This window comes from Passer montanus, unplaced genomic scaffold, assembly GCF_014805655.1.
Source record: "Passer montanus isolate IOZ18808 unplaced genomic scaffold, ASM1480565v1 scaffold8, whole genome shotgun sequence".
NCBI lineage: Eukaryota > Metazoa > Chordata > Aves > Passeriformes > Passeridae > Passer > Passer montanus.
Window position 1 is genome coordinate 4,149,869 of NW_024373256.1, and position 70,352 is coordinate 4,220,220.

Here is a 70,352-nt window from a genome sequence, read left to right on the forward strand (position 1 = left end):
ACAGCTCCTGATTTGCAGGCAGCCGAACATCTGTGCATGCCAGCGGGAGCCCTGGAGCTCAGCTGTTGGGAAAATGGGAGAGCGGGGTCGGCTTGCGCTGTTTGTCTCCATCCCACCGGGGAGGGGAGGCCGCGCTCTGGCGGGGCAATCGTGACATCCAGTGGGAAACTCCTGAACTACAGCAGCTTTCTGTGGGGGGATGAGCCGCTCCCGAGGCTCAAACTGCAGCCGAAGGGTAACACCATGGAAGGGAAGCTGTCCAAGAAACATTCTGTGGGAAACGGCTCAGGAATGAGAGTTTCATGCTGGTCTCCTGAAATCTGCAATATCTAAATGTGCTTTGAAATGTTTCTTCTTGTCAGGGAGAAAAACACTCAAACTTTGGGGAAGAGTTGACATCTCAGTGGGATTAATCCTCACACAGGATTCTCACCTCCATGAAAGGTTTTATTGAATTATTTTTGTTTTAAATCTGTGACTCCCTGACCTCCTAAGATGTCTCAATGCCTACAGGGAGGCTGGAGAGGAACTTTTGACAGGGTGGTGACAGGACAAAGGGGAATGGCCTTAAGCTGAAGAGAGGTGGATTTAAATTGGATATTAGGAAGAAATTGTTCCCTGTGAGGGTGGGCAGGCCCTGGCACAGGGTGCCCAGAGAAGCTGTGGCTGCCCCTGGATCCCTGGAAGTGTCCAAGGTCAGATCAGACCAGGCTTGGAGCAACCTGGGATAGTGGAAGGTGTCCCTGCCATGGCTTTAAGGTCCTTTCCAACCCAAACCAGCCTGGGATTTTTAGCATCCTTAATATTCTATGAAATGCCAGTCATTCTAGTAGTTTCCCTCAGCTCTCCATACTTGTGCGCCATGTTTGGAGCAGGCCTGATGAGGATAAACAACCTGAAACTTAAACTGGAATAGATGTTTATGCTGTAAATACTTGGAAGCACAGCCAGAAGTAATGCAGAAAGGACAAATAATCTCACAGAGCTGAGGACATGTGCCTGTCTTTTATGATTTCATTCTGGTCTGGGATCCCCGCCACTGCTCGGTGATCACACACCAGCTGCTTCCCAAAAGGGTTTTTTCCCTCCAGCACCTAATCACGAGACCGAAGGGGATTTTCATTCTGAAGTGTACTTTGATACTTTAACCCCACGCTGGCACCAGCCCGGCACTGGGCTGTGCAGGGTTTGTGAGGGGTGACCCCGATGTCAGCAGGGGCTGACCCAGGCCGCGGGATTCGGGTCTCACAGAGGATCAGCTCCTGAGGGCAGCCGCGGCTGGGGAGACAAATCCCTGCGCGGCTTAACCTGGCCGAGCAAGGACGCTGTAGTGCCATGGAGGTGTGCTCGCTGATGACGTCAGCGATGGCACATTACGTCACCGCACGTTGTCCGGTGAGAACAGACCCCGCTGGGTTCTGACCCTCACGTTACGAACAGCGCCCGGTACCGGCGGCTCGGACTCAGGGCTCACACCGGCTCCCCTGACGTCATCCCAGCACACCATGACGTCACGCCGTGTCCCGCGTTGTTGACGTAACAACGCTGTGCCCGCCTTCTCGTTATGCCACACAAGCCCCGCCCACGACAGAAAGGCCACGCCCTCTCGCTGCTGATTGGTGCTCGCGCCCCTGTCCCCGCCCCCTCCCGGCACTGCCCGCCCTGCCTTGCCCTGAGCCGCGTCGCCCGCTTGGTCCCGCCCCGCATGCCGGTTCATCCAATTGGAGAACGGATAGGTTGAGCGACAGCGCTGCCGCCCAATGGGGGCGGGGCGGGCTCCTCCCCGCGCGGGCGGCGGCGCTCAGGGCAAGGGGCCGGGGCCGCGTGTCCCCCGCCCGCCGCGGCACCGCCGNTCGGAGCGGCCGCGCCCCCTCCCCGGGCAGGGCCTGCGGGCCGCGCCCCGCCGCCCGCACCCCCTCCCCCGGCCGGCCGCTCCCTCCCTCCGCCGAGCCGGAGCGAGGAATGGGCGGTCCCGGCCCGTAGCCCCCGGCGGCGGCTGCTCCTCCTCCCGGTCGCAGCGTCTCGGCGGCCTCCGCCCGATGCTGGCGGAGCTCGGGGTCTCGGCGGCGGCGTTGTGAGCGCTCCGGCCGGGCCGCCGCCGCCATGTCCGGCGTGGTGCGCACCCTGAGCCGCTGCCTGCTGCCGGCCGAGGCCGCGGGCCGCGCCGGGGAGCAGCCGCGGCGGGACGGCAAGGAGCGGAGCCGCGATGCCGAGCGGGAGGCGCGGCGGCGCAGCCGGGAGATCGACGCGATGCTGGCCCGGGAGCGGCGCGCCGTGCGCCGCCTCGTCAAGATCCTGCTGCTGGGCGCCGGCGAGAGCGGCAAGTCCACCTTCCTCAAGCAGATGCGGATCATCCACGGCCGCGAGTTCGACCAGAAGGCGCTGCTGGAGTTCCGGGCCACCATCTACGAGAACATCCTCAAGGTGAGGGGCGGCGGAGGGGGGGTGGGGGCCGGCGCCGGGAGCCCGGGCCGTGCCCGGAGTCGCTGTCGGAAAAGGCCGGGAGAGCCCGGCCGGGCGGCGGCTGCTCCCCCGCCTGTCCCGGTGCTCCGGGAAGGGGTCTCGGGGCAGGTGTTTGGGAGGGCGGCACCTTGGTGCTGTGGGGCCCGGGGAATGTGGGTTCCGGCGTTACCCCGCTGAAGGCTTCCGTGAAAAGTGCTCAAAGGAAATTTCCCTGCAAAGGGGATTGAGAAAAGCTTTGTGGAAACGCAGAGGAAAGAGGATATAGGTGTGGCCTGCCTTCTGGAAAAAACATTATGAGAGCATCCTCGAAGTCGGAATTGGAGAAACTTCAAGGCTTGAAGAAATGAGGAGGAATTTCTCTGCTTTTGCAGTGTCCCCGTCTGTGCACCTCGAGATGGGACAAGAAGGGATCCTCGTACAGATGTGATGGCTGCAAGTGGTTGTTACTTGGCGCATCTTTAGAAATGCGGGAGTGTAGGCCCGCAGAGTTGGGAATTGTGAAGTGTTATCCAACCTAGAGCTGAAATAGAAATAACTGGTTTAGTGCCTTTGTGGGAAAGTTTCCTTTCAGTGTGTGTGCAGGTTTTATAGTGCTGGCAGTGTGTTTCTCTGCTGACTGGAGACTGTAAAAGCTACTGGTAGAACCTTTGGTCTACAGACCAATATTTCCCTAACTAGGGAAAACCAGCCTTGACAAATACTGTTCCTTTCAGGGATACAAGCCTTGATGCCTGTGCAGGTAGAAGTGATCACATTTTTAAAAATACCTGAAGATACATAAAAAGCTCACTCAGGAGTGTTTCTCTCTTCGTCTTCATAATCTTTCCCCAAAAGAAATGCTGCTTTCCTGCCTATATTTTTCTGTAGGACCGTCACCATTCTTTTGTGGGCATGGATTTGTGAGATTTTGTGAGATTTCATAGAAAGTTAAAGGAAAGGGAACTGTGCAAGTTAAAGATAACGAGTTACTTTTGAGTTTCCAGATTTGTGTTTAAATAGATGCTTTATGTGCATTTAATAAGTGCACACATACAATGACTCTTGTTTTTAAGAATGCTGCTATTCCATAAAGGGCTTTCACTTCTGTTAATGAACAGGAAAATGGTTGTCTAATTTTCTTTTCCTTTTTTTTTTGTCCATTTTCAGGCTGGAGCCCATTAACTGCAAGAAAGTCAAAATTCAGAAGCTTCTCTCTGATTGTAGTTATGTGAGCAAAAGAGAGTGTTATGATTTTTTAAATCTATATGCCTAGAAATAAGGAGTCTTGTTTTAGATCTTAATTCTTATTGTGGTCCTGTCAGTGATTTTTTTTTTTTGGTGCTGCTAATTTCAAGTAGTAGGAGAAGCTTTTAGGGAAGCAGTTTGTGAAAATGGAAAAATCTGAGCCTCCTTCCTCTTTAAGTTGTCTAAGCAGTAGCAGTTATGGTGAAATGATGTAATATTTTATGTATGCAGAAGGTGTAGAGCTTTCAGCAGTAGAACTTGGTGTGCTTTGGAAAGAAAAGTGTCTCCTCCTTGTAGCAGAGGAGGCAGAGTCACACACTTGAAACACTTGTTTGCTGGATGGCTCTGGGTAGATTGCAGAATTCAGAGTAGAATCCTGGTCCTCAAGATAACTATCAGAACACTGACTGCTAACAGCATTTCTTGGACTATGTCAGTTGAACCTCTTAAACTCTTCTGATCCTGAAAATAAAATTTGGAAGTAGCTTTAAAGTGGGTTAATATGGTTCAGTAGATTGATTGCCCTTTTGGCCTTGGAGATGGTGATTTGGGAGTGTTAAGGTTAGGTTAGGGTTCTCTTTTGGGTGCGTGTCAGACTCTTCCTTCCCTTGCTTCTCCAGATAACACAGGTGGCTCGTGCATACAAGAATACAATTTAGACTCCCCCATAAGTTTTTAGGGAATGGCTTGGGAATAGTCACTCTGGAAAAAGTAGGCAGAAGGAGGAAGAGCAAACAAAGAAAACTAGAAGAGTTTTCTGGTGGGAAGGCAGTAGATGTTTTGTTTGCATTTTTGCTCATCAGAGAGAAACCTGATAACACCTTGATATTCTGCCATAATCCCCAGGAAGAAATCAAACACCAGGACAGAATAACAGCTTTCTAAACAGAGTGATTGTCTGTCAGTGCTTTTATTTTAGGGTAATTGCGTTATACTCTCTTGCATTAAACTTTGTTCTGTGGATAAATGTCCAGTGTTTAAAGTAAGCTTATGTAGCTTCTTTGACAGTGTAAGTTGTCAAGTGCACGTGATTGCTGCTCTTTCTGTAACAGAGTGTTCAGACTACAAGTTCTTCTCACTTTTTCAGGAAGTTCAGTGATCACTGGCTAAGACTTAATGAAGCCAGGATCACCATGTGTTTAACTGGCAATAAAATATCTCAGATGAACTTTTAGTACTATATGTGGTCAATGTGAAGTGAAAATGATCCTATCAAATGGCATTTAAATCTGTGTGACATTGTCAAGTACAGCTGCAGCAGCCTTAGCCCGTTTTTCCACACACTCCTCAGCATGGTCAGACAATGGTCCTCCTAAGCTTCTGCAACACTCAGATCTGAGTTAGAAATGCAGTGTAAATCTCTGAGATTAAATGGTCAATTTTCATTTTCCAGCCATGACTAAACTCCTCTCTGAAGGAGAAGCATTCCTACTCTTGTAACAGTGCTGGATATTTCTGAAATGCTTATTGCAGTAGTGTTTAGGCAACAGTACAGCTTATGGAGAATGAAGAAACTGCTTCAGAGAACACAATGTGAAACCTCTCTGAAAAATAACAGTGCTAAGTATGAATTGACATTAGTGTCAGCTTCCACTTTATTTGAGTTTTCACCTTCTTGCCTTTCTGATATCTTCTTAATGCTGAGTTCTTTGTTTACCCTGTTCTCTCTGGTTCTCATCTGCCATTTTGGGGAAACCCTAGTCAGAAACAAAATGCTGAAGCAAAATAAACCTATGATACAGAATTTACTTTTCCATTTAGTACAGGTGATGGTTCAGGGCCTTGCTAGCTTTTTCTGGCATTTGTGGGATGGTATTCAAATACAGGAGTTTTGCTTTGGTTTAAGGTAAATAGTCATCGGTTAACTCGGGTTTTGCTTGTTAATCGAGGCTAAGTTTCAAAGTAACTTTTTGGAACTTTTTGATGATTGAAGTGAAAAGCAGTAGTGTTAATGTTCTGGTATGAGTACACAGGCTTCAGGACTTCAGCACACCCACCTGGAAAAGGAAAGTGCACAGGACAGGGCTGTCTGGCTGCTGAGGCCTGAATTTTAAGGTGACTCTTGGCTATGGTGGAAAACTGTCATGTACCTTAAGTTTCAAATCTAAGCAATGTGTGGTGGCATTACAGAGTATTTTGATGCTTTTCAACTGGAGCTACAGGAATTTTCTGATACCTTCCATCCAAAACAGATGGGCTGGCCTTGCTACTCTATTTGCTTCCTTTGATAAAAGTTAAAGAGCTCAGACACTCAACGGGTCACAACTCTGATGTTCCTTGTCTAAATGTTTTTTTGTTTCAAGTATGTGAATATCATGCTGCTTAAAAAAACCCGGTTTAGTTGCATAAGAAAATAATTACAGCAATCTACAAGCACCAGAGTGGTACTTGCACCAGCTTGTTTAGGAGATTTTGATCTGAAGAGAGAAAAAGTTCAGCTTTTAGAAGCCTGAAGTATAATCTGTTGAGCTCTTTTGGTAATGTTAGTTTTCCTGTTGAGAATGGAAATACCAGCTCAAGGTTTCAGTACATCCATGAGTGTTTTCTTTTTGTTTGTGGCCTGAAGTGTAATGATTGACTAAGGAATTGAAAAGCCTGGAATTGCAGAGGGAAGGACTGCACAGGAAATTATGTGTGTTCATTTGTGAGCTCTGAGTGGGGGAAAAAACAAGGAAAGATTCTGAACATGTAAGATCTTTGAGGAGCCGTCCTTTGGGACTTCTGAGTGCAGCTGCAGTACACGAGGGGATGCCTGAGAGCATTTCTCCTTGGTAGCAGGAATATGAGTGGCAGTTAAACAAAATAAGTGTCTTGTGCTGAAGGCAGCTCTAAGAACTTTAGACTGCTGCAATTAGTAGTAAACCTGGACTGTTGCTGGGACTCTGTGTACCTTGAATGTACCTAAATTGTATTTAGGGTGGCTGAAGTTGGTTGTACCTCCCGTCATAAACAAACGAACCAATAAAACTCTTTTGCAACTTTCAAGTTGCAGCCAGGTACAGATACAAACTCTGGCGTGTGGAAACAGATTATTCCCCAGTTTGTTTGTCACTTGCAAGTGACCAAGTGACTACTTATTTATAATGTAAGCATGTTTCTTCCAGTGGCCTGCAGACTCAGGGGAAATACATCAGGTAAACCCCAGTTACTCTTTAAATAGTCTTGACTCCACGCTTCCCTGGGCTTACATGCAAATGAATTTGGAAACCCATTAGGAGGTGATGATGGTCACACTCCATCTGTTGCTTCAGAGCTGGGATCCAGCTGTTTGAGTAGTTGGTGTCAGGACAGTGTCAGTCTCCTTTCTGCTGGAACAGCTTCGTTTCAGAGGAATGACAGGGAGAGCATAGGAACTGGGGTTAATTAGAATCTTGAAATTTAATATAGAAGTGCTAAAGTTCTGTACTAGAACAGTCTTTTAATTCTGATTATCTTTACTCTGAGCTTATTTTATTAAGAAAAATAATATTCACTAGTTTACGTAGAAAAGACAAAAAACCCTGATGAGTCTTGCTGATCTTGTTGTTACAGGTTCATTTCATCAATGGATCTCTTACTGACTTCCAGTTGGTGTATTTTCTATGTATTAAATGTAATTTCTATCAACTCTGGTGGTCCCTTTGCATTTGGGGTGTCTCTTGGTTGGGCAGGGAGACAGCAATCTCTCTTCATCGTGGCAGATACTGGAAGAGGAGTAATGGTCAGTGGTAAATGATAAATATTCATAGTAGTTCCAAAATGGAGCTCACAGTGCTCTTGTGATGTAGTCATTAGTATTGCAGAACATGACTTAGTCCCTGGAGACTGCAGGCACATACTTTGATGTCTTCCAGACAAAAGTTTAGTCACTGAAGTGACTAAATTTGGGAGCTTAGTCCCAACTTATTCACTTGGTTAACTATACATGTAGTTTTATAATTAGCTTGGAAACAGTATTGGCAAAAAAAATTAGCAAATTGTCCTGTAAAAAATGTTTACAGGAAAACTTTGGAGCAAGCTCTAGTTTACATTGTCTGGAAAAGTAAGTTCAATGCAAATTCCAACAAGGAAAAAGCTGAAAGGAATTGGAGGCTGCAGAGCTTCCAAATGAGTTTCCACCCCTTGCCTGGGATTTTTCAGCCTAGGGAAGGTCAGGAGCTGGTCCAGCCTGGCATTGAAAGCCCTGTCTGAGCACATGTGCTGGGTCCTGAATCCATGAGGGCAGCCTGGCAGGGGTACCCTTGGAGCTGCAGATGCTGTGTCTCCTGTATTGAAAGCATGAACTAACTGTGAGCTGATACTGGTGGGATGGTCTCAGGGCAAGGAGAAAGCTGCTAATAAGTCTGAAAGCATTAACTGAGAACTTTTTGTGAGGTTCTGAACGTCATCTCTGAGGTCATCATCTCTTTACCCTGTGCTGAGTTACAAGTAAAGTTTGCAGTGAGTATTTTCCTTCTGCTGCATTTATCGTCATTTCGCTGGGTTCACTCAAAGACAAGGACTCTTTTCAGAGTTTCCAGACAAGCAGACATCACTGCTGCTCCCAATCCAGAGACTCGGTGGCTAATCCAAATGTTTTTTAATATTTGTGTTCCTGTGGACTAGGTAAATGACACTTCCCCTTTGTTGCTGATTTTTATTTGTATGCTGGCCTGGAAGGTAGGTCATCTTTGCTGTTTACCTTGCTCTCACCTGGGTGGTACTGGAATATGTGAGTGGTGAAAGGACATGCAGAACTGGGGAGCTTTTTTGTTGTCTAACTGGGCCAACTGGTGCTGCTCCCACCCCTACCCTTGTGTGTGTCTCGCCTCACAGTAAACTAATACAGCCAGTGGAAATCACTTTTTATATGAATAGCCAGGTTCTTGGTGATGTTTGCTCGCTGGATTGTGGGCTCAGGCAAATGACAAACCTGTCAAACAGAAGATGGTGGAACTCCTCTGCCAGGAAAGATGCCCCTTTTGATGGTACCTCATTTTTTGGCTGTTCTGTAATGTGGAACCTTATCCTGAATGACATTGGGTTCTCTACTGCTGCTTGGCCTAATGCTCCAAGGACATAGATCAAAGAAAAACTGTTAATGCTTTTATGATAGTGTGCTGTAAAAATCTGATTGTCTTGCTGTCACTCTGTTTGTAGTAGGTCACCTTCTCTGCAGTGCTCAGACAGCAATTTACAAACAGTGCATGAGATTATATTTGCTAACACTGACAACTTTATTTTTAAAAACTGTGCAGCTGGACCTGTGTTCCTCATCACCTTGTATTGTTCCTCTGGCTCCAGAGAATATCTGTGGGCTGAGGTGGGAGCAATCCTGTTGGCAGTAGCTGTGATATAGATTGGTCTCTGTGAGATGAGATCCCCAAACTTCTGCCAGTTCCATGTCAACAGCAGTGAGGAAAAACACGCAGTAGGAAACACGCTGGAATCTCCCTGTGCCTGCAGTGTTCCTGCTGGTTTGAAGCTCTGGGAGAAGACAGCAGTGCCTGTTAGCTGTGACCTGGAGTCCCCAGCACTTCTCTCAGGACAGGAAGGTCCATAATTGATATGTAGGTAACAGAGATTTGGGTCATTTCTGGAGGTTGAGCAGTGTGTTAATGGTAAAAGTGTAAAAAGTAGCTGCTGTAGTATTTCATGTGTAGCAGTTACTCTGTCTGTGCTCTCTTACTCAGTAGTAGTTCTCTAAAATTATTTGAGAAAATGTGCTGTAGGAGACTCTTCTATTTGTATACAAACTCTGAGCAGGTTTGCAAGTTCTCTCTAGACGCTGAATCAGGTTTTTTGATCTTGACTGGATCTTTGACTTGACTGCTGGTGTATGCATGGAAGAACCTGGCCTTGCCTATGAGCAAGTGCTCCCCAAACCTGTTGTGCCAATTTTCTGTTTGGTGCTTAATTGAGAAGTGTTCACTTGGCCTCTGAGTTGGTCCATCTGGTGAAAGGTGTGAGGTTTTAGGGATAATGAATCCTTCAAGTACTGGAGCATATGAATAATTTAAAAAGTGAGTGTTGTGTTTTATGTAGCAGTGTAACTACAGATGTAAGATGTGCTTAAATCACGCTGCTCTTTAAATACTGCAAACATCTCTGGCTTCAAGTGACATTAGCTCATGATAACCTTTTTAATAATTCCCACAAATTCATTTAATTATTATTTAAAAATACAAGATGACCTGGATTTTTTTCAGAGCTAGAATGCTTTCAAAAATAAAGGAGAAAAACTGCATTTGAGCCAGTCCTACTAATGAGCATTTGTGTAAATGCTTATAAAACCTTCCTGCTGGTGAGTAGCAAACGTGCTCCAAACAGCTGTGCTGTGTCAGGCCGAGGAGCTCAGCCTTTGTCTGTGACATGAAAAAACAACCCACAACCAAAATCGGGTACGAGCACGAGGCAACGTGATCCTTTGGTGTGCTCCTCCAGTTATTGGCAGCCTTTGGTCTCGGAAACTCCTTGAGCCAGGATTTGCATCTGGAATGTAATCGAATAGTCCTCTCTGGACTTTGCTTCCATCTATTCTTCTCCATGGCTTTTGGCGTCCATTTATGCTTTTGGCCAACATCCTGTGTAAATGCGTTTGGCTGGCTGGGGGTGTGTGGGTTTTGAGTTTGAGCTGTTTGATAACTCATATTTGTCTAGCAAGGGGAAGGAGAAAAATAGTCTTTGTCTATTCCCTTTCTGCAAGTGGTTTGTAATTTCTTTAGATTTCTTGTGTGTTATGCCTTAGCTGTCTTTTCACATCTATGGATTTCTATATTTAGCATTTTCTTCTGTATAAGATATGGTGCTTCATGAGGTAGATCTCATCACAGTCTTGTTAGACCTTTTTCTCCTTCTACCCTGATTCCATTCTGATTTTGTGCATGCCAGGGATTTATGCAGTGACTTGAATATATTAAAAATTATTAAGAAAGGAATGGAACAGAGAATTTCCTATTTTTTTCCTCCCTAACTGGTGCTTCCATTATGCTGCTGGTTTTCTAATTCTTTTTCTAATGCCTCACACTATCCTTATCTGTGAATTTTAATTCTTTCCATCTATGCTTATTCTGGATCTTGCTTTAACTGCAGCACAAAAGCTTTAAATCAGTTGAAGTGTTCAGAAGTTTATTTCCCATCTAAACTTGTTGCTTCATTTTTTTCTGTAGTCCAGATTTGAAAACAGAATCATAATTGATGGTGTTCAGCCTCATAAATGAAAGAGTGAATTGACATTTTCTACAGTCGCAGAAAATCAGAAAAACTGTCGGGAAAGGGGTAGGGAAAGTGTCTTGCTTGTATTTCCAGTAAGTGGAAAACTTTCCTATGGTGCCTTGCTCTGCAGATTAATGAGGCAGGGATTATCAAATGCTCAGTGAGGTTGCAAAATACAGTGTTACCAGTAAGTCTGAGATGTGAGAAGTACACAGGATCTAAATTTAGTGTTTTCTCTGTTTCTCCTCATCTTTCTGACATCTGTTTGTAGCATTTATGGAACTGTTTTGTGGAGATGGAGAAATGTTAAGTTTAGATTCACTTTACTGGGGATTTTGCTGAGTCACACTTCTAACTGCTAAGAGTTGGGTGGAAGAAACATTGAGTGTTTTGCTCATTATTTGAAGCTTTCATTCCTGATGTGTTTTAGAGACATATGTTGAAGCAGATGTGTTCTAAAAATTTTGAGAGGTGCTGTGGGTGTGCATAGGACAGAATTCCTGCCAGTCTTTATCCTGTGTTTGTATTTTCTTCATGCAGTGTGTCTGTTTGTCAGTGCTGATGCTGGTGTCCCACTGCTGAGCCACTTTGTCCCAGATCAGGCTCTACATGTGACTTGGTGGCAGCATCTGTCTCTGGAACAGTCAGAGCAATGCTGATGCCACGTGCTGCCCATGGGTGACCTTACAGTGGTTAATCCACTCCCACAGGGTCTGTGGGACCTAACTTTAGTTCCTTTTTTTTTCTCAGGGAGGGTCAAACCTGCATTTCCAACAAGCAGCAGCCAGCAGATAAGTGACTCTTCCAGGACTGGAGCAGTCTGTATGCCCTTGATTGAAACTGTTCTGTGGTTTTCTCCACACAAATAATGAAACTTGCCCTAACAACAAACAGCCTCTTGAGAACCTCTGTGTCTCCAGTGTGAGCAGGGAAAGTCAGAACAGCAGTGTGGGGAAATGCACTGGGACTGAGGTCCCACTGCTCTTTTATCCAAGCAGGAGCAGTGCAGACCTGCAGCCATTCCTTTGAGATGCTGTGCAGTGGCTGTGAGGTGGAGAAGGGTTAAACCAGCCCAGAGCTGGAGCCAGGGGAGATCCTGCAGGGCCCAGGCAGGAGAAAGGTCAGAGCTGCGTGGGCTGGGAGCTCTGTGCAGGACCAGGGCAGCGAGGGGACGTGGTGACCCAGGGGGATGGACGTGGCTGGGGAGATGGTGATCACTGTCCCACACACAGTGCTGGTTAACCATTTCATACACAGCAGTTCTCACAACAGAGACAAACCTGGCATGAGACACACAGAAATAACCGTGTCCTGCTGGCCTCAGTCACCACAACCCTCTGGAAAAATCTCCCAGTTTCTTAACTGGGCATAGTGGGGAGCTGACCCTGCCTTCCAGTTGCAGCCAAGGTGGGGGTGTGTGCAAGGGATGGTTTGCAGAAGTGTGTGAAGCTGTGAGATGTCATGGAGGCATCTGCAGTTCAGAGACCGAGCCTTATAAGTGGGTTTTTCATGCTTCTGTTTGCTAGTGCCATTCAAATAACCATGGAAAGATTTCTGTTAGTAAAAGGATAAACTCTGCAACTGGAAATGAGAGTTGACTTTTAGTCTGTATGACAGTTACTAAATAGTTATGTGTGGAATTTAAAGCATCAGTTGGCAAATATATTTTATTTTAGTATTTTCATGGTATTGTGGGGGTATATTCTCTACTCTATCAGAAGAAGTAACTATCAGTAGAGAATCATAAATATTTACAGTTTTGGGAAGCTGCTCTTCAGGAGCACTGCTGGATAGTGACAGCCACAACACTTCACTTTGAGTTGCTATTCTGTGACACTCCACTAAGTTGCTTCTCACTTCCTTCTCTAATCTTGGTTGCTGTTGGGAAGTTACTGTTGTTGTTGTGTGGTGCTGCTGAAGGACTGGAGGGTAGAAAAGTTCAAGTGTTAATAAAAATACATGGCAGTCTTGATAGCTTAAAAAATGCAAAAAAGATCAGTCCAGTAATGTGGAGGCTCTTGTGAGTAGCTGTGGAAACAGAACTTCACTTTTGGAGATTTTTTTATTTTGTATCTCTAGAACCAAAGATCAACATAATGAGAAAAGTGATCCAGTATAACCCAGAGATTTTACTTGTGAATTTGATGGTACTTGAGATGCTGAGTCACCATTAGCAGATCTGTCCATTACTAAAATGGGGCTCACTATTGAGAAATAAATATTGGCCATTGGAAGCTATTTACTGCAGGTGAAGTTAGAGTCAAGACTGAAGTTTCAAATTTCTTTAACCTCATGTATTTGGCTTATTGCCATGAATAAGAAATTAGGTTTCCATAAAAACTGCAAAATGTGAAAAGAACCAGCTCAGTAATCCTGAATTGAATTTGAGAATGAGATCTCTTTGCTTCTAGATTTCTTTTCCTGTCACACAGGAAACCTACGTGTCACACATTGCTTAGCAAATTCAAAAAGTTCAAAAAGTGAGCTGATTCTCAGGGAAAACTGGATCTGCTTTCCTGAGCCTGGTAGCTTGGAATCTGTGCAGTATCTTCAGTCCTGTGATGCTCTTCTGATCTCCCTAATGCTTGAGAAAGCTGGGATGTCCTTTTTGGTGTCAGAAACCCAAATGCAAAGAAAAAGATGGAAGAATATGGTTTCAGGCGTGGTGTTACTTTTAAAACTACAGCTGTGATGATCCCTCATTAGCTCCCAGACACTTTTCTTAATTCCCAGACACTTTTCATACTCTCATTGATGTTTACTTTCATTATCTGTTGGTAGCACTGCTTGTTGCCATTAGCTGTTGCCGCTAATACTTTTTCCACCTGGGGAAATATTTTGTGGCTAAATTGCTTACAGAAGCAGGCTCTATCTTACTTCTGTTGGAGATGTTGCAATAAACAACGTTTTTGCTTCTCTCCTGAGTTCAGTCTTACCAGAACAGTGTCAAAAAAATAATCTTCAAGTCCTTGTTCTTTTACACTTTATTCACTGACTTTCTTCTCTGAATCGTTCCTTAGGGCTGCAGGGTTCTGGTTGACGCACGGGACAAGCTGGGGATCCCCTGGCAGTACACAGAGAATGAGAAGCATGGAATGTTCCTGATGGCCTTTGAGAACAAAGCTGGGATGCCCATCGAGCCTGCCACCTTCCAGCTCTACGTGCCTGCCCTGGGTGCTCTCTGGAGGGATTCGGGAATCAAGGAAGCCTTCAGCCGCCGCAGCGAGTACCAGCTGGTGAGTACAGCCAGCTCCTCGGTGGGAGGAGGAAAGTGCTGCACTATAAATCTCTCTTCAGCTCAAACACAGCTTGCTACGTGCAAGATGGAGCCACCCTGTTAGCTGTTTGTAGGAGTGCTGTAAATCTGAGCACTGCTGCAGCAGAAACAAGTGGTAATTGGAGCCAAACTTGAAAAACTGCATGGCAGTAAGAGGGAGTGGAAAAGTGCACATGACTGGATAAACTGGAAGAGCAAGAGGAACCAAAAAAGGCAGGAATTGGTTGAACTAAAAATATTTTAGCAGCTCAGTAGGTCTGTTCATAGTAGGTCGCTGATGAAGGCACACTTAATTTGTAACTTTCCAGTCCTGCCAGCTTGCACTATATTGATACTGGCAAACTCTTCCTGCATGCAGCTCTTTTGAAGTGAATGCAACACCCATTCAGGCTGCTGCTCCCTGACTGTTTCTTTTCATCCTGCAAGTGAAACTTGGATAAGCAACTGAAAGATGACAGTGAGCATAAAAATGTGCTCTCTTCCCTGCTTTCTTGTTGTTAGGTCTTCATGCTCTTGTGCCAAAATAGCTGCACTGCTGGTATGGGATATCATTCTGACAGCTGTTCATAATCCACTCCTTTTTCTTCATATGTACAAGATGCAGATTTTTTTTTCTTCTCTTTTACTTCCCTGTTCTGTGGAGCAAGGTACTGATCCAGACAACCTGGTACCACAATGCTATGTTATCATTATTAGATATTAGAATTAGAGGGGTTCAAGGACAGAAACAGGGCTTTGTATAGTTTCCTTTAGATTCTTTTACAAAGGAGAACTAGAGAAATTAAATAGTGAAATTCTGATTGTTCCTTCATGCTCCTTCTCTGTGTGGGTTCTCTGGTGTCTGGTACTGTAGTTAAGCTCAAGCTGCAGCCCTTAGCTACTCATCTGTCTCCATTAATAAGATGCCTGTTTGAGTCTTCTTGTTGCATATCTTTGAAATCTGTCTCTGAAGTATCATGGGACTGCCAAATAGGTAAAGAATAAATGAAATGAAGTAAAGCTGTCACAGGATGATGGGATAAACCTCACTTCCTTAGGCTAAAAATAAAACTATTTCCATGTTACAGCACTGGGGGTGGGGGGAAGGATGTGCAGGGGGAGAGGATGGATTAATTGTTCTATTATTCCTAGCATCTGTAGACACAGGCTTTGCTGTTCTAAGCACTGTTCAAATGTGGACTAAAAAGATGGCTTGTGCCATAGAGAACTTGAATTTGCCATGAAGCAACTGCTAAGAGAATCCAGTATAGTAAGCAATAGTTGCATCAGCAGCTTGCGAAGATTGGTTTGTTTTGTTTTTTTTTTCCCCTGGGAAATGCTATGGACAAGCATGGATTTTGTTTGTAGAGAGAGATTCAGATGGGGATCATGTGGGAGGTTCATTCCTGTGCTGTTTAGCAATAAAGTATTATCAAACTGGGGGAAAAAAGTCCCATTTGTTGAATCAATTGTGTTCCAAAAGTAGCTGGCCTACCTCTGCATTCCCTGGCTTAGAGGATTAAACAGGAAATACCAAAAAAATTAAAAAGCCCCACAGAAACAAAGCAGAGAGGGATGCAAGTGATCATTTGATAGGCTGTCATCTTCAACATCATGCTGCAGTTCCATGGTGCATCCTTTTGGATGCCACTGGTGTCACCTGGATGATGTCACTGGGGCACCTGGAACTGCTGCAGGCACCAGGGCTGTCACCCTGTCAATACTGCAGCCACTGTGTCACCAAAACTCTGTAACTCCATCCCAGTCCTGCACCTGTGGCACTGACAACATGAAATTCTGGGTGCTGTTATTTTATTGTGCAGGCTGTATCACCAGGGGATTAGAAAGTGCCTCACTTGTAACTAAAAAAAGCACTTGTCTGCAGAAAAGGTTTTTAAATGTTCTGGATTAAACAAATTATTAACACCTTAATACTTGGAACAAGTTTCCCTATCTTGCTTCTAAGTTCAGCAGAAGTCTGATTCCCTCAATATATGGGAGTAAGCAACTGTACAATTCCTTTAAAAAAAATTTAAAACTACATAATGTTTTAAAGAAAGAGGTGGTTTAAGGAGATGCCTAATTTGTAATTGCATATGATATGTATAAACCCATACCTTCGTTTAGTTTAAAGCCTTGCTGGATATAGACTTGTGTAAATAAATAGAAGCCAGATATAGTGGACTCTGAGAAAATAAATCTTTTCTGAGCTGATTTTAACTCGGGCTAAAGAAAACCCCTGCATCAGCACTCTCTTTCTTCCCTAATATAAGCGAGCTATTAAATGGAATATGCTTGGTTTAAGCTGAATTTATTATCTTTAAAATAGTTCTTAAATCATCACCAAAATTTTGCAGCTTTACATTACTGTGATCTTTCTGAATGTGCCTTGACACTGTTTGAAAAAACAACCCCACTCAGCACTGGCATTTTCTTCACCCTCGTCCTGCAGTCAACTGAACACCAGCTTTTTTTAAATCATTGTTGTTATTTTGGCTTCAGAGCTGTAGGATTATTGCTCTGCTTGTGAATGCTCTGTTTCTCCAGGAAGCTGTGGGACTGTTAAAAAGTAAAACACAGTGGCTGGTTGACTAGAGCTGAAAATTGCAGTGTGCAGGTGCCTTCCTATGGCCTGCAATGCCCAGCTCAGTGACTGACTCAGCAGTACCAAACTTGTTGAAAGAAAACAGCTCTGACCATAACCCTGTGCAATCTAAAAGCTGCTTCTCTGGCACTGCAGAGGCAGCCTCTGGGCATTTGAGTGTTTTCTGCTTCATACTCGGTGCCTACAAGTGCTGGTTGTAAATCCCTGTCTGGGTCTTTGAGCGTTTCAGAAGTGAGTGGGTGGATTCTACAATAGCAGGCAGCTTTTCTTTTTTTTTTTTCTTTTGTCTTCCCAGCCTTTCTTAAAGCAGACGAACCAATTTTGCTTTCTTTTTACAAACATCAGCCTCTCTCTCTTCCCCTACCCCAGCCAGTCCCCACCAACCCAAGTTCCTCTGTTCCTTGTATGGGAGCCAAGTAGTTTGGGGACAAAAGCTCCATTGTATGTTTGCTTCCATTGTCACGTCTGTCCTCGTTTTTTAACTACTGGAATAGGAATTCCTTTGTAATCAGAATGGGATTCTCCTCCCTTCTCCCTGCCCTCGTTATCCCCCCACCCACTTTCTGTCTGTGTGTTAGACAGGAATACATTGGTCACCAGTCTCCAAATGTCCTGGGATGTTTGTTCCTTGGAGGGTGCCCGTGGTAGTTTGGGCAAGGGGCTGAGTACCAGCAGGAGGAGACAGATCCCACTGGGAATGTTCCTGGAGAGCAGAAAGTGGGGTTTCCTGCAGGATTTAGCTGCAGGGCTGGGAGCTCCTGCAGTTGGAGCCTCATGGCAGCTCTTGGGTGTATTTGGGAGTTTGGGTGCGTGTATCTGCAGGCTCTTTTTCACCCAGTAGTGACATTTCCTTTTATGCTATAAACCACGGTGGCCAAGGCCAAGATAGGAATTGCTTTGGTCATGTGGTTTCTGTTTTGTTTTGTGGTTTGGGGGTTTTTTGGTTTTTTCCATCCTCTCAGGTCTCTACTGTGAGAATGTGAGAAGCCATTCACTTCTCTTTAATGTGCCCAGAACAAAAAGTCTGCCACAAGGTTAGATACTCCTTCGACTTCTTGCAGCTTGGCATGCTTGATGTCATTGTGGGTAAAGATGGGACAAATAGGGCTTGTCAGGGAAAAAAAACTATATTTTTGTCACGGGCAGAACAGATGGATAGTGATGAGCAGATCTGCCAAGGCCATCATGTGGCTTTATCAGTTCTTAGAGCAAAATTGACATTGTTGTTATAGAAAATATGTTCATGATCCATCACAAGAATATCAATTGAGATTGTTGTTATTGATGTATTAATATTATTATTGATGTTCCCTGCAGTGTTAAAAGACTTTCTGGTGTTTTAGTACCTCTTTTTAAAAGAAAAAAATAAATGTCAGCATTAATGGGAAGTTGTAGTTCCTGAGAGGGAAGTAAGGTTCTTGCAAATATAGACAAAAACCTTAGTACTGTGTCCATAGCTATTTTTAGCTGTGTGCACAGGGAATTGTATGGAACGCTTCCATTAATACTTCAGATACTGAGAGCCTCTGAAGCCCTGGTTGTGGGAAGACTCTGGAAAATGTTTTAAAGACCCTTTCTTTTAGACTCATTCACCATTCTCTGGGTGAGAGTGAGGTGGAATTGGGGGATATTTGCAATAGGACATGGGTCACCCTTCTGAGAATTAACTATAGGGTTTGCTGTTTTTCTTTGAAGCAGCCCCTGGAATTGGTTGAATTCTGCCTGCCAGGACAGGCAGTGTGCTGGAACACTGCAGAGGAGCAGCCTGCTCCTTGGGGTAGGAGAGCTTTGTTGCTGCATTCTCCCCAGGCAAGGAGCTGATGGCTTCAGAGCCTCACAGGCTGTCAGCTGTGTGCTCTGGCCGGTGTGCAGGGGAGGCACCAGTTATTCACACTATTTCTCAATTCAGAGTAGACAAACTGTGGCTTAAATGTCTTTATTTTTGTACAGAAATGCTCAGTACAGCCGTGATGTAATCAGGAGTTGGGCTGTACATGAGGCACTGAGAGATTTTGTGGCAGCATTTGGCTGAAGCCAAGTGAATTGAGAGATGGGGCAGCAGAAAACTGACTTAATGTGAGAAGTAGGTGATTTTGAAGTGACATATTCAATGAAATCTCCAGCAACGGGCTGTATTTTGTGAGAATTCTTCAGTGCACTTTAACAGAGATTTCCTGAATCCTGAAGCACAAAGTTTCCAACTGATTTCTCTTCAAGATGCAATGGTAGAGGCAATCCTAAAAGCATGTTTCTAGGCTGTTTGCTCTCTCAGCACATATGGCAGAGCCCTGAAATGCAGGGATACTTGTGCCTGGCATCGCTGTAAATCACTTTGCACTTGAGGAAACACCGAGTGTCAAATCAAGCCCAGCTTATACAATTGGCTGTAACACAAAAATGAGCTCTTCTCTTTGCAAACTACTGTTTGAATATGAGCTTACACCAGAGACTCTGAATGTTGCCCATTCTGCAAGGATGATTTTTTTTTTCCCAGAGCTGTGAAATTCTCATATTTCATCAGTGAAATCCATTGAGGCTTGACCAATGCTGGTGAGATATACAAAGGCAATAACCACACTGTTCAAAGTGCCAGCCTGGGAAATCTTGTTACAATTTAATGCATGTAATTGGGACTAGGCAGCAACTCTGCCAAATTGCTTTTGAGCTCTGCATGGGTATTTCCTAGCTTGCAGAACTCCTGTGAAACTAAATTATTTCTGGGAAGTTACATGGTTTTTTGTTTTCTTTTCTAGATCTGGATGGGACATACCACTCTAACCCACAAAATTTTTTACAAAACAAGGGATTGACAGTAAAGCTACAAAGCAGAAACTCATGTTTGCTGTTGCTGAGCCTTAATTTTTTCTATTTGCACACTATTAGTGCTGAAAGTCAAGTGCATCTGTATCTAACAATATTATATTCTTTCTTTCTTTTTGAAGCTAATTGTGAAGCTGTGGATGGTAAATTGGCTTGTCTGAATCATAGCTAGTACATGCAAGGAATGATAATGCTGTAATTTATGTATAAAACACAATAATAGTCAATGATAATCTAGTTTTGTTATGTTAGAGTTCTGAAAGAGTGGCCTTACCTGACACAAGATGTCATATTAACCCAAAAGATCGCTGGCTTGCAGACTTTTCCAAAAGATCACTCACTTGCTCTGGACTCCTATGGAAGGGAGAGTTATGAAGACGTTTCTTAGTTAAATATCTGAGCAAGGTTTTGGGCCAGTGTCACAGCAATTAAGTGGCAGAGATCCAGATTTAAGTTCTAGTTCTGTTTCCAATCCCAAGACCTCCAAAGTTTATGGTCAGGTTATGGAGTCTGACTCATCTTTGTACAGCAGGGGAGGTTAATTGCTTGTTTAAGTGTAATACTGCAAAGCCTGGTGGCTGCTCTGCAGCAGGAAGGATTAGCAGCTGGAGTCCCTGGCTTCTAATCCTGTCTCTATGACCAAATAGGAAATTTTTTTTTCAGACCAAGGTCTCAAGTAAGAACCCTCAAACAGAAGTGGTATTTTGTTAAAGGAGGTGGAAGTTAGTGAGCTATAGTTTAGGTTTTATTAAGAATTGAGAGATAGCAAAGCAAAAGATGCAGCTGGAAACCTTCATGCAAAATTCTGTAGGTGCTGGCTACTGTAGAGTTTGCCAATTTGCATCTGCAGTTCAATCCTCAGTCTTAAATTTGCAATATTCTAAAAATGAATGTTTAAATGAGATATGTTAATGGGCCTGCTGCCACCAGAGTGCTCCTGGAGCAGTGCAGGATTTGGCTGTGCCAGTTTGTCTTGACAGTCAGGGAATCAGCCTGAGCAGGAGGCAGAGTTGGAGATGTTGGCTGTCACCCACAGCAAGGAATGCTCCACTTGGTACTCTCAGTTTTGCTTTAAGTGCTATGGAACAAGAGGTGAGAAGAACTTGCATTTAAAGTAGACTGGATTCACAGCCATTTGGGGAATCACTGCAAATCATTTTGAATTCTAGCAAAATCTGCTCTTGCAACATCTTTTCTTCGTGACAAGAGCTCTTCTCTGAGGCAGAACCAACCTAAGAAAGCTGTGATGGGTAAAATACTTATTAGCCATTGTTAAATACTTTCTGCTATTGGAGAGAAATAAGAACCAGAAAGGTCATGAATTATGACTTTCTAAAAACAGTGCAAGTGGAAAAGTCTTGGAGAACAGCAATTTGTGACTGTGCCTACCTGAAACCTCAACCAAGCATTGAGTGCTAAATGCTGTGTGGGAAAATAGAAGGATTCTTGCCATGAATTTTTCCTGACCTTAGGTTATGACAAAGTGCAACAGCTGGGTGAAATGTGGCCTGTATGGAATTGGGAGGATGAGTTGGAAAGTAATGAGCAGATCATACATAATAAATAAGTGGATAACAAGAAATTGATATGCCTACCATATGGGAGCTGAGATGGATCTGAATAAAAAGAGCTGTGCTACTGGCTGTACTGCTATTCTGTGGAGTGAATTCCCAGCACACAACAAGTTTTTAATTTTTACATTATTTAAAGATCCAAAACTTTTGGCAAAATCACCTCCAAAGTCTGTAAGATGTGCAATTAATGCACTTCATTAATGCTCTGCTCTCTGTGGGTACCAAAAGGCTGAAATTCAGACCTAGTGTGGACCTTCCTTTAATTTACAGATTCTTGAAGGCAGATTAAAAAGTCTGGTACTATGTAAGGCTTCCTGTAGGAGCTGTTTGCTGCTGGCCCTTGGAAGCCAATGCATTCTGACTGTGTTTTTGGTGTGGTTAAGATAAATAAGAAAAACTACTTCATATTTACAGCCCCCATGGTGAAAATTCATTGCAAGCATTTGCCTCTTGCCTAATGATTGCCATTTTTCTGGTTGAAAGTTTTCTTTTTCCTTTCCTTGAATTTTACTAAGTACAGACATTTTTTTTGTCTATACCTCTTAGCAGTTGAGCCCCTTAGAGAACTGTCTGGGTGTCCCAAAAGGTTTTCTACTCATCCTTACCTCTCTGTGTGCATATGGAAGTGGCTGTTGTTTGCTGTCTTACCTTCAACAGCAGCACTGAAACACTAAATCTGATGTTCTTAGGCTGGAAAAGTCCTTTTGGCTCCCAGCTCTGGAGAATAAATGCCACCTTGGTTCTGGAAAGAAGCTTTAATTTTATTATGCATAAAATAATTAGAAAAAATACTCTGTACGTTTGTCTTTGCAGAATTGTTGTTCTAAGCCCTAATTAGTGCTACTCTAAATCTTGCAGGACTGTATTGAATATGAGGATTTGTTCAGAGCAAGTACAGCTGTAATTAATCTTTGCATTCCCATCAAGAAATGCTGGCACATGCTGTGAGAAACAAGGAAGGAAACTTTCAGTTCAGGCTGTCTGAGCCAGTACCCAACTGCAGCTACAAACCACTGGAGTAATCTCTTTATCCCTTTCTGGTGTGCAGGAAAGGTCTGGGCAGAGACAAATCCAGCCCAGTGAGCAGCCTGTAGCTTTGATTATGCTGTTTAATTTCATACTCAGAAAGTTTCTAATGGATCTCAATCATTCAGGAGACTTTAAAATTGGCAGCTATTATCACCTTAGAGATTCCCAGTCATGAAAATGTGTTCCAGAAAACTGAGAAGTTAGGCACATTTAAAGGTGCACCCTTTGGATGACAGAGGGAGTCTAATGAAGAGTTCCTTCTGAAATTTGATGGAAGCAGGAGAGAACTCATATTCAGTAATGAGCATCTGCATAGGTTAAAGTCATGGTAGCACAAGGAAAACTTTTGAGTTGCTACAAAAATGCTTCATTATGCAGAGACATATATGTTAATGTTTATCTGCCTAAAAACAAAGAATACTGTTTCTAGTGGAAGGGCTCCACTTGTCAGACTGGTCTTATCTATTCAGTCTCAAAGATATAATTGAAAAGGAGACATTTATATTTTTGTTCCCATGATATGGGAGTTCAAAGTTCTTGGTGTATGAAAGCTACATGCACTACTTGAAGATCAGCAAGGACTGGCTTAACTGTGTGAAGGAAAAGAGAGCTCCTGCTACTTGCTGTTGCTGTATTAGCAGTTTTCTGACCCTGTGGTTGGCTTCAGGAAATTGAGGGGGAAAACAGGCACTGCCCAAGAAGAGGTGACTGGTTTTGTTAAGCCTGTCTCCCTGACATGGCTCTCTCTGCTCAGAGCAGCAGTGCTGACAGTGCACTTCAGAAAGTTCCAGTTTTACAAGTCAGCCTTTTGTGCCTCATTTATATGTTCTTTGTAGTGATTCAGCTTTCTTTTGGTACCCATTCAGCTTTTTATTGGTACCAAACCTTGCACTTTTCACCTAGAACTGGGACGGCGAGCAAGGGTGTTTTCAGTGCGTTTAAAAATGTTCTAAAAGGTTCCCTTGAGAAAAAACAGTAAGAGGTTAAGGCTTGGATTTTTCAAAGGGGCCACTGAATTTAATAGGATAATGGGTAATGAATGCTTTCAGGCTTTCCTGAATATCCTAGTTTATTGTAAGCTATGTAGGATCAAGAACAAGTAACATAACAGATGAACAAATAATCAAATCGTTAAAAACTAGGTCTGTTTTTATGAGAAAGTCTTATTGGCATATCTTCTGTATTTTTGTACTTAGCAGATATTTGAAGTTGTTCTTTACTTATCACAGTAAGAGAGAATTATGTTTAATGAGCCCGTGTTCTTGAAAAGATGTGACCTGCAGACAGCTGCAGAGGAAAATGCAGGTAGGATGGTTAGGCAGCAGTAACCTGCTCAGGTGGTGATGTTGTACCCTTGGTACCTATCCAAATCCTGACCTTTTTGCAATGACTTATCAAAAAGATTCTACTTTTCTTCTGTTTTTCCCTCTGCTCCTGCTGTCTCCCAAACAAGCCTGGTTTGCCTTAAAACACGGAGAATTTTCCTGAGTGCAAACCACTCTTGGCTTCAACTTCCCTTGGGCTGTAGCTCTGGACAGAGTAATGCAGTGAGCAATAGGAAATGGTGGCTTGTGCTTTGCTCTGAGCTCTTGGTTATGCTGGGTGGGTTTTTTGGAAGCTGCTCTTGGAGAAGGGGCAGATGCAGCCTGAGGGTGCCTGAACACAGCTGAGGGGGTGGCACACTGTGCTGCTGGGGAAGGAACAAGCCATGGGCATCACAAGTGGGAACAAATTGCCTTAACCTGGTGCTTGCCAAGGAGTGATGGCAGTGTCTTTTATCTCACTGATCCTTCTCCCAAGCAATGGTTCCTTTCCTGATGCCAAAATAAGATGCCTGTACATCAAAGAGTAGGTTTTTTTCAGTGTTTGTGTTCTGAGTTACTGGAGTATCTGCAGTGTTCACAGACTGTTCAAATCCAGGCTCAGTTTCACAGGCATTGAGTGTGGAGGAGGAAGAGGAGGTGAGCAGAGGAAGGGAAGAAACAGTGTTTGACTCTTGACTTCAGGGTTTATGTGCAGTGGTAGCTGTGCAACAGGGGAGAGTTTCGGATGACTTAAGATGCATCTGAATGTGATGCTGTTCCAGGAAATATCTCAGTGCTCCAAAGTGCTACAAACCAAGCACAGCTGATAAGCAAACACTAGTGGAGGGAGCAGAGCTGTTGAGTGCCCTTCCCAAAGGAGAAGGGTAAGGTTAGCTCAGTGTTTCACTTCTCCTTTCTCAGCTGCACTGCTGGAAAAGCTTCTGTCACAAAGGCAGAAGGCAGCGTGGTCCCCACCTTCTCTAGTCTGCAGCTACACCTAAAGCAGCTCTGAGGAGTAAACCTGTTTCTCTCTATTATTGACTCAGGATTTGGGGGAGGGCAGGAAAACTTCTTGGAAACATCATGCAAGATTTTCTGTTTGAGAAAGTGGAAAACATGTTGCTCTGAGAAGTAATTTATTGACACCTTTCGAATGTCTCCTCTGTATACAACACAGATTCCTGCAGTCAGACTGAGGCAGACTTGTGCTTCACTTGGCTTTGCTCCTGAACAAACTGTTGCTGTTTGTCCTTAGAAGGTCTGCTCTCCACCCCACCCCCAAAGCTCTTAATTTGACTTGCTTTCCCTTAATTCTACTTTGGAAAACTCAGTAGAATCTCAAACTGAAAAAGCACTGGTTTACTGATGGAACTCTTTCCCCTTTAATTCCACCTCTGGATTCAAGGCTTTGATCCACATGGTTTCAGTCTGGTCAGAGTCCAGTGAATCAGAAATGGTGTTAGATGTGGGCAGGAGACAAAAGAATACCTCCTGTATTCTCTTTTTCTGTCCTTTCTTCCAGCCCAGCACATGCATTCCTGGTTGCAGGGAGTTCAGCTGGCCATCCACGTGGCTGGACTGCTGCCCTCTCTCCAGTTCAGTAGGATGTGACCGAGGCTTTAATTAGGATTTTTTTTAATAGGCTAGTCTGCTCAACAGCTTGGAAAAGTTTGTTAAACTCACTTCATTTTCCACTGTGGCTTGATTAATTTCTATGTGTAGCTGAGGCCTTAAGGATAGAAGCTGTCACCTATTTCTAATCACAGATTTTATCTTTAAATTTGTTTTCAGACCTGAAAGAGAACAAGTTCTGAAGTTATGCTGAAACTAGTCCAGGTTGCATGAAATCTTCATACTGAAGTATCAATAGAGTGAAGGTTTAAGTGCAGATTTGAAGAATTTCTCCCCCTCCTGCCAAAATAGACGTCACAAAGGGAGAGAATATTTAGAATAGCTGATGTGTTTTAATGTGAATAGATAAAAAACCTTGCAAAATAATGCAGGATGAGAATTACCACTGATTGGAAAGGCTCTGGGGAGGCAGGCAGGGTAACAACAGACAGAAACTGCACCTTAGGGCTGGTCAATTTTAAGTCTCTTAGAACTAACAAATACCAAACTTTTATTGAAAAAGGAGATTTTTGTTTCTGGGGCAAATGATTTTTGAGAATCAGCTGTGAAGCTGCTTTGAGGAGTCCCTCAGACCTGCAAGCCTTGTGTTGTCTGTGGTTGAGCCTGCCAAGCACTGAGGTAATGGGCATGGGGCACAACTTCAGACTAATGTAAGCAAGGTGGAATTTCATTTCTTGCTGCACTCTATTCTCTACAGGCTTGATTTTATAGGAATCAAACTGTTAAATAGTACACCTGAGTGCAGCTAAAACTTAGGTTGCATTTTAGTTGAGTTTTACCTAAAACCTTGCTTTCAGATTCTGAGCAGCTTTCTGAGTTTTGCAAGGCCATTATTTTATTCTGCCCATCTAAAAACATCTCAGTTGTATACATACAGACAAAGTGAGAAAATATTATTTAGAACAAACTTTTAAAGAAATATGAGGGATGAATGGCATTTTACAGTCCTTATGGTCACCATTTCACAGCAGACAAATTTCAGTATGACTTGTCTGAGCTGATATTCCCCAGAAAGTGGAGCATTAGGACACTGCAGCAAATCTTTGGTGTGTAAGTGGAGCAGGAAGCATCGTTCTGCAAGACACTCAAGGTTATGCCTCTTGAAAGTGCATCCAAGTTGCTGAGCTTTCCAGCTGGCCACCTGCCATGGAAAAGTCCAAGCTCAACATTCTCTCATGGCTGGTGTTAGCTGCTTTTTCAGCCCACAAGATCTAAGATATTTATTTCCCATCCCTTGATCTGATAAGATTTGAAAGGGAAACTCACTGGTAAACTTGTGATTTAGTCTTGATCAGATAGTCAGTACTGCTGACTGGATTAATTCAGGAGGTGCTTTTTTTTGTCACTGTCTGTTCTAGTTCTGCAGATGTCTCCTGTAAACAAAGCAAGTTTCAGGTTTGCATTCTGACCTGCTGGGAACAAAGCATGGGCCTAGGGGTCAGGGAATAACGGGACTGTGCATCATTCCAGGGGATGCAAAAACATCCAGTTGCTTCTAAATTCTGCCCTGTTGGTTGAAAATGCCCATTTTTCCATGGCAGCTTCCCACTGAGGATAAATGTGATAATTTGCTGGTGATGGGCCAGAATCTTGGATCCATCCCTCCTTCTGCAGCTCAGGACTTTGTTGTAGCTGTGGCAGGGTGCTGGTTCAGTTGTTTCTGGGGTGTTGAGCTGGCTGTGCCTGGAAGGAGCAGCTGAGCCTGGCGTGCGCTCGCTCGGCTCCACCGAGAACCTCCGGAGTGGAGATGAAAGGCCTCTGGCAGCACTTGCAGACAATGAATTCCCTTGGACAGCTGGCAGGGAAACAGGAAGGAATCCTTCCATGGGATGCTTTGGAGTAGGTCTGGCAGCCACTCGTGCCAGGTCTGAGCCGGGCTCGCTGCTGATGTTGGATGCAGTAGTTGGACTATTTTAGTTGTTCAAACATAGCTGTGATTCCTCCACATGAATTTGGTCTATATCCCCTTGCATCCACTCCTCAGCTCTTGCTATCTGCTGGTCAGTCAAGGGTAGGACATGCTGAATCCCTGGTGTGCAGGTCTGTCTGGTTAAGGATTTTTCTAGATTTATTTTTTTTCAAAGCTAGCATTTAGCATGTTTGTGTTGCACTTTGTGTTTTGTTTGTGGCCAGTACTGTTTTCTCTGCTGTTTGCACCTGTTTTTCTTCCAGCCACTGCAAATCTGTGAAGCAGAAACAGCAGTGATTAAGACAGTAAGTATGAGTAAAATCAAAATTACAGGGATTTTTTGTTAATGTTTCTTGAAGCTTTTAGTGTAGGATGGAGCCTGCCTTAGTCTATTAACAGAAAATTCCTTTCTTCCTGGAGGCACTGAGGCTGGTGTGTGTATTTGAGACAAATGGACAGAATTGTTAACCTATTCCAAAAGTAATTTATCTCATCTACATCCTGTTGATGTAGAAATACCTAGAATTTCAGGCAAAAATGTAACTCTAGTTTTCCCTTGAAGCACTTGGGAGAAAGAATTGCTGTATTTGATTGCTGGAAAAAGCTAAGACATGTTAAGAGTTGCCCTTCAGCACAGAACCCTGCTCCTGAGTGTTTCTTAGCTGCAAGGCTGGAATTTCAGTCACAGGATTCCACAAATCTTAGTACTGATGTGGAAGCTCAGATTAACCTAAAGTTTTTCTGGAGAATTAAATAAATATTTATCACCTATTATTTTCCATATGCTGCAAAGGCCACATGTCATGGAGGATGAGTTAATATAAACCCACCCTGATGTGTACCAACAAATTTTTCCATTGCCTGTTTGGACTGAGCTGACAGATAATGAATTTTTTAAATATTTTCAGACCTTAACATCTGATACCTACTGAGTGTGAGCAGGCAAGAGAAAGGAGAGGTAATTTTTAGAAGTTTGGAACCATATGGTACTTTTTTTGTAGTTGGTATGTTTGTAGGGTCCAGATAGCAGCAACTTGGATAAGCACTGGAGTTGCTGGATGGGAGCCAGGAGCTCAGTCTGTTGTTAAGGAGGAAGTTAAATAACACTGGAGAGATTTGATAGCTGGAATTTTGTACAGCTTAAATAAGGAGAAGTGCTTGGTCTCTGCACTGGAGCTGGTGATTGAATGAAAAATTCATGTTTGTCTTGTGTCAATAAATTTTGATGCCCAGACAGGATGTAGAATATCTGTAGAACAGAATTGTAGTGTCCAGTGGGCATCAGCATTTCAGGGCAATTTAGGTTACTTCAGCATCCTCTGGGGGAATTCTTAACAAGCACAGACTTGCTCACCTCCTTGGAAAATAATGCTGAACTGATCAGCTGTCAGAGAGGAGAGAACACATTTCTGGCTGCAGTAAATCCATGCCCGGTTAGTGGGGCTGAATGGAAGTGCAGATTTAGCAGTAATCTCTTGAAGGAGCCTCTGGGATTGGAGAGGGGGAGTTGTTTGTTTGTAGTTGTCCCTCAGGAGAGTTTCAGCCCTTGGGCAGAAGCAGAGCCTGAGCCCCTTCACTTCCAAAGGATTTGTGTTGTGGTGGCAGGGTGTCATCCTGCTGCTTGTGTCCAGTACCTCTCACTGAGGAAAGCATTTTCTGTATCACCTTTTGATGGTGAGGGTTTTGGTCTATTTCAGTACCCAAAAACTGGGCTGATCTAACCCCTGAACATTTTCAAGCCCTGGGCTCCTGGTTATTTTGTAACCTTGCTTCTCCCTTGGGCCTCTTGCTTTTATAAAACATCTGAAGTGGTGACATTCAGTCAAGAGGTGATTGACATCCCAGGAAACCTGGAAAAGGGGAGATCTCAGGGTTTGCAAACAGAAATTTTGCTTGCAAGTTTGCTTTTTGTCTGTACAAATCTCAAGCAGCCCCCATGGAACAGTTCCTTAAATGCAGGCCAGCTTTGGATGAAACTGTGTCAATGCTTTCAGTCCATCCCATTTATGTATCCAAGATCTCAGAGCTGGGAGGTTCCCAAACATCTTCCTAGGGTCTCCTGGATTCTCTGTGTTTCTCAGGCCTGCTGCTGAATGTTTCCCAGCTGCTGAGCAGAGGGTGGGTGCCCAGCACTGGTGTTTCATCTGGATCAGTGTTCTCTCACCTTGCAGACTCTGCTGCAGGTCCTGGCACTTATTTGCAGTATCTGTTTCTCTGCAGTGTGGGAATGCTGTTAGATCTGTATTTTGTGTTTCTGTTTGATCTGTGCTAGATGCTTCCTTCAAGTACAACAGTTCCTTCCTCCGTGGTTTAATCCATCATCTGAAACAAGCTAAGACTGACAGGTCTACCTTAAATTGTGCACTCTAAATTTAGCAGCCAGAGACAGAATGATCAGGAAGGGCTAAATTAATATTATGTCAAAAAGGCCTTGGGACAAGGAAAGGAAAAAAGCCAATTTGGAACAGAGGGTCCCCTTTCAAGTCTTCTAGTTCAGAGCAGAATTTAGAGGAACTGCTTTTCAGCAGGAAAAGTTTGAAATGAGCCAGTATTTTAGGGAGCTGGACAATGGGATGTGTCACTGTCCTTTATGATCTGACCAAGACTCACTCTGAATAAGTGAGATCTACAGTGACAGGTTGATAAATTCTGGTTTTCCAGAACATGTCTGCTATGTTTCTGGGGGTATTTTAAAGTAATCTGGGTATGATTGCTGTGCATTATTTTCGTGCAGTAAATACTGCTTGGGAACTCTGCCCAAAATGAGGCTATCAATGGCAAAGGAAGTGATGCCAGATTAGTTATAATATTTCTGTGTGGAGATTTCCTATGTGCTCTGAACGTAGCCTGAAGGGACAGGGATGTTGAGTTCAATCTTTATTTTCATGGTGACTTATTTGGAGCTCATGTTAAGATGGCATTCACATTGCACAAAGTATGTAGATTAGAAAATTTTTTATTTCATGGCTTTTGCCCCTTGAGAATGCTGTGGTCAAAATAATCTAGCATATAAAAAAAGTTTTAGAGGACTATTTCAGGAAGCAGGAGTATATGTTTACATTTCAACTTTCCTCCCTTTCTCTTCCACCAGTCACTTTTTAAACAAATTGCACTATTTTCTCTGGCTTCACCAAACTTCATACTGCAGATAGGCCAGTCTAAAAGAATAACAATTTTTTTTAAATAATCCAATAGCGATACTGCATTGTGGGCTCATTTGAGGCCTTCTGTTTGTGTTTCTTGATTCCCCCAGTTCCCAGATGTGCAGTGACTCATCCTCCTGAACAATGGGAACAGCATCTCAAGCTCCTTCTCTCGGTCCCAGTCACAGAACTGTTACTCAGAGGGTCTGGACTGCAGAGGGAGGGCAGCTCAGCAGTGACAGAATGAGTCACCCCAGCTCTGTGGTCACTCTTGTGTGGGGAGCAAGGAGTGGAACACCAATGGTCACTGCTGTGCTCTGGGGCACTAAAAAAGGATCATCTGAACTGCATAAAATTCATAACTCAGAGGTCACTGTTCCCTCCCCCACAGCTGTCCCGTAAAACACGGGGTGTGGGTGCAGGAGACACCACTGAAACATCTTGATTTATTAGCCAGGAGGATGAAAATCCATAAAAATAGTGAACTGGTTTGTAACTTTGCAATGTGAAATGTGCTAATCAAGCACTAGTTCAAAATAAAATAAATAAGAAATGTCAGTGCCTAAATGCTCCACTGACAGACTCTGCTGGGACTGTGACAGAACAGGGCTTCCAATCTCAATATTGTGCTGGTTGAAATTAAAGTCTTTCATATCTTGAGAGCATTACTTATTAATATTGTTAGGATATTTTTAAAGGAAATTTTGTACTATTAGGATAATGCAAGACATGAGCCTTTAAATCTGAAAGGCAGAAGCTCAACAACCTTCTATGAACACCATTGATCTGAGGAAGTTTCTGGAGCTGCCACAGTTTTTCTTGCAATATCAGCCTGTAAAAGATCTGATCTGGATCTTTTTTGTTTATTTTCTAAATGAACACACCACGATGTGATTATATTTAGGTAGTTTCATGTAGTATAAATACACATAGAGAGTATAAATATACATATATTATAAATAACTTCAGCTTTCATTTCTACTTTGCAAGCATAGCTTGAAATAGATTGTGATGTTAAAATAAGCTTTTTTCCCCAATAGAACCATTAAAATACTGAAATTGAAGTCATCAACCTGCATAAAGATATTTTTAGTATCTGATGAATCAATTGCAAATATTTGCTGACACTTTTATAGGAAGTCATGGTCATGGACCTGAAATAACTGGCTAAGATCTGGAGGAGGAGAGCACTTGAACTGCTAAGCCTGCTTTGAATGGAGCTGAATGGCCAGATGAATACTGGAGAAACATTAAATATTTGCACTGAAAAAGCCAAACCAGCTTCTTTATGGCCTGTGTCATGAAGAGAAAAAAATAATTCAACACAAAAGGGGGGCAGCTGATATTTGTTTTGATAATTACTTGCTTTGAATGGAAAATCTACTTTGATTTAGAAACTGTGTGTGTATTTTTATATACATACATTTATATATATAAGGATTTGTTTGTATGAGTGTATAATACCCAAAGCATGAGACAGCTTTGCATAAATAATAATTCATTAGTGGAATTCAAAAATCCATTGAAGTGCAGCTTGATATAAAACTCCATGAATTTGACTTCAAGATATAATTAATATTGCCATCTGAATGACTGGGAAAAATGAATATAGAAAGGAATGTTCAGTCAGCATAATTGTTCTAATTAAAAACACTAATAGCAAACAGTTGTGAAACCTGGAGTTTCCATATTTTCCTCGTTTAATACGTTATGTGTTACTCATCAAGTCAGTTAATGCCCAGTGCATGCGTGTGCTGCTGCCTGGAGGAACTGAATGTGCTTCCCAGAACATCCCAGTTTGCTGTAAATCTGACTAAGATGCAGAACAAGGTTATTCCAGAAGGCTTTGGAGCAGGAACTGAGTTCACACTTCCCTAGGACTTAATGAAGAATCATTAATCGGGGAATCATTAAAGCAGGAGGTTTTGAGTGTGTGCACTGGGTTTTGGAATATTACTCTGGCACGTTTTTGGTGGGTGTTTTTCCTCCCTTCATGTTTGTGTGCTTTAATGTTTTGAGGGTTTTTAAACTTCAAACCCTCTGGAGCTTGTTGAGGATTTGTTGTTTTGGCTGGAAACAGATATTTTGACTTAAGTGCTGGATGCCTTTGGATTCTGTGCTAGAAGAGAATATTCAGATTCATGGATCTGTCAGACCATGCATATGGTGCTCACACCTGTGCCAGCCACCTGACTTGGTTACCCAGCTCTCCCAGTGCTTTGCCATTGCTGATTAAAATTTCCCTGAACAAATTACGTGGCTTAATTGCAACGTTAATAAGAGCTGGGTAAGAATCTAGAGAAGTCTGTTTTCCTTAAATCACCGCAGAAATGAACGTGGGGTTTTTTTCCATTATCAATTGATTTTCTTACCTCCCTATCAATGTGCAGAATGTCAGAGTGATGGATGTGTGGGGTGGGAATTGGGGGATGCAGAAGCTGTAAATCAGGTGATCCTGCCTGTGTGTCCCTGCATTTCACAGGCACATGGCTGTTCCCTGCTCCTGCCAGGGAGGGGAACAGACAGACAGGGACTCTTGAAGCAACTGGGTAGAAAATTGGAAGAATCTCCATCAGAAGTGGCCCCTTTGCAGTATTTTTGCACCTCTGAAGGAGCTGTGTGGGATGGAGCACAACAGATAGAGAAGGGGTTTTTTGTAGCTTCAGTGATCTTTTCTTTCTGGGCTCTCCCATCTCCTGAATATGACTAATGCTGTACAGGAAGCCCTTTTCTCTTATTCATGCAGTCTGTGATATCTCTTCTGATCCACAGAGTGCCAAAAAATACAGGAAATTACTTTCACCTTATGAAAATTCATGATTGTAAGGAAGCTCTTAGAGCAATTGTTCTTTGGAAACTTCCCCTCTCCCCCACCCCACCCCCAAAAAAAAGAAGTGTTTTTTTTCTGCCAGCAATCCATTGTAAATCTTTCATTGATACATGGTAGTCTTTTGCAAATCCCTGTGTTCTCTCTCCTTCATGAAAATACACTTCCAGTTTTAAATGTTAGGAAATAAGCTCCAGGTCCTTTTGTGTGTGCTTTATGCTGGGAGTCTGTACTTGTCCAGCACTGAATCCTCTGACCTCCAGTCTGATTCCTCACAATGAACTGTTGTGTTCATCTGTTTAGAGTTGTACTGGGGGCAGAATTCTGTTCTGCTGTCTCAGGCCTATGCTGTAGAGGAGGATGTGTGGTTTAAGAGTTTATATTGCAGCTGGAGTCCTTGGAGGAAGCTCCATTCTGAATTAGTGACTTGGTGAGGGCACCTACTGTCATGACTGACAGCCCTGCTCTGTGATAAGGAATGGGTTTTCTTGCCTAAAATCACTAAAAGGCAGCAGGATTTTCCATTTTATTGTTCTCATGATATGGCTACAACTCCAAGAAACATCCTGAACAATAAAGAAACACATACTTAGAAGAATTAGTTCTTCATGAAGGGAAGCTTTTGCTGGAGAGTTTCACTCCAGAGTAGTCTGTATCTGTATGGAAACAATATTGTTAATTCTTTAAAATCTGTGCAGGGCTTCTTGTCCCCACTTAATGCAGAGGAGGCCTTGATTTGGGTGGGACACATAGGCAAGCTTGTTTGATAAAAGACCAAATCCTCTTACACAAGAGTAAATTTTCACACAAAAATGAATTTTCCTTGTAAATATTCCTATTTTCTTCTCGATATAATTGCTAAAGGACTTTTAAAAAGATGAGCAAATCTGTTATTAAAAGTCTTGAGCCCAGAAGGGGAGCTGTCTGTAGAAGAGCAAGTCCTTGAAAATGCTCCTTTTTTCCTTTGTTTGTGACAGCAAGTCTAGCTTAAATCATCATAAATTGTGGGGGACTTAAATCTTCCACTTTTCTAGGATATGCTTTTGTTCACTGTTACGAATTTTTTTTTAAAATACACTGGTTTCTTATAAATGTGTTTCATTTTTTACTCCCACTCAGTGTCAGTTAACTGCACTTATCTTACAAGGGGAAAAAAGCCAAATTCTTTAAGTCAAAGAACTGACTTTAATGACACTACTCTTTTATTGTAGAGATTTCCTGGATAGATCTGAGCATTTGTGGAAATCTCTTCACAGCTTTGATTTTTCCAGACCTGGTGATATTGCTCTGTTAGACCTCAGTGCACATTGGGAAGAAGGCCTTGGTTCTGTTGGATTTGCTGTCCTAGAAACAAGCTCAGTTCCCATGTCTTTCCTTTTCCACAGGGTGAATCAGTGAAATACTTCCTGGATAACCTGGATCGGATCGGGCAGCTGGTAAGAAACCTTCTCCTTCTGAACCACAGAGCTCCAGGAAACAAGGACAGCCCGAGTGTGCTGTGATTAATGGGGTTTGCGTGGGGTTTTTGGTTTGTTTATGAAATAATAACGCATTAAATTCAGTGTTCTTTCTGTAGAAACAGTAAACTCCAGCTTTCTGAAACCAAAGCTTAGCATTTGTTTAATCTTTTTTGACATACAACAAATGGAAGTTTTATTTGTGCTCATATTTTATCAGCCCTTCTGTGCAGTCTCTGGATCACTTTTCCTGATGTTCTCATGGCTGCTGCTACTTAAGGTAGCAGAATGAAACCTTAGCAAAACAAAAACCATTCCTAGCACTTGTAGGATTCAAAATCTGTAATGAAAACATCTGTCAGGACACTTGGAGGGAAAGAAGGGAGATGATTTCCTAAACAGTAACAATGATAAGGTTCTGAAGGACAAGTTTCTCTACAGCAGTAGATTGGGCCACAGCCTGTGGTAGAATCTGCTGCTGTACTTGCTGGTCATAGAGTGTGAACCTGGAAGAAGAGTTTCCACTAAAGCTTTCAAGATGGTCCTTGTAAGAATAATGAACTATGGAAAAGCTAGATTTTTTTTAAAAAGCACCTTTTAGTGGTGATTTGATCTGCTTTATTGAATGCTACCTAAGTGGCAGTAACACTGTAGCTAAGAATTTCATGATGAAAAAATACACTTCAGCCTTAAACAAAGAGACTTGGTGGATGAAAGTGTGAAGAAGTGAATTATTAGTCCTTTATTTTTGTTCTCATATGTCTCAGGATCTTCTGTAGCTGTTTACCAAAGTGTTGAGCTAAATGGTCAACAGGCCAGTGTTTTAAAGTTGAGTATTCATTCTTCATCTGATAATTTTTAAATTTAAAGGCAGCTCTTGGTGATTTTACCCATTCCTTCAGTATTCAGGCATTAGCCAGAATTTTTGAAGGACTTTTTTGACACTTCTCTCCTTTCTTTTGCAGAACTATTTCCCCAGCAAACAAGATATTTTGCTGGCCAGAAAAGCCACGAAGGGGATAGTAGAGCATGATTTCATCATTAAAAAAATTCCTTTCAAGATGGTGGATGTAGGAGGACAGAGATCTCAGCGTCAAAAATGGTTCCAGTGCTTTGATGGAATAACTTCAATTTTGTTCATGGTCTCCTCCAGTGAATACGACCAGGTCCTCATGGAAGACAGGCGCACAAACAGACTCGTGGAGTCCATGAATATCTTTGAGACAATAGTCAATAACAAGCTTTTCTTTAACGTTTCCATTATCCTATTCCTCAACAAGATGGACCTTCTGGTGGAGAAGGTCAAGACTGTCAGCATTAAGAAGTATTTCTCGGACTTCAAGGGCGACCCTCACCGTCTGGAGGACGTGCAGCGTTACCTGGTGCAGTGCTTCGACAGGAAGAGGCGGAACCGCAGCAAGCCCCTCTTCCACCACTTCACCACGGCCATCGACACGGAGAACATCCGCTTCGTGTTCCACGCCGTCAAGGACACCATCCTGCAGGAGAACCTCAAGGACATCATGCTGCAGTGAAGGAGAGCAGCCCCTGCTCCGCTGAAGTTCCGCTGGAGGGTTCCATCGGCGTTTTTATCCTTTCTTTGTGGCCCTTGCATGCGGCGTGGGACCCGCGCGAATTCCTTGGCTCAGGAATGCTGTACACTAGCCAGTCCAAACAGAGGAGCTCTAGGCCGGAGGAGTCGTGTTGATGTTAGCTACTGAATCATTTGGACTAAAACACTACTGAAACCTGGCCATGGTAGGTTCTGTACCGAGTTTGGAACGCTGAATGACACAACCACCGTCTGCCTTCTTCAGAACAGAGATCTCTGACAAACCATGGATGGAAGACACGTTTCAAATGAGCGCGCTCGTTTTTCAGAGACACTAATTGTACAAACTGCCTTTTATTTTTTTGTAGTTTGGAGGTGCTGAATCGATCAAACTAATCTGAACATGATGAGATTGGCAGCTGTATTGGAGAATGTTAATGGGAGTTCCATTCTTAACCCTTAGGAGTGTAACCAGGTCTTGTGTGTGTGTTCAGCTTTGCCAGGGGTCAGGATCCACCTCCCGAGGTGGACGCACAGCTCTTGTCTGAAGGTTTTGCATGAGTCTCCTGAGGGAGAAGCCTAAAACTGTGAGGAAACTCATGTTGGAGTAAATGGGATGGGGACTTGAGGCCTCACTGATTCGGAGAAGGGTTTATTTTGCACTATGCTTGGAGGGTGTTACATCATGGGAAAAGTGATTTCCTTGGTGCAGCAGCCTGTGCTGGAGCACCCAGCCATGTATCTGCACAGTGGTTGCTCAAGGGAGATGTGCTCCATGGCCAGCTAGCACTGTCCTCACACCCACAGTGGGCAGCATTTGTCAAGGTTCAGTATCTCACGTGACAGGGCTTCATCTGAACTCTAAAGTTTGGAAGCTGATTAAACTCTTTAAGCAAAGGTTTTGGTAGCACAGCAGCTGCTTGATTAGTTCCCAACAGCTGACCTTGTAGGAAGACTGAACACCCTGGAGATCCCAGCTTTCCAGCTGCACTGATGGATTTGGACAGCAAGACCTTGCTGTAAAATTAGCCTTTAATCTGTGTCTTAATGGGATCTCCAGCCTATAGTGATGCACATGGAGCTCAGAGCACAGCTGGGTTTGGATTTGCCCCTTTTGGGTGTAAAATGGCAAGAGGCTGTGAATAATTGGGGTGTGAACTCCAAATTTCCTTGTGCTCTCAATCTCTGCCAGGTGCCTTTTCTGTGTACAGACATTGAATCTTTTCTACTGCAGTGGGGTACATGGACAAACCGAAGATATTGTAGTGCCATCCTTTAGGTAACTCAACCATAGTTTACTGTGCAATTTTTGTCATAGTTTTTATCCAAGGATAAAACCTGAAGGGCTGTTTGTACCCATAAAAAGTCAGCAAATTCCCTGGAGTTCTTATCCCCTTTGAGCCTGTAATGGCATGTCAAAACAAGCAAAGTTTTACTTCAGCTGGTAATCCCATGGGAAATGTGGTCAAAGAAAAGTCCTGTTCCGTTGTCCTTTCATGTTAATTTGGATAAAATCTGGAATCTTTTCTTCCCCTCTGAAGCTTGCAGATGTTCATATCAGTATTTTTGTGCAGTTTCCTGATGTAGCAGCCTTGTGCAGGCTCCAGAGTGGAAAAGCTGTGGCTGTTTCAGGCACAGAATCGACGTAAGAAGCAACTGAGAAGTTGCAGATGGGAAAACCTAACTTAAGTTTCAGCAAACTTAAACAGGAATTAGCTTCCTTGTAACAAGTCTTATTTTGCCAGGACCAACTCTGTCTTTTAAATATTTATTAATTTTTAGCCTTGAAGGAGAAGAATGTTACGTGACTAATATTCAGATGGGGGAAAAATCTTCAGATTATTACATTTGAAAAGGAAAATGTTTTACCACAGCGTGATGCAAACAAGTTTATTCATCACATAAGGTTGGTTTCTCTGAGCCCATTTGTTGGCTGAAGACTAAGGCTGCTTTCAAAGCTTTCAGATGTTTTCTGAGTTCTTGGTAGTGGTTTTCACTTCACACAAGACACTGGGAAAGAGGAGGCAGTTGTGGGCTCACCTGACTTCTAGGTTGATTTGACTTTAGTTCTTAGTTTGCTGTGAGCTTTATTCTTTCACTGAATTTTCCAGATGAGTTAATATCATGCTTGTTTTCTCAAATTAGTTAAACATTCCCTTTCAACTGTATTTTTTCTCAAGAATTACCTCAGTTTGGTGTCTGAATCTACTGTAGTTTTACCTGGGAGGCATAGCATGGAATTTCTGTTCTGTTTTTCTCTTGACACTCATCCATGGCTTTGTATCCTTAGTCACCTTATGGATTTACCCTCAACAGAGCTAATGATGCAACTTTTATTTTTAAGTAACTTAAAATCTGCACCTGGAGAAGAAACAGCATAAGGGATCTCACACTGAGCTCTCAAGCTGCTTTTTTTTTTTGTATGATATGGCAGTTTTGCACACTAAGTCAGTTTTAGGGAACCAGTTTGCCCACCTTGGGCCCATTTTGGCCTTTCTTGTTTTAACTGATGAAATGGGCCTGAGTGTGGGGCTGCAGCTGCAGGTGAAAATCCACATTTTGGCTCTGTGGGCTCAGAGTTCTGTCAGGTTGGGATAGTGATGGATCACACCAGGAACCCCTGTCAGGAAACTCTCCTTGCAAAAGTCAAGCACTTCCCAGGTTTGCAGAGGAGCTGGCCTGTGAGTAAAAAGGACATGGGGGTCTTTTTTAACTGTCAGCTTTCTCTGCAAAATACTTGTCTTGCCACAGCTGAGGGGGCTTGGGTTTTTTTTCAAGGAAAGTTGTAGTATAGTAAAGCCAGAAAATCATGTTGTGGTAAATCAGTGAATTACTAAAGCAGAGCTTAGGTAGATGAGGTTGTTCACACTTCTAGGGACAGACCTGGTCGGTTGCTTGGTCCTTTCACCAGAAACAAATAGAAAACTTTATTTTAAGTGACATCCTGGAGAACTTTGCAGGTAAACACAGCTGGAGAGAACATCTTTTTTTGTTAGTTTTATAGGCTTATTGTTCATTTGCCTGGTCAGGAAATGGGTCACAGGCAGGATGATGATCAGATGGAGACCTTGAACAAGTACTTTATTTTTAAAGAAAAAAGCAGCTTTTTGCTGTCCCTCCTCTGACACCCGGGGTCAGTGACAGAATGTTGCAGGGGGATTGTCTCTCCTGAGGACAAAGAGAGGAAACTCTGTGCTTGGGGCAGAGACTTACGTAAATCTGGAGTTTAAGTAGAAAAACTAAATGGGAGTCATTTTTCCAACACTATTTTGTGTTTGCTGTCCTCAAAACAAGCGTTAAGCTAATAGAGTGTGTCAGTAGCACTCCTGCAGATTGCAGTGCTGGCAGGCTCTGAGCAGCCCTTGGATGCATTGCAAGGTGACTTGGTGGAGTTAAAAAGGATGAGTGGCTTTCTGCAAGTGACATATTCAATAGGCACTTGTCACTTTGAAGGAATGAAATAGTTCTTAAGGTTGAAAAATAACTAATGGTGGTTATGGAATTGAAATTACTGGCCACTCAGTTTTACAGCTCAAAGATGCTTTCAGTTTCATGCAGAGAATGGATCTTATTTAATATGGCAGCCTAGATTATTTGACTTATTAACTTGATAATATATTTAATTTTTTTTAATTGCTGCTGTGTAAAATGTAGAACTAGGCATGTTACAATAATGAAGCTCCTGAAGGTGACCATTCCCAGGCCTTCTGAGGCAGGTAAAGCTGAGCTGCAGCCAAGCAGGCAGAGTAGAGAAAATAATGGCAAATAAACCATAAGGAAATGGAGTAGGAAGAGCTCATTTGTATATGGCACTGGAAACAAAAATAAATTCCCCTAGGACAGCTGAAGTGGCATTTGGTGTGAAAAGAGGTGCATTTGGAGTATGTCCCATCCTGTCCATGTGTTGCCCCCCATCCCCATGGCCTCCTTCCCTCTGGGAATTCACCCATCCCGGTTACTGTGATCTGCAGAGAAATGTAGAAGTAAAGCAGTTAAAAGAACAGTTGTGGTACCACTGAGGAAACCAGCAGCTTTCTTTAGTGACAGACAGCTGCCTTCCACAGAACAGCATTTTAGAAAACAGGTCCTCTGCTGCCTTTAGATGGCTGTCTTTGTATTAACTATGTTTTAACTTATATTAACTTATGTTTTGGAGTCTTTTCTATGTGTGTACTTCTTTATTTCTAGGGGGAAAAATCCTTTTGTGCATGGACCTAGGGGATTTCTCTGAAAGGCCCCTCTGATTTTCAGGCAGTGAGTTTTGACACCTGTCTTAGTTGGCTTCTGTCATCAAATTTTCAGGAGTACCTGCTGCATTGATGGATGATTTGATGTGTGGCAGCTTGAGAGACAAACACAATGTGCAACAACACCTCCACACAGTGCAGTTTGTCCTGTAAACCCAACCCTGAGCTCATGATGAGAACTGTAAGTTTAGCAGTACCCTCTTTTCTGTGTTCTCTTTCTAGTATAAAATCACGTGGTGTAGTCAGGGGTTTAATACAGCACTGCCAACTCTTTACCTCATACTCTGTAATTCTGTAACACAAAGTGGTGGGTGGGGTGTTTCAGTAGCAACTATAAAACATCTGTGCCTACTTTTGTAAATGAGCTTTTAACAGTTTTTTAGGGAGCATCCATTATGGATCAGGAAGACTGGCGTGGTCTGGGCCAGCCTTGGCCTGAGTTAGTGCTGACTCCACACAGTTCTAGGTGAGGACTGTCTAGCCTAGTGAGGAATAATTGGTAAGGCAAGACCTAGTGCTTTTTAATAATACCTGTTTTGTAATTAGCTGGGGTGATCTCTGCTTTGTGCTGTGACGTGAGCACTTCTTTGTTTTAACACTAATCTTTTTTTGCATAGATGGAAATGAGTAAAGCCAGGAGATTTGGAGCTGAAACTGCCTCTCTGCTCACCAGGTGATGCTGCCTCTTTGCTCATCTTGGTGGTTGGGCAGTTCAGCTCCATCCTTGACATTTTTATCTTGACAATGGTATTTGGAAAGCGGTGTTCAAGTTTGTCTGTGTGTTGATATGCTTGTGTTCTTACTGGGTGGGGAGTGTGGAGGTTCTAGATTGTCAGTGCTGGTGGTTCTGTGCCTGGCTTGAGGAGCTGTCCCAGCCCAGCTCGTGGCCTGTGACTGAAGGTCAGATCTTCTGTCTGGTGTGAAAAGAGTCAGAGGGGGAAAAAGAGCAGCACTAACTTCCAAGGTGGGCATTCTGGTAAAAAAAAAAAAGCCAAAGTATGTTGGAGGGGAGCAGGAGAGGGGAGCTAGTGTCTAAACAGATGCCAAAAGCTGATGGTGCTTGAAGGCTGTATTGAAGTGAAACGCCATCTGCACTGACCCAGAAGCTTTGAGTGACTCCAGAGAGCCATTGGCTGTGAATTAAGAGCAGCAGGCCACCAAGGCTGGCCCTGCCATTGTAAATCTCTCTCTTCATCTGTTCATCACTGGGTGCTAAAACTCAATTTTGATAAAATACAGTATGCAGACCTCTGGCCAGACAGTGCATCTTACTCCTTCCCGACAGCTGCTTAAACTTTCTTCAAGATACCAGAGCACGAGAAGGTAAGAGGCTGTTTCCATTCTTTGCATAACAACTACAACTGATGGAGAGCAACATTTTTTTTAATAAGTAGGACCTGAGAGAGCATCTTTTGAGGGAAGTGGCAGGTTTTGAGTAGCACAATTTCTCTGCTGTCACTTGCCACCGATCTCTTGTGCAGGTGGTTGGGCACAGAGGCTGAGAGGAGGTGGCAGGGAGCAGGGGCTGTGGGGGAGAAAGGATCTGCTGGGAGCTCACGAGACTTGGGAAGGTGTTGGTGGACTTATGTTGGTCGAGATATGTTCAGAGTCCTGTTTGCACTGGAGCCATTAACCCTCTGTAGGATAGGGAGAGTTCCTCCAGTTGTGTTGTCTGGAATGTGGAATGGGCTTGAATTGAAGATACAGATTGAAAGGTGTTTCTGGAGACTCCACTGAACAACAGTGCTGGTGTTTCTCGCTCTAGTGAGGAGTTGTCTTGTTTGTGGAATCAAAATGTACAAAACAAACTGACAGAACACCAGGTTATCTGTGGCACAACCACATAGCTTAGGAAGCCAAGTGATGTTATCTTTTATTCTGCAATGTACTTGCTCTCTGGTGCCTATGCATTAACACACATACTATGCAATATCAGTTTTTTTTAAACCAGTTCACTACATTGGGCAAGAAAGGCCTGAGTTTAGCCTTAATTTTCTTAACAATTCACAGGAAAGTACTTTAAAAACAGTGACAAACTAAAAGAAGGTGGAAAATGCATAAAATAAAAGCACAGTCCCAGACTGCTCACATAAGTGTCTTTCTAGCACCAAAACAGCATCCGTGATAGAAGCAGCTACTTGCTGTAATAGTTTCAACTTATGAAAACTGTGTACTAGATAAAATTATATTGTGATGTGTAAAAAGTGTATTTTATAGCTTTGGTGACTTAGTTTACTGTTTTGTATATATGAATTTTATAAATCTATTAAAACTTGACTTGTTATACTGTTCTTTATGGGTTTTCTCTTTCAACAGAGTTTGAAGTGACTTTTTTATTTATTACATTTTTTTTCTATGAGTTGTCTTTTGAACAAACAGCAGCATGGACTGGATGGAAGTACAGCTGTCATGCCATGAAATTTCAGTCTGTCACCTTTAGGTATCTCCAGGTATCTCCCATTACTCCAGTCCTGGTTGGAATCATTGTTCCTGAGTGTGTCCAGGAGCTCAGGGTGGACACATTAACCTGTGTGAAACTTGGAACTCGTTCATCTGGGGCTGGCTGGGGCATTGGCACTGCTGGGAAGTGGGAGGGGAGGCACAGCTGGAGTTTGCTCATGGATTTTGGGCTCAGCAAGGGAAGAGAATTGGGCCTGTGGAGATGGGAGCACCTGCTGGGGATTCCTCAGGGCTGTGTAGGATCTGATAATAAATAGCCATGGGGCTGTGCCTGGCCTCTCCAAGGGTCTGGGAGCACAGCAGAACCTTTGGAGCGTCACCAGTGTCCCTGTCACACAGCACTGCCCTCCTGTGCTGCCAGAACTCTGGCTCCAGTCCCTGGGAATGCCATTAACCTCACCTCACATTCCCTCACTTCCAAGGGTCACATCTGGCAGGTTTTTGTGGCAAGTCTTGATTGTTTCTTGTGTAACCTATTAGTGCCAAGTCAATTCCACTGCCAGTGCACAACTTGAAACACTTCATGGAGCATTTTTGGGCCTTTCTGCTAACAACTGGAAATGCAGCACTTCAGCTCATCAGGTTTTTGGGAATGTTTGGCTCTGTCCCTGGAGCTGCTGGGCACTTTCAGGTGAGATGTACTGCCAGTGTTCAGCATCTCTGCTGAACAGCAATTGCAGATTCACTGTGCTCCTGTAGAAGGTGCCCAGGTGTGATCCCTGAAATCCGAAAAGCTCTCGGCAACAGCAGCAGCTCCAGGGGATCTCTTTGGTGAGCTCTGTGGAGCAGAGTGGCCCTTTTGGGGCCAGGTGTTGCTGTGAGATGCCCTTTCCCAGCTCAGCTGTGCAGATGTTGCTCCATAAGAGCAGAGCTGCAGCAGTTGGTTCTGCAGGTGGCTTTGTCTGTTCAGTGCCAGTGAGTGCTTGTGCCCCAGGGAGAGCCTAAACTCCAAATATTAGCTTGGAATTACCTTCCCAGGAGCAGCACAACTCCCTGTTCAGAACCAGAATATCTCTTCTGCAATTTCAGTAATCCAACTGAAGATAAAAGGAAAGCATGTCTGTTTCCCCAGGGAGAAGCTGCTCTGAAATGCAAAGTATAGCTTGTATTTTTGCTCAAGTATACAAGGTGTAAGGTTTGGGGTGGTTATAGTAATATTAAAGTATTTGTTAGAACTCTTTGAGGAGAGAAACTAAATAAATCCTTGTGGTTTCTAGCTCCAGCCTGGTATCTCATTATCCTTACAGACCTGGGAGGAAGTTTACTCAGTTATTAATCCCAAATTTCTTGCCACTCTTCCCAGGACTGACTGGCATCTTGGGGAGCTGTGTGGTGTTAAGGCAGGAAGAGTTAATTAGGACAAGTGTTCAGGGATTTCTACCAAAAGTAGCTTTCCCTTAAAGCCTCAGTTTTGCACAGCAGAAGCAGATTTCAGTGAGAAGTTCCATTTTTTAGGGGAGAGGTGGTCACAGCCACTGTTAAATCACAAAGTGCTGGGTCATGCTAATGAAATGTCTGTCAAAGGTGCTGCTTTTTCCTCTCCCACCCTTGCAAGCTGTTCTAGGCAATTGCCCCCCTAACTAGTAAAGAGCATGGAATTTTTTGTTATGTTGGGGTTTTTTTCCCTTCTGGACAGTGGCTTTGTCTCCCCCTCTCCCTTCAGCTACAGCAAGTCCTTGTTTTCAGAGTAGCAGTGGAATGTTCTGCCTGTTTATTCTTGGGAGAAGATATTTGTCTTTACGAGCTTGTAAAGCTATTAAAAGACTGTTTTTTACAATGTTCAGGATTAGACTTTAAAAGTTGCTTCAAAACAAGTGTCCTTGAGCTTGGGGCAGAAAGGGTGTGGCTGAGCTGCCCTGGTGGGGCAGGGTGCTGCAGGTAGCCACGGGATGGTGTGGTTTGGGAGATGCTCTGAGCCAGAGGAGTCCAGCATGGATCTGTGCTGGGCTTTAGGGGTTGTTACATGAAAACCATCAGCAGCTGCAGGAGGGAGGTGCTGGTTCTGCTGGGGGATCTCCTGGAGTTGGGTCAAGTGCAGGATTCATGGTCTGTCTGTCACCATGAGCCAGAGGAGCACAAGCAGAGCCTTCCAGGGCTGCCAGCCAGAGCCCTGGGCCATGCCAGGCTGCTGGCACTGTGTCCCTCTGGGCCCTGCTGTCCCTGCCCACCTGAGTGCCCCGTTCCTTCCCCTCCCTCTCTCCTGCCCAAGGCTCTCCAGGCTGTGGCTGAGGTGCTGCACAGGGAGCACACAGGCTCCTGCCTGCTGCCTGCCATACACAGGAACTGTTCCTGGGCCTTCTGTAACCAGCCCCAGTCTTGGCTGCTGCATTACAAGTGACTTCTGCATGTTGGATTTATATATAGAACACCCTGCTCCTTGCTGATGGTTGATCCACAGCTTGACCTTCTAAAGTGACTCCTAATTATCTCATCTGGATTTCTGTTTCACAGCTTACTCAGCAGCTTATTAGCAGCAAGTTATGTTCCCACACCTTTCCAAGTAGAAGGATCTCCCCAGGACCCTGCAGATTAACATGCAGGAACTCTCATTTAGGGGCTTACCTTCAGTTTGGCCTACTACTTATTCCTGTGCCAGCTGTTTTCTGCCCCCCTGCAGCTCTGGTACATGCAGAGAGGAGTAGGAACTGTGCCTTTGTGCTTTATTTCTGGTTATAACCTTCATTTTCAGTGTAACCTGGGCCAATGTCTTCTTTTGTTCCTTTGTGACCCAGGTTGCCTCCAGGCCTTTCACTGGTGTGGGGCAAAGTGCTGCTCACAGACCCTGTGCTCAGCACTGGAAACCTTTGCTGCTGTGAAGAGGAGTAATGTCTTCACATGACCAAACCCTGCAATGGAATATTGCAGGAACCCTCTCCTCCAGCTGCTGAAGAACTTGCAAGTGTTTTCAGCCACTTTCTGGCTGTCATTATGAAGCTGCCTCTTACCTGTGGGCACTGCTGAGCTACCCAGGTATGAGTTGCCATCTCATTTATGTCTTACCTGCAGCACTTGTGGACCAGCTGAGCAGGTAAGTGGTGGTTCTGGCAGTGATGGTGTCAAAAATACCTGTTTGCAGTCACAAGACATAAATTCCTGCTCTCACAGCAGCACTCACGTGTGCCGGGTGTCACAAGGAGTCTCCATCTGTGACTTCTGCCAGCCCTTCTGTGCCACCCCGCTCCTCTGCTGTCTCTGGAGTTTTATGATGGGAAACTGCCTCTGTTCCCTTAGGCAGGATTGTCATCCTGAGCCTCTTTCTGGAAAGTTTCTAAAGTTCAGCCTAATAACTCAGTACAGCATCAAGGAAGAGCAAACAAGGCTGAACAGAGAGTAATCTCTTGCTTAAAATAGTAAATGTGTTCAGGCAACAACTTGAGCGAGTTCGGGGGCAGAACGGGGATTTGTAATTCAAGCCGGGTTTGTTTGGAAGGTTTCTGCTGCTGGGAAGAATGTGTTGGATGAGCAGCCGTCACCTTTGCGGCTGCCGGGAGAGGGCGGCAGCCGCGGCTCTGCTGCCCCGCGCCCGCCCCGCTCCGGGCGCGCAGCCTGGAAAATGTTTCCAGGAATTGCCGTCATCAGCCCCGAAGCCAAACTCCCTTTCTCTCCCGGCATGAATCATGCGGATGTGAAACGCTTGTGTTTCCGGAATCCAGCTGAATTTACTGCAAGACCATCTTTGCTGCTCACCTGCGTGTGTAAATCTCCGGCGTTCTTCCAGCGTCTGCCGGTTGTCCTCTCGCTTCCTGCTGCAGAACCGCGCTGATGGAGCGGGGGCCTCAAAGTGCACAGGGCAAGTGCTCCGGAAAGCCAAAGCTGCTCCCTCCTCGGAGGAAACACCCTCTCCTTTCTCCCAGCTGCTCTGAGTCTGGTGCTACCTGCTGGTATTTTTAGACAGGAGAAATTGGGAGTTCAGCCACTATGCCGTGAGCTGCGGGAGCGTTATCAGTGCTCAGGGCTGGAGATGGAGTCAGCCCTTCCCTGGCACGAGCCAAGAACCCATCGGCCTCTTGAGCTCTGGCTATAAATAGCCAGGAGCAGCAGAGAGGAGCAGCACGCCCTGGCCAAGGGAAGGGAGGCTCTGCTCTCCGGGTGCCAGCACAGCACCCAGCCCTGCTCAGTGGCAAGAGGGGAGGCCAGGGTGGTAACTTCCCAAGGCAGAAAGAGGAACACACGTGTGGTTCCCCATTTCACAATGATAATCAATGAGTCTGTGAATGTTTCCAAAGGTTTCCTCTCCTGTGCCAGTCTGCAGAGGATGTGGGTAGTTCCAGTCATGCTCCAGCCTGGCTTTGTTTGAACTGAGGCATCTCAGGAGATCCTCTTGAGAGTCTGCCAAGAGACAATCATCAGGCTAATGCTGCTCTTTGGGACAGAGCTGCCAGGGATCTTTCTGCTTTACTCCGTGCCCACCTCCTCCATCTCCCCCAGCTCATAATGAGTCCATCAGCCTGGATTGTGCTCCTGTGCTCAGCACAGCCTCCAGCTGGTGGGGCAGCGGGCAGAGCACTCTGAGTGGTTGTGAGGGGGAGAGGAGAGGGAGAAATCTCATCTATGCCTGGGACTGATGTGCTCAGCAGAGAAAAGCCCTCTGTGTGGGGGAGCTGCCCTGGTTTAATTTGCATCTGTTTGTTCAAATGGCCCAAGCTCCTGTGTGAGCACGTTCAGTCTTTAGTGGGGACCTGGCTGACATTCCTGGCCAACTTCAGACCAAGAAAATAAGAGTACCTACATGGAACTTGAGGTGGGTGTGTGGACTGGTAGTGTCATTTTAACCAACACAGGAAAAACCCTTAGAGAAGAACTAATCACATCAAAACTGTGTTAGCAATCTCAGAAAACAAAACACCTTTTATTCCTGGGGGAGTTGCTGTTTCTCTGAGACAGCAACAGCTTGGAGTGAGGAAGGCTGGAAGCCAGTGATGTGAGCAAAGCTGGCCCAAGGCAGCCCCAGCCTAATTGTCCTCCCACCGCCAGCGATGAGGGGACGATTCCCCTTTGGACAGTTTTCTGGAACTCAGCTTCCTCCTCAAAGAGGAAAATTTGTCTCCAAGAACTTTGCGTAGCCCAGTGCTGTCCCTAGCAAAGGGCAGGTCCTTCCTCATAGCAGGCAGCTGGCCTGTAAACATTTCCCACTTAGCCAGGGCGTCCACGGTCTTGTCCACTTGAGCCAGTTCCTCCTCAGAGACATTCCTCTCCAGGGCAGCAATGCACATCTCCAGCCACAGCTCGTAGTCCTTGATGGTGTCTGTGGCCTTGGTGTGCCCGGGGAGCCGGGGCTGGCCCTGCCCCTCGTGCAGGGAGCTCGGCTGCTCGTCCTGCTCCAGCTCGGGCCCCATGGACAGGCCCTGGCTGCAGGTGTCGGGGGTCAGCGGCTCGGACAGGGAGGTCACGGCCTCGGAGTCGTTCTCGCAGCACAGCCCGGAGTCGGAGCTGAACGGGAGGATGTCCTCTGAGGCAGACAGCTCTGCTGGCTCCTGCCTTGGCCACGTGGACAGCACGGTCTGTGTCCAAGCGTAGAGCTTCTGTGGTGAGAGGAGAAAGGTTTTGTTGTGGGGGGTGAGAGATGCCAGTTACACCTTCCCACCTGTTTGCCAGGTAAACCTGTTTATCTTGGGTGGCTCAGCTGCAGCTGCCACAGTCCTCCCTGCCAGACAATGGGATCAGAAAATTCCTGGTCACCCTACAAAGCAGGAGCTTTCTCTTGTCCAATTTTCTTGGACTGTGGCAGAGCTGCCTCCAGTCAGATGTGGACTTTATCTGCCCTGTTATTGAAGGTGGTAGGAGAAAGCTGCACCAGATCACTCCCTGCTGTGTGAATGTGATCTCTGGGAGAGGCAAACCAACGCCTCTCCAGAGGAAACTGTGTCATTATAAAACTCCTCAGATAGTGGTGAAGAATTGTGTTTCATCATGTTGTTAATGGCTGTGGTAATGTGTGTTTTATCCCCAAGAATAGCTCTTCCCCTCCTGAGCTGAAATGAACAAGTGAGAAGGCTGGATCTAGGAAAGAATTCATGAAAGAAAAATGTCTGAGCCAATTTCCTTTTTGAATATTAAATGCCACAATGAGGCATATAACAGGTTGCTCCTGGCACATTTGTTCCTTATACTTTAGGGAATGAACCACAATACTCCAGTCATCCCTGGGTAAAAGGTGATCTTATCTGCCTTTCCAGTGTTGAGGGGTTTTTGTGTGTTTTTCAGTTTTTCATATTCCTGGAGCCTATTTCTTCCCCTTTACTTTCTGTAGCTCCCAGTGATCCATTTGCAAAGCCCCCAGTTGCTCAGCAGTGACAGGATTAGCCTGGGCTGTCCCCACGTTGTGCCAGGCATGGAGCTGGATCTGTCCCTGCTCAGCTCAGGGGGAGCTGCAGTGTTTGAGGAGCAGGCAGGAGATTCCCAGCCCCGTGGAGCTCCCTTCTCTCACAGCCCCCCACTGCTCCCTCCTCCTTTCCTCCTCTATTGCTGTCTCTTCAGAATGACAGAAAGGATAAAGAGCTCAAATTGAGTGGGTGGGAGAAATCAGCTCTGCTTCTCATTTCAGTCTGAGCATGGAGCCTCGGGGAAGAATTCTGTACAGGAATAAAATGGACTCTTTCAGCTTAGCTAATCCACCCTGCCCCCTCCCTCTGGGGCAAGAAAAATTGTAAAGGGACAACTTTTCTCCTGCCTGGTCCCACCTCCAGTGGCCCTTCCCTCCCTCTGGGTTTAGCCAACAAAGGCAGTGCCAGGAGCTGCAATGGGAGCTGGGCTAGTGAAAGGGACAGCAAAGCTACTGGAAAGCTGCAAGCAGCTCATGATTCTGTAATGGCTCTAAATTCCCAAGAACAGTGAATCTGGGAAGGAATCCCAATTGCTACTTAGCCCAATTCCCAGGAATAAAAAAAGCTGTGGAGATGTGGATTTCCCAGCAGCACATTTTGGTTATTCAAGGCAAAAAAAAAAAAGAGGGGCTAATCAACTCAGGATCACTGCCTGAATTCCCAGAATCTCTTCAATGTCTCTCATCCTTTGGGGTGGCTTTTTCATTTGAACTTTGGGTGGGTTTGAAGGGCTGCAGCCTCTTATGTTCTCCTGTTTGACCAGGAAGGGATGAGCTTTGTGTGGGTTTTGTTTACCTGCAGGCAAGAGCAGCTGAAGTGGATGTCCACCCCAAGGATGTCACTAGGACCTGCTGTCTGTGTGTGTGTGGCCCCTGCAAACTCATCCAGCCACCGTGTGAGCACAGCCTGGGATGCTGCACAAGCAACAGGTGGAAATGTGGAAATGTTGATTGGGGTGGGGAAACACCAGGACAATTAACTCACTTTCAGTTTTCATGACTCATGCTGGAATAAGCAGCTGGAATAAGAAAAGGAGTGTGGTTCTGAGTACAACTCAGATAAATAAATTGAGGGGCTGTTTCTGCTGCATAAGGACTGGTTTCCTGCCCCGTGTGCTCCTCTGCCCCAAACTGTGTCTCAGTTGCAGATCTGAGCAGTGTTACCTGCTGCTGCTGGGGCACAGCTTGGTTCTGGCATTTCCCGTGGTGATTAGGAGTGTCTGAAGCTGTTTTGTGGCAGGTGGGGATCTCTGGTTGTTTCCAGGAGGAAATGTGATTTCAGACTTACACTTAACATGCTTGGCAAGTTAACTTTGCTCTCTGTTTATTGTCTCACAATGCTTTCTGCCCTCTCCTGTCCTCTTCCTTAACTATTTAATTCATCTCTGGCATTTATGTCTCCTCTCAACATTATAGCAAAGCCTCTAGCAGAGATTATCACAGCTCTCTTACACCAGCTTATACTGTATCTAGTTGAGCTTTGCCTTCTCAGGGAAGCAGATGTGACATTTGGCAAGTGCATCATTCCTTAAGGTTTGTGTTCCCTGTCACCAGAGGATGCTGAGCCAATTACAGTGTTTGCTGCAGGTGAAAAGGCAAAAATATTTCTAGAAAATATTAATGCAGGTGGCCATTCTCTTCAAGAAAACACTGGCTGGATGCTGACAGGCTGGGTATTTAAATAAAGCAGATAAATTCTGCTTTATTTAAGCAGAAACTTCTGGTGGTCTGGGCAATTTAGACACTTCTCAGACAGGAGTAGGGACCAAACAGCCACAAAGTCAGAGAAGGGTCTGGCACAGATAATTAAGAAAGCCACAAAAAAGTGTGTTTTCCCACAGTCTTTGCCATGCTTCTGTGTATCTGATTCCATGCTGAATGAAACCAGAGTCATCTCCTTTCTCATTCTGCTTGTATCTTGTTACAAATACAACCCACAGACTTTAAAATAGGCCGACGTGGAAAATCCTGCCTCTGAACATGATGTGTGTCAGACAGGAATCACAATCAGGGAGAAGATGGGTGCTGAGTGAGAATGGGGACATTATTTCTATTCCACCAACCATTTGGCTACTGAACCCTGCTCTTTAGACAGCAGAGGTAGAAAACCCTTTCAAGAGCTAAGGGTGTGTTAGCACTGTTCCTGATCGGTCTAAATGTGGTGTTAGCTGTGATATGAGTGAGAGAGAAGAGACAAAAGATGAGTCTGGGACCCTCCACATACTGGGGGTAATAATTTGGGATCCTTTCTCATAAATTTAAACAGAGGAATTGCAGCAAAGTACACACATAATGTTTCCTCCCTGTTCCCAGCAGCCCCAGAGAGGCAAAAATCCAGGGTGGCACAGGAAAGGGCATAGCTGGGAATCCCTGCACTCTGCTGCTCCTGTTTGCAATCTGCCTGCCCTTCCCACCTCGTTTTTGGGAGTAGGAAAGTGTGGTTGGACTGTGGCAGTGTCCCTTGGGAAGAGCCAAAATCCCTGGAACTGTGCAAAGTGCTCTGTTGGTCAGAGCCTGTGTAGAGCACCCCCATGTTCAGGAGTGAGCTGCTGCCTCAGCACCTCGCACTGAGAGCTCCTGAGATCTCCTGCCCTCCCCACACTGCTGCAGCACCTTCAGTGCTGGGGTTTGGGCTGAGCCAGCCTGTCCCTGTCCCTGCTGCAGGAGGCTCTGGGGGTCGGGCTCACCCTGTAGCGCTCGATGAGTTTGAAGCCCACGACGTGCTGCAGCTTGCGCAGGCAGATGGGGCACGGCTCCAGGGGCCGCAGCAGCGCCTCGTCCAGGCTCAGGGCGCCCTGCATGATGCACTGCAGCCAGCGGCACGTCCCCAGCCCCATCAGGTGGCAGATCTCGTGGCAGGTCACCTTTCAGGGAAGCAAAGATTACAGCAGTGCATGGTCGTTTCTGTTTCTGCTGCCCCCTCCTCTTTCTCCTCTGCTGTTCCACCTTCCCTGCTCCCGGGCAGTCTGACCAAGATCTTGCTCAGCAATGGCACTCCTCCAGCCTAGGCTTGTCCAAGGTGATAGGAGAACCTGGCTGCCTCTTCCCAGCTCCATGTTTGTGTTGTGGAGAAGGAGGGGTGGGTGTGGGTGAGGCAGATGTGGGGAGCCTTGTAGGCAGAGTGTTTGGAGCTGTGGGGCAGTGCTGCTGCTCTTCCCCAAGGACAGTGTGGTGGTTTTTGTTGTTTTAGGGTTTTTTTAAAGAAGAAAACCAGTCCCACTGGGGCCTGAAAAGAGCAACACAGCCTGTGTGAGAAATGTGCAAGAAGCCTGTTGGCAATAACAGATCTGAGTCCTTCCAGAACAGAACTCAATTAACATTTGTGACAAAGCAGAAAACTGAGCTGGAGTCAGCTGGCCAAGCATAACTGCCTTGGGAATTGGCAACTGTGGAAAGGCTGAAGATGGAGGACTCCTCTCCTCTTCCCATTGCCACTTAATATCATTTGAAATTATTACAGGAAGAGGCCTCCAACTAGAAAATCCTGAGCAAATACCAGGGGAGCAAAGGAAAGTGGCTTCAAAAGTGCTGGTGACTGCTCTGTGTGGGCCAGCTTTGGGAGGAACACTGGAAGCAGAGCTGGAATATGGCAGATGTTGGGATGAGGGAGGACAGCACTCATGAAGAAGATGTCTTGGAGGTGAGGGGGATTTAAGGGCATTGCATTTATATAGATGACTTGGCTGAAGTATTCTCCTCCTCCATCCATGTAACAGGGATGCCATAGGGACCCCTGCCCTTACCGATGCCGGTGTCTGAGGAGGACAGAGTCACCCTTTGCAGCCATCCATTAGTTACACACTAGGTATTCTGATTATCCTCCAAATACTGTATCATCCCTGCTGTGCCTGACAAGAAAAATACTCAGGATTACCCAAGCACGAGCCTGGGAGCTGGGCAGGGCTGTTTCAATCCTGCTCCATGACACAGCCTGGTTTAGTGGAAGGTGTCCCTGCCCGTGGTAGGGGTTTGGGACAAGATGGTCTTTAAGGTCCCTGCCAACCCAAACCATTCTGTGATTCTGAGACAAGTCCTGTAGCCTCCCCATAACTGATGTTGTCATCCCCTCCAGTGGTGAGGGGAGTAGGAGTCGTCCATGCAGTGCACTAAAGTGGAAGCTCTTTATGTCTGAATTCAGTGTGGGCTTAGCCGTGACTGCCTGTGCTTCTGGGGGCAGTCTCATGGCTGCTTCCCTGGGCTGAGGCCTGTTTTGTACCCTGGTCTGAAATATTTAACCCTACCCAGGAAGAAACACGGGGTGCAGGAGGTTGCTGGTCCTACCTTGCAGCACTGGACCATCTCCTGGGCACTGAACTGCAAGGTCCGGTCCCTGCCCTCCTTGCTGACTTCACAGGGCTCTTCCTTCCGCGTGGGTGGGTTCAGGCTGCTACATCCAGCCTGGGGGAAATCCCCAGAAAACCTGGCAAAGCTGCAGACTCCCACTTCTGTGAAGAGAAGGGAGTAAAGTCAGGCATCTGCTCTTTTACAACTGTCTCCCACCTTAGACAGCATGAAAATTCAGCTGTGGGAGCAAGTCCAGCTGGGCACACAGGGTGTGAGGAAACCCACTCCCCAAAAGGTTGGTATCACCTCAGTTACCTCTGTCTAGATCAGGAGCCCTGATCCCCCTAATTTCACATTGGGAGAAAGTTGCTCTTACCAGGGAATAGCATGTTCAGGATAAGATTTGGCTATTCCAGTCTCACAGGGAAGGGCTTTTTGGTGCAGTACTGCTTTATTCACACACTGTGCTAGATCACCATGGAACCCCAACCCACCTTGTCCTGGCAGGAATTTGCTGAACGTGAAGCTCCAGGTTTCACATGGGTAAAGGTCCAGCAGGGTAAGTCCAAGGACACACAGGGCATCCATGGGCTTGTTATTCTTCAGGAAATTCAGGATCCCATCTGGACAAATACAAGAGAGATGTTCATTTAAATGAAGAATCCCTGTAAGGCACAGAGCCAGAATTTCTGCTGCTGATGGGGAGGAGGATGTAATCCAAGCCCACAGGCAGGCAGTGCTGCTGGATTCATCATCTCAGGTGGAGAACCATGGCTGTGTAGCCCATCTCTCAATCAAAGACTTGACTTTGGAAGTGGTGCTGGGCACAGAGTCAAAGCAGAGATGCTGATGAATTCAGTACTAACCCAGGGAAATGAGCACCTGGGAGCAGAATTTCCCTACAGGCAGTTCAGGACTGAGCTGGAGCAGCCCCTAGGCTGCAGTGCTGGGTCTGTGCTGAGCATGTGCTGCCCATGGTACCTGCAAACATCTCATTCCAGGTAGATGTTTGTGCAGTGCAAGTTTGGCAGCTGGCAAACCCAGTCCCCTGGGGAACCGTGTGACACTTGAACCCAAATTTCCTATCATGAAAGGCCTGAGAGTTCCCCCCCTGCACCACCCAGGCCAATAATTTACTTTGGCTCAGGACAGGGGATGGGAGAACTCAGACTGCACCAAATCAACAGAGCCTCCTACAGAGCTGATCTGATCCAAAGCTGGACCTAAACATAATAGCAATGAAAAATACAAACAGCAGAGGAAAATATGATGAAAGTCACTTTGTTTTTTATTCCTGTTTCCAGTCTCAAAGCTCTGGGCTTTCCATGGGAACAGGATTTCTGCCTTTTCACTCCCTTCCTCATCCCCTCCCAGCTCAGGCAATGAAGGGCTGTGTCAGGCATTTCCTAAGGCAGAGCTCGTGCCCGTGTGCCAGGCTGGTGTCCTGGTGGGCTCCTGCTGCCAGGCCCTTCCTCACCTGCGTGGAGCTGCACCCTGTCCGAGTCCCGGCTGTGGCGGAAGCAGCAGTGGATGGAAGAGACTGGGATGGAGGGAAGGCACTTCACACGCAGGCCCAGGAAGAAAGACTCCACACAGCTCTGGAGGGAATCCAGCAGCGAGAGCCCAGCGGGGCCTTCGATTAAATCTGAGGAGAGAAGCTCTCTGTCAGTGCCTCACAGCCAGGGTGAACATTAGGGTCTGATGGGCTTTTGTGGCACTGGCCACAGCAACTGGGCAAGCTGGTTCATTCTGGAGTTCATTGGTTACTCTGGGATGTGGTGAGCACTTCTGGATGGTTATGGATATAGAGGAGGAGAGGGAGCTCTTTCTGAGAGGTTGCTCAAGGCATTAGCACGCTCTCATTAGCAGAGCAGATGTGCTGGAAGGTTGTCTCCTGTTTAAGTTGTGCAGAATGATTAACGTGGGAACGGGTGGCTGTGTTTAATGAACCATCAGAGATAGACCTCCAGAAATGCTGGTTTTTCCAGCATTGTTTCATACTTTGAGATACATATATGCATAAATGCATAGTGAGCCTCACCCAGGGGCACACATACCATTTATATGGCAGGTCTACCACCATGGTTTGTGACTCTGGACTGGGGGCATGTCAGAGCCGTGCCTGTTACACTTGTCTTTGCTCTGGCCATTGCACTTGCAGGTGAGTCCTTACAGGAGGGTGTTAGCAGCACTCAACACCACCCACCGCCCTCCTGTGTCTCTCCAGGCAGCCCAGTGAAGATCCCCCCATTACCTATAGGCTGCAGGTAAATGTGCTTCCGACAGAAGTTCTGCTTCCTCCTCAGCATGGCGTGGTAGAAGGTCTCGAAGTCCTCGGGGGCATCGGGGTGGCTGAGCAGCCAGTCGAAGGCCGTGCGGATGAGCAGCGTGCAGAACAGCGTGCGCTGGGGGTTGTAGGCCTCGGACAGGAACAGCTTCTCCGCCCTGGAGAAGGCCTTGGCGTAGAGCTCCTGCAGCGCGGGGTCGGTGGAGATTAGCGCGTCCTTCAGAGCGCGGGGCCCGAAGCTGAACTCCTGCGCGTGTTTGCACTGCAGCATGGCGGGGCGCGGCGGCGGCGCGGCCTGAGGGGGACACGGCCATCAGCACCCAGCCCCACCAGGGATAGGAAACCTCCTCATGCCTGGGGCACACGGCCATCAGTCCCTGGCCTTGCCAGGGATGGGAAACCTCCTCATGCCTGGGGGCACGGCCATCAGCGCTTGGCCTTGACAGGGACCAGAAATCTCCTCATGCTTGGGGGACACGGCCATCAGCACCCAACTTGACCAGGGACAGGAAAGCTCCTCATGCTTGGGGGGACACGGCCATCAGCACCCAGCCTCACCAGGGATAGGAAACCTCCACATGCCTGGGGGACACGGCCATCAGCACCCAACTTGACCAGGGACAGGAAAGCTCCTCACACTTGAGGGATATGGCCATCAGCCCCCGGCCTTGCCAGGGATAGGAAACCTCCACATGCCTGGGGCACACGGCCATCAGCGCCCAACTTCACCAGGGACAGGAAAGGTCCTCACACTTGAGGGACATGGCCATCAGCCCCCGGCCTTGCCAGGGATAGGAAACCTCCACATGCCTGGGGGACACGGCCATCAGTCCCTGGCCTTGCCAGGGATGGGAAACCTCCTCACACTCGGGAGACATGGCCATCAGTGCCCAGCCTTGACAGGGACCAGAAACCTCCTCATGCTTGGGGGACACAGCCACCAGTGCCTGGCCTCACCAGGGACAGGAAAGCTCTTCATGCTCAGCCCTCACAGCAGTGAGTGCCAATATCCCGGCTGCAGGGTGTGGTGGGATTCTGTAAACGCTGCACGCTGCACTCCAGGCCCTACACTTCGTGTGGGAGAGGCTGTTACAGGTTCTCCATGTCCCTGTGGGTGTCACTGGCTCAGGGACCCTGTGCCAGGAGATGGTGCTGAAGAATGCACAACCACAAAATGCTGCCGAGCATCCAGAGTAAACCAGATGGCTTGACTGGTTTGGGGGTTTTTGGTGCTCTATCCTGAAATCCCAATAAGATGGGAAATACCTTTGAGTGTCGCGCAACTGGTTGAACTGGACCTTGTAGGATGTGGAAAGATGGTGCTCCTATTTGCTTGGGACAAACCACACTCCTTGGAACAGATCCATGTCAGGAACAAAGAGATTGATATTGGTCTTTATCTGTCAACCTGAAGCCTAAACTTCTGCCTTATCTGACACCAGTGAAAGCAGCTCTTCTCTGGTGACAATTTCCTCTTAACACCTTTTAATCCTAGCTATTATCCCAGGGCAGCTGCTGGCTCCCAGTGCTGTTGTCAGGCTGCAGGATTTGGGGAGGTTTGCCCAGCCAAGGAGGGACTTGCTGTGCGAGGCTGGTGGTGCCTCTCTAGCAGGACACGCTCGGGCCCATTGCCATCATGTCCCCTCATGAACAGCTTCATGTCACACTGTGTTAGCATCAGCAACACTGGGGATGATGTCAAGTGGTAAATAAAGAACAAAAGAAAGCCTGCAGCACAAAGAAACTAATTTGGAGTATCCTGGAAATATCCTCTCCAGGGTCCTTTCTAAGGCCAGCATTCCCCAAAGCTGCACTATTCCTATTCCTATTCCAAGCACCTATTCCCCTCTGCAGTTTATGCACTTGGGGAGGTGCCAGTGAACACCCTGGGGAGTGGGAATCAGAAGAGGAAACAAAGCACAACCCCCATGACATGAAAAATCCATGTCTGGATTTTTCCTTTTTGTAAGGAGACCGTGCCAGGCAGAACTGGAGCATTTTGGAGCAGTGCTTTGGGCTTTTTGCCTACCACAGGTAAGTGCTCCACCTGTTCACAGAAGAATGAGAAATCAGGGGATATATGCACAAAAGCCCAGGGTTTCTAGGAATAAGTGTTACCTTCTTCTAGGCAAGTTCATAGTAACTTAAAAGGAGCCAGAAAAGCTTTCTGTGTGGACACCAAATGTATCAGCTGCTGACCATCACTGCTCTAGAACAGCATTCAATCACAGAAAAAAAAAAAAAAAAGAGATTAAATATTTTAAGGAGGAACTGGTTAAGTCTATAATTTAAGTAGGTCTGCAGCCTAGTTCTGCCAGGTAAGTGGCATTCAGTGGCCCCTGAGGACAGCAATATAATTAAGAAAATTCAATATTTTAAAAAAGTAGTACCAACATGAGCCAAAGCCTCTCCTCAGTTGTGCAGAGGTGGTTTGCACTGTAAGAGGAAAGTGGCAGCCCATTAAAATTAACACTGCATTCCTTCTCATCTAACCCTTGGGAAGAGCTGTGTATGTATTGGTAGTCCTTAAAAGGGCTCGTTTAGTGTGATCTTTTTTGTCTCTAAGGGTGTGTAGCTGGAGAGGGAGTGGAAAAGCAGCTTTCTTTCATTTTTGCTAGCTTTGTATTTCACTCACATTAAAGGCTGAGAGCAGGTGGCATGGGGGGATCTGAAGTGCAACAAGGGCTCTAATCCAGTGAAAGTTTAGGGAAAAAAAAAGTGTGATATTTGCTTAGCTCTTCTTACTGCCTAAAATTGTCCAAATTGCCCCAGCAGGTTTTTACAGGGAGCAGCAAGAGTTTGTGTGAGTTTGGTGACCCAAATCTCTACACTTCTGACTTGCTTCCAGATTTGGGAGCACAAAGTGAGAGTCTGACCCCAGCAGGTCATCAGGAGTTTTGCCTTGGATTAGGGTGAAGACTGGCATTTTCCTAATGGCCAAGATTTCACTTGTTCTGCACAACCTTTAAATACAAGCATCCTTTTCCTGGGGATTGCAGAACTTTCACTGGGGAACTCTTGGCAATATTCATCTCCCTGAGGATGTGATGCTGCTGCCTGCCCAGTGCAAGTCAAGAAAGCGACTTTGCACTTGGTCCAGGTTGAGACTAGTCATGTTAAAAGATTTAAATTTCAAAGTTTCTGGAAGCATAAGCTGCTTTCATTAACGTTTTGGGCAACAACTGGAGTGCTGGTCTGGGGAGGGGGAGCTGGTTAGAAAATGAATGGATTTTTCTCAGCTAAATGGGAAGCAGCAAAGAGTGGATGTATGTGACAGCAAATACAATGAGTGCACAGTCTTGTAGTAAGTGTTCCCCCCAGGGTCTCTCGTGGAGTGTAGTGTGAGCCCAAAGCTATGGGATATACATTGTTTCCTCAGACTTCCTAAAAGGGGACATTCACCCAGCTCCAGACATTCCCAGCTGTGTCCATGGGTGTTTTGTGATGTCCCTCATGCCCAAGGGTGCCCATGACGACGCTTTAGTGGTTCAAAAGCTCGGGCACAGGGATGCATTTGCAGGAATTCAGTCTGGAATGACGTGTGCCTCCTCCTAGAGAGTCTGGCTTTGCTTCCAACAAAACAGCAGCAACCCATTACACTCCCCAAATCCAAGACAACTACTTCTCTTTAGTAAGCTTTGCTAAAATACTTCACTGGAGAAAACTAATGCTTCAGAAAAATCTTATGGACCAACTTTAGTGGTTGAAAAAGAAGCTTCTTTACCACATTAGCCATAGTAGATGTTATTTGTCTTGGTCTAATATCTGGATATGGTGTTTCATTAACTGGAACAGAGCAACAGGGCTTTATAATTTTTAGCTTTCATGCTGAGGGTACCTGGTGTAACTCCCCGAGGCAGTCCCTCAGGGGGGAGTGGCACTTTGGCTTGGATGGTTTCTTTCCCAACTCAGTTTTTATGACAAGGTGGGTATGAAGAAGTGGAAGCTCCAATGCATCCTTCTGCCCTTCAGGTATTTCAGAAGATGTTCTGCCTCTAAAGAAGCTGATTTAGCCCCTTGTTAAATGACAAGCTGTGGGACCTGACCAGCAAGTCCTGGGGAGGAGAAAGTAAACTCCTTTTGTTTAAAAGGCCAGTAATTTGTAGTTGCACTTAAGAAAATGCTTTAAGCAAAATAATAATCTAGAGATCTGCTGCAAGTGGAGACACTCCCCACATCCACTCCTGTGCCATTTTTTACTTTACCATTAGGAAAACATCCTGTTCCCAACACATATTTTGTTGTTCCATCTCACAGCCATTTGCTAACATTGTAATTTTTCCTAAACCAAGAGCAACTGTGTTGGACCACATGAGATCCATGAAGGTTGGACCTGATGATCTTGGAGGTCTCTTCCATCTCAGTGAACAAGTAAGGAGCAATGTCCCTGTGTGCAGGATGGAACATGTGCAGGATCCAGGGGCAGGGAAGGAGCCTGTGCTGGGAATCTCATCCAGTCCATGGAGATCCTCCTCTTTTTCTCTGTTATTTGCATATTTCTTATCATACATCATCACCTCCACACAGTGCAGAGGAGACACAAAGAACCCAAGGTTTGGGCACTTGGCTCCTTGTCTTTCCCAGCCAACAGCCTTTCCCAAGGATTATGTTGTGTGACCCCACTTGTGGCCTTTCTGCTCGTGGTGCTCCACAAGGCAGGAGCTCCAACACACTCCCTGAGGCTTTCAGCACATTCCGAGGTTTCAAACCAGATTGGGCACATCACACAAATCTGTTTACTATGGAATCTGACAGATTTTATTTTCATGGTGAGTGTTTTCACAAGAAACACCCCAAAATCCAGGCTCAGCACCTGACACCTGAGCAGTATGTACACTCCCTTTCCCACAGTAACCTGTTAATGTGTTCATGTGCAATTCAGGTTACTCATAAATAATTCTCTTTGCAAATCAGGCACATATAAATTATTCTCTGTAATTGAAAATTACCTATGAATTATTCTGTTTGTAATTCATAGATGTGTCATTTATTCTCTAATATATTGACATTGCTTTCCTGGATAGATATGCCTGGGGCTGACAGTAACAGGGTGATTCTCAAAGGCTGAGGCAATATCATACAGTGTGAGTTCATTTGGGATATTCTGACAAGCCAGGGATGGTCTTGTGTGAAGAAATTCCATGTACAGGCACAGAAAGGGCACTCTGCATTATGAAGTTATTTGGTATTGTATAGAATTTGACCCTAACATTGTGGAGATGTTTGTTTGTTTGTTTTAAGGTGGTCGTTCTAAAGTTATTTATTTTACAAGCCAACTTGTAAGTAATTTCTAGTTCTGACTCTCCCAAAGGTACTGCAGATGCACAGAAGAAGACTCCCTCTGTTCCCTTCCCCTCTCAGGTCTTGTGAAGTATTTGGAGGCAAACTGACTTAACCTGGCTCTTTTATGTCAGAGGGACATTAGCAGGTTCTCTTAACACTGATTAATCACCTTTGTTAGGTGCTGTACTGTAAACAAGCAGTGATAGTGCAGAAAATTCATCGCCAGTCAACAGAAATGAAAAGCCCAGAGCAAACATAACGAGCAATAACTAATTATCAACACATGCTCCAGTTACTTAATAGCTCTTTCCCTGAGATTTGCACTTGGTGTCTGCTACTGCTGCTCCAGGATCAGCCTCTCCTTTTCAGTGCTTCCCACTATTGCACCAACGACAGCCTGAAAGCAATTTTCTCAATTTATTTGTTTACATGTACAGAAAGAGATTTTTCTTGACTGAGAAGCTCTGCTCCAAATAAAATTCTCACTGGTCCAGCTCCTTCCTCAAGAGCTCAACACAGCCCCTCACACAGACCCAGGCTTTGCCTGCTGAGGAGGCTCAGCTCCTGGGGTCACCAAATCTCTTTGGCCAGGCTCAGCCCTGGTTTTGAGATACTCAGCAGTTTTCAGAATCAATCCCCTCTGCTCACAGAGAAAATCCACTCTGGACCTGCTCAGCCCTCTACTTGCACCCCCATGGAACTCTGGCATCCTCTGTCCAGCTGGCATTAAGTGGCCACAGAGCAGGGAGTCAGACCTGTGTGTGTTCCAGCCCAGAAACTCAGATAAAGCCTTCTGGCCTCACATAGTGCCAGATCCCCATAATATTTGTGTGCAATGTCTCTAGAACATGTCTGTGGCACAGAAACAGATGGTTTTGAGAAGAGTCATTCCTGGTGCTGTGGAAACCTTCAGGGATTCACACGTGCATTTACCAGGAGGAGAATCTGCCTGTCCTATTGGAGCTGTGATTGATGTGTTACTGCTGCAAGACTCAATCTTGGAAGTTTGTCCTCCTAGGAATCTGCCTCATTAATTAACTTGGACTGCTGGACAAGTTAGATGGACAACTCAACAATGTGCAAAAAAGGTTTGCAAGGTGAAAGACAAGATTTGTAAAGGTCATTAAATACCTAAGATGGGGGCAGATGCTTCCTTTTGTCCTTATTTAGATATTCTTATTTAAGTGTTCTTAAGTACTTAAGAACACATACACGTCCACTTTGCCTTTCATTTTCTTTTATGTTAAAGTCTGCTCTCTCAATGCACTGTGCTTCATTTTAATACGTCCTGAGGACATACATTATCCCTCCTTTCAGCCTTCTCTTCTACAGATTTTATTTATTCTATGCTCGTACAATGCACTACCCTATTTTTCAGTGCCTGCCATTTGAGGCTTTCTAAGTGTCACACAAACATTCATGAACTTCTCTGTGCTACCCTCCAGAAAGCAAGCTGGCAGTATGTGCCTTTCCCCCTCCTCCCCCTCATCACCCATTTATTCACCATATTCAGAGTTTTCTCTGTTCATTTTAATCTGGTTCAAGTGCCTGTGATGCTTCTCCCATGCACACATATGATGAAGGGCTGGCTGTGTTCTCCTTCCCTGGCTCTGACATGAAATAATCCTCCACAATCCATGTCTGCATGCTGTGCACTTCCTCACCAGAGATCCAAAAGCAGGGAGCAGCATCTATCAGAGCTGTACAACAAACGTAGCACTGCAGAGATAGCCGAGCTCTAATCACTCAGCTCCGGGCACTTTGCTCTTCATCATACTTGTCTAGACAGACTAAATGGTCTCTGCGAGACAACCCCGGTGTTAGCCAGGAAAGCGGCTGCGTTTTCCATACGGATGAACTCCCAAACAGGTACGGCTAAGGGCGGGTATTCCCTGGAGCACGGGCGGTGTGAAAGTGCCTCATCCCGCGGTGAAAAGGTAAAAAGGCACGGGGATGCGGTGCCTCCTCCTCCCAACACATCCTTTCTAAGTGGTGCCGCCAGGTCGGGGATGTTTGTGTGCATTTCACAGCCAGGGGGAAGGAAGGGGCTCCAGGGTGTTACTGCAGCTGGGGGCTGGGGGGGACAACGACAGAACCCAAAGCCACGGTTTCATAGGGGCCGGCTGTACCTGACCAGCAGCCAGCGCTGCCAGCCGGAGAGTTCTGCGGGCGAGGCATGTTCTGGAAGGGCTGCAGAAGCGGGTGCTGCGCCTGGGACACCTGAACACCCCCCGGCCCCGCTGATGTGGAAAAGGGGCTGTTGATGCTGGTCCCCGGTGCGGGAATCACACGGGTGGGTGTGCAGGGAGGGAACAACTCCCCGAGCACTCTGGGACCATGCACCAAGCACGAACACCGAGCTCACCCCGGCGCCGCAAACCCCCGGAGGGTGCACAAGAGTGCCCGGGCAGGACCCCTGGAGCCCGCGGGGATGATGCCCGCAGCGCGGTCCCTAATGCCCGGCGGGAGATACCCCGAGCGCGGTCACCATCGTCCGCGGAGGGGGACACCCTAAAGCGTGACCCGCCGCCACCGGGGGAGGATGCCCCGAGCACAGCCACCATCGCCCGCAGAGCGGTGCCCGTCATACCGGGGGATGCTCCGAGCGTGGCCGCCCTCACCCGCGGAGCGGTGCCCGTCACCCCGCAGGCGATGCCCATCACCCACCTGGGGGGTCCCGCAGCACGCCGGGGCCGGTCGGACCCCCCTTCCCCCCTGACCGTGCCCTTCCCCGATGAGGTGGCCCCGCGACACCCCCGATCTGCCCGGGGGGACAGGACAGGACTCACCGCCCGGCGGGCCGGGACTGCGGAGGCCGGGAGGAGCGGCAGGGCCGGGGCACCCGGCTGGGGCTGGCGAGGCGGAGCGGAGCCCGGCAGTGGCGGCGGCGGCGGCAGGAGGAGCAGCAGCAGGAGGAGGAGGAGGAAGAAGAAGAAAAGGGGGAGCAAAGGGGGGCTCGGCCCCGCCGCCGGGAGCCCGCGGGATTCGCCGAGCGGCCGCGCAGAGCCGCCTCCTGCCGAGCGCGGGGCAACCGCCGGGGGGCGCCCGCGGGAGCGCCGGGCCCGCCACGGGACAGGGACAGCGGGACAGGGACAGGGGGACAGGGACAGGGACAGGGGGACAGGGACAGGACACGGAGACAGGGACGGGACACGGGGTGCAGGAGGGACACGGGGTCCGGGAGTGGACACGAGTTGGAGGGACAGGACACGGGGTGCGCGGAGCAGATGGAGATTGGGAGCAGGACACGGGGGACAGGGACAGCGGGACAGGGACAGGACAGGGGGACACCGGGACAGGGACAGCGGGACAGGGACAGGATAGGGGGACACGGGGACAGGGACAGGATAGGGGGACAGAGGGGGACACGGAGACAAGGACAGGACACGGGGTGCAGGGACAGAATACGGACTGCAGGACAGGACACAGGGACAGGGACAGGACACGGAGACAGGGACGGGACACGGGGTGCAGGTGGCAGACACGGGGTCCGGGAGGGCACACGGGGTCCGGGAGGGCACACGGGGTCCGGGAGGGCACACGGGGTCCAGGAGGGCACACGGGGTGCAGGAAGGACACGGGGTCCGGGAGCGGGGCGTCCCGAGCGGGGCGGGAGCGCAGGCAGCCCCGGCTGGGGAAGCGCGTTCCCGAGCGAGCCCGGGGCTGAGCAGCGCGGCGGTGCCGGGGGGTGGAAGCCCTTTAATCTGTGCTCTAATGGGAGCTGGGCGAGGAGCGGCTGTCTGGGGACCGGCTGTGCCGGTGGCTGGTGCCATCCCCGCCCTGCCAGCCGTGTTTGCATTTTCCTTGATGCTCGCAGCATCGCTCCCACATGACCCGGATGCGTTTCTGTGTCCCACGATGTCCTTTAATTCGGGAATATTATCTGTTCTTGGAAAGGTTAATTACATTAAAGGAGTGGATCTCTGTTCCCATTTCTTCATGGCTTCATTTATTCTGCCTTTCATGTTTTGATTCTCTTCAGTGCTTTGATCCCTCACTTCTTCCATCCCTGGATGGGAGGGAAAAGGAATACCCTGGCTGGGACCCAAGTGTGTCCCTAAGTGACATAACCTGAAATTAGGAAAAAAAATATATTTTACAGCCTCAGGGGCTGTAGCAGTGCTGGCAGCCCAAATGCCATCTGCACACCCAGCACAACCACGGGCCTTGCAAGGGCCAGCAGAATGTCCTGGATGTGTCGTGGCCAGATGACTGCATGCCATGCTGCAGGATTAGCAAGCACCAGGATGAGACCATCCCTGCTGCAGCCCGCATGCCTGGGACCTGCATTGCTCTGAAGGCACTGGCAGCATCACTGGTGAAAAATTGCCCTAATTTGCTGCTCTCATAATCAGGCCAAGGCGAAGCAGCAGCTTCTCCTGGCAGCAGACGCTGCTCGTGAATCTTCCTTGTGGGAAACCTTCCTGAGATTCAGCGTGTGGGAAGGGCAGGAGGGAATTCTGAGGCCTTGCAACAGTTTCTTCTACTTCAGCTGCTACCCAAAGCACAGGAGATGCTCTCTGTGCTGTTTTAATTGGTTGCTGCTTGTAATGAGACTTTATTTGTATTAATTACTTAAATTATGTATTTATGAGTTGCTCTGAGTACACCATCAACATGTTTAGAACCATAACAAGCCTCAAAGAGTCAGCTCCTACAGGAGGAAGCTGTGAACTGGAAAACCAGATGCACTGATACAGTGTGCTCCCAAAATGCACAATTATTTCTTTGTTGAACCTATTGTAAACTTAAAAATTAGTAGCTGCTTTAGCTGCCAGCCCACTGCCTGACCAGCACAGGTAAGCAGGACTGGTGTTGTTATTAAATGTTCTCACAGTGATGCATTATTCCTGGGCAGGCAAAGGGGAGGTGGGCAGTCCTGGCCCAGCAGAGCTGGCAGTGAGGGACAGGGAGGCAGGGACAGAGTGATGAGGAAACAGCCACACACTCACTCTGACTTTTTAGAAGGCAAGTGGTTTTATTAAGAGAGCATCAGTAGAAAAGGAAGGGGAAAGGGAGCAGCAGGTGGTTAAAATTCAGACGAGAAGACAACCAGGAGCTGGAGAGAGCAGTGAATCAGAGGGATGGGGATCTGGGGCTGTGGAGGGAGCAGAAGGGCACAGGGACAGCTGCACTCACTCAGCATTCGCTCATCTGCCATTAGAGCTGGTCACAGCACAGGCGTGGTGCTCACCACAAGTGGCCTTTATCTGCAGGGGTAGCAGCAGTCACCATTCTGCTCTGAAATCAGCTGTTTGTGCAAAGCTGTTTCCTGGAGCAGCCACGATCTGTGTCCTCCCCACGGGAAAATGTAAAATACAGGGGTGCATGCCTTGGGCAGGTGGGTGAAGGAAACTTCATGGGGCAGCACATCCTCAGGGAGAAGCAGAATGAAAAAAATCCCAAAAGTGCTGCCTGAGACTGGAATTTAGGCAACTGTCGCTATTTAGCCAAAGAAAGTTGTATAGATGCACAAATAGCTCCATGGGCAGAAAAGGCAGGTACCCACGAGCTGTGTAAGCCAGAGAGAAGAGACAGCCCAAACCCACAGCTGCAGGCTGAAGGCAGACTAATTGAAATGAGAAAATAGGCATTAATTTTTTAAAGAATGAAGTTGATTAGCTGCTGGAACAAATTACTGAGGAAAGTGAAAGTCTTCCCATGCGATAGTGTTTTCTATTCCAGACAAGATGCCTTTCCCCAAGTGGGCTTCAGCCAAGCACATGTTCCTGTGTTCAGCAGAGCAAGGATGGGGTGAAATGTGGTGGTCTCTCCTCTGAGGAGGTGAAGAGATGACTTTGTGGCCCCACCTTGATTTCAGGAAATGAAGGCTGTGCTGTTGGAGTGGATTTCTAAATCCCTCCTGGAGGGTGCTCATAATTTCAGTTTGTGCTGTTACCACAAAGCATAAATGCACACAAGGAAACTTTCTGAAAGTTTGGACCTCAGCAGCAGCCCAGAGAGAGCAGAGTGGGTTCAGCTTGTGTTCTGTCTTTGCTGCTCAGTCACAAAACCCTGACCTGCACTTGGGCAGCACTGTAGAACCACCAGCAGCTACTTTGATGTTGGTCCTACAGCAGCTGCAGCCACATCTGTCCCACCTTTGGACTGTGATGTGCACAAGGAGAAGAATTAGGGAATGCCCACACAAAAATGGTAAGAATCTAATCTCACATTACTGCTTCTACAGAAATGAGTCAAGTATAAAATTTGCTAGGAGGGGCAGGCTCAAAATCAAAGGGTGAGATCTCCTGCACTTTAATGGTGATGGAGAGGAGGAGACACAGGACTGACTGGTTTGCACAGGAGATTGAGGGTTCCCATCCTGGGAGGTTCTGGGAGGATGTGGCACAGACCTGTCTGGGGTCAGGTTCACTCCCTTTGCAAGTCCTGGTGGTGTGGTTCTGGTTGAGGGTCTGAGGCAGGAGACGAGGAGATATTAAAGCAGATTTCACCTTGAACTGGAGAGTCTGAGGGACCTCATCTGACAAAACTACAGGAGGATTTTGCTTCCTCACTGAAATCAGTGAATTGGCTCCCTGCCACACGTCAGAGGGTGTGGAAGGGGCATGAAGTGCTCCTTGTCTCCTCCACTGGTGCCATGAAAATGCAGTGCATTGTGCTGGTGCTGAGGAAAGCCCCTCCTTTGCCCAGCTGCTGCCCTGCATTGAGCAGTGCCACCCCTTGTGCCAGGACATGCCCTGCCATGCTGCCTGGTGTCCCATCCGTCACCCTTCCCCAAAAATCCCGACAGACAAACCTCCTGGGGGAGTGGATGAGCAGCACTGAGCCTGGCACTCCCGGATTTCCATGACCTCCTTGAGAAACCCGAGGGACCGGCAGCGGTGAGGGACAGCTCCTTCCCTCGGCAGGAGGCAGCAGAAGAGCAGCAGAGAGCAGCGGGCACCTTCTGGTAGGTGATGGAGTGGGGGCAGCGGTGCCACAGCAGCAAAATTGTCCCTCTCTCTGCTGTGTCCTGGCACAGTCCAGGCTCCCTTGGCAGCTCGGGGAGGGGCTTTAATGAAAACAAATGTTTGGCTGGTGTTACTGTAGTGCCACAGACTTCAAGGAGCAAACAGAGAGAGCCCAGCCCCTCTTTGATTAGTGAGTGCAATCTGCTGCCACAGCTGATGCTGGAGGAGAAGATAAGAGAGAGAAAAAGAAAACAGCTCTGGAGTGAAGATGAAAACACTGGGCAGAAGATCTGTGGGTGGATGAAAGGGAGCCATTTATTTGCAAATAAGTTGCTAGATCAGGCTTCATGTGCATCTGGGCAGCTTCTAATACTATGGGTTTATTCAGAGCTGAGAGTTTTGACTGGAGCTGGAGACTCTTGAGACATCAGCCCACACGTGTAGCTGGTCCAAGTCTGCCTTGTACCAATCTGAGGAAAATTTAAGGGTCTTCTACACTTTTTACCATTGATTTTGTGTCTCTGCAGGAAGTCAGTGTGGCTGCTCCATGATTCATTCCCATGAGGAAGCATGATTTCAGGTTCCCAGATGGTTGCAGAGGCAGAAGAGGGGGCAGATATGTATTTTTACAGCCAGGAGAATGCAACTTCAATGTACAAATTTGGCTTGGCTTAGAAGATCTGGGGAATATACAGAATGATTATTTATTTATCTATTTTCATTATTGTCTTCCTCTTGGCTCCTGATTGGGCTTTAGCAACACTGAGGAAGGAGGACGCTGCTGCCTGAGCAATTCATCCCAGGATTTAAATTCAACCTGGTGTCTGGTTTGTGTTCCCTGGGATTCAGCAGAGTCCACTTATTGAGTCCAGCAGAGATAGCTTTTTGCTTCCTGCTTTCAGAGGAGGTGTTAAGTAGGACATAGATAAATTTGGGAATATTAGTAAGGGAGGAAGGGCAGCTATTTCTCTTGAAATAAATCTTTGATAACAGATCTTTGGGCAGAGAACTGGGAAGAGCTGCCCTTTGTAGAGAGCTAGAGGATGAGACGTTTGCAGATAGGAAACTTTTTAATTCCAATAAATTATCGGGCAGAAATGGATGTTTGGGAGCATTTCAAGTTTCTATATATGCAGCCCTGTCTGGCACTGAGTCCTGCAGCGTTTCAGCTCAGGGAGTGTCTGGCTGATGTCGACAGTTCAGGGCTGGGTCATGTCCTGCAGTGGCATCTCCGTCTACAGGAATTTGGGGACTGCTGTGTGACAGTGCAGGTGGAGAGGTCTTCGGTGGCACCCAGTTTAATGTTTTTCAGTTTTCCCTGAGATGTAGAGACACCAGGTTGCACATGGTCAGCAATGTGAAACAGGCTCTCCCCACGAAGGAGGGAGGTCTGTGCCTGAGAGGCAGAGCCCTGCAACGCTCTGTCTGTGTAATTAAAACACCGCAGTGAGGTGAGACACGAGATGGAGAGCACAGATAGTTGGAGGCACTGAGAAACAGAAGCATTTTCAAGTATTTTGCTGCAGAGGTGACCGGAGAATTTGCCTGGTTTTCCCTTTGAGCTGTCCTGAGCCAGGTGACTGGTGCTGGCAGTGGGGGGACACATCACTGACCCCGAAACCTCCGGGTGCCAGGACAGGAGTGGGCACTGAACCGAGCTCAGGCAGAGGGGAAGCACAGAGCCTCAATCAGAGCTCATCTCTGTGTCTCGTTGGGCTGATGCATGGCTGTGATTTTTGGCTGGGGAGCTGACCACAGCCCGCTTTGCTCTGGGCTGGGTGAGGATCCACTTGTGCCTGGTGGCTACAAAGGCGGCTGAAGGCCAAGTGCTGTCACTGGAAACCAGCTGTGAATTAATGCACAGGGTGTGATTAACGTGCTTTTTAAATGCATTCATGTCCTGTCGTACTGGCTGCAGCTCTTGTGTCACATTTGGTGTTCTCAGAACATTTATTAGCCTTACAGATCCCTTGATTATTGCTTTCTCTTTTATAATTAAGCCATGAAACCCAGCATGGTGCAGCTTATGCAGTATTAATTCATGGCTGGCGTATTCTGCCTGTGCCCTAGGATAAGGCTAAATGCTGGCAGCTGGATTGCTCTCTGCACAGTTACTATTCTGAAATTTTTTAATATGATTATAAAAATCACATTCTGCTTGCATATGTGCAACTTGGGGCTGTGCACTGCTGCAAGCAGTGAGGAGTGGTCTGGCTTCCTCAAGAGCAGAATCTGTGCCCCCAGCAGTGCTGGGAGAAGGGGCTTCCTCCTGCCCCAGGCGCTGGCTGATGCTCTCCAGGTGGATGCCATTGGCTCTGCTCCAGTGCAAATGCAGCTCCACGTGCTCTCCACTCCCTGCCCACCCTTCCTAGGACGTGCCTGTGAAAATGCGAGTCTTGTAAATGAGTTCTGTTTCACTCATTTTTGTCCTCCTTTTCTTCGTGTAAGAGTTAAGTAGAATTCAGGATTTCCTGCGAGGCTGCAGCTCCACGGCCCCTTTCTGTCAGCAGCAGCTGCCATGGATGTCTGAATAGTTTTCCTCCTGGCTGGTTGCTCCTGCCCCCCAGAACAACAGTTTAACAGTTTG

General features: G+C 46.3%; 2 protein-coding genes across 2 annotated transcripts; one reads left to right on the forward strand and one right to left on the reverse strand.

Moving 5' to 3' along the window:
• The first annotated feature begins 1,853 nt into the window (after positions 1-1,853).
• On the forward strand, positions 1,854-42,506 carry GNA12 (G protein subunit alpha 12). Its single transcript, XM_039731941.1, has 4 exons — positions 1,854-2,424; positions 13,881-14,096; positions 34,345-34,395; positions 35,382-42,506. The coding sequence occupies exons 1-4, from the start codon at positions 2,104-2,106 to the stop codon at positions 35,949-35,951; spliced, it is 1,158 nt and encodes a 385-aa protein (XP_039587875.1). The 5' UTR covers positions 1,854-2,103; the 3' UTR covers positions 35,952-42,506.
• Positions 42,507-47,398: 4,892 nt separating this feature from the next.
• AMZ1 (archaelysin family metallopeptidase 1) lies at positions 47,399-63,721 on the reverse strand. The gene is made up of 7 exons (XM_039732676.1): positions 63,641-63,721; positions 55,536-55,863; positions 54,759-54,926; positions 53,776-53,904; positions 53,279-53,442; positions 51,685-51,861; positions 47,399-48,197 (listed from the first exon to the last, which is right to left on the reverse strand). Exons 2-7 carry the CDS (start codon positions 55,837-55,839, stop codon positions 47,628-47,630), a joined length of 1,512 nt encoding a protein of 503 aa, XP_039588610.1. The 5' UTR covers positions 55,840-55,863; positions 63,641-63,721; the 3' UTR covers positions 47,399-47,627.
• Between the last annotated feature and the right edge of the window lie 6,631 nt (positions 63,722-70,352).

Excerpts from the sequence above, each read along its gene's own strand:
- GNA12 (XM_039731941.1), top strand. The coding sequence starts at position 2,104 with ATGTCCGGCGTGGTGCGCACCCTGAGCCGCTGCCTGCTGCCGGCCGAG. Across the intron at positions 14,097-34,344 it reads GCCGCAGCGAGTACCAGCTG|GGTGAATCAGTGAAATACTT; the intron begins GTGAGTACAGCC and ends CCTTTTCCACAG. Across the intron at positions 34,396-35,381 it reads TGGATCGGATCGGGCAGCTG|AACTATTTCCCCAGCAAACA; the intron begins GTAAGAAACCTT and ends TTTCTTTTGCAG.
- AMZ1 (XM_039732676.1), bottom strand. The coding sequence starts at position 55,839 with ATGCTGCAGTGCAAACACGCGCAGGAGTTCAGCTTCGGGCCCCGCGCT. Across the intron at positions 51,862-53,278 it reads AGATGGTCCAGTGCTGCAAG|GTGACCTGCCACGAGATCTG; the intron begins GTAGGACCAGCA and ends CTTCCCTGAAAG. Across the intron at positions 48,198-51,684 it reads AACTCATCGAGCGCTACAGG|AAGCTCTACGCTTGGACACA; the intron begins GTGAGCCCGACC and ends CTCTCACCACAG.